Below are 72,089 nucleotides of genomic sequence, written 5' to 3'. Positions count from 1 at the left end.
GGCTCTCCCCCTTCACTTCCTGTTTCATAACCAGTTATCCTTGATTTCTGGAAAGAAGAAGATACCCTCATTCCTAATGTAACTATGGTGAGTTGCTCTACAGAGGGGAACCTCTAGTGTATGTAACAAAAGGACAGTTCAAAATAGGAATGTCCGGGAAGCCTCCTTCAATCAAACCTTGATAATCCAGCCCCACCCATGTCAACAAGAGACACATTTCCAATAAAATTTACCTTTTGCATTTAACATATAGTAGCAATATTTTAATGTTTATGTTGTTTTTTATCAATTACATATTAATTTTTGAATTGAGAATCTCATCCAGAGGAAACTACAGAACACTTAGAGCTTGATGTCCACAAAAATAATTTTACTTTCCAATTTTTTACATATATTTGCCACAGCAAAGGACGATGGTGGATCAATAAAAGTCTTTCAAAATAAATATATATTGGGACAATATATAGGTAAATTGTAATGGAAAAATAATTTCAAAGAGATTAAAAAATGATGCCTACTGACCACCTATGAGAGTTTGTGCATATCTTTAAAGTGGATATTTATTATTGAAAATATGCACTTTTCTACAAATTTAAAATGTGAATAAAAAAGGAAAATGGAGTATTATTAAAATGCACATTATCGGGCATCCCTGGTGGTGCAGTGGTTAAGAATCTGCCTGCCAATGCAGGGGACACAGGCTCGAGCTCTGGTCCGGGAAGATCCCACATACCGTGGAGCAAATAAGCCCGTGCGCCACAACTACTGAGCCTGTGCTCTAGAGCCCGCGAGCCACAACTACTGAAGCCCGTGTGCCTACAGCCTGTGCTCCACAACAAGAGAAGCTACCGCAGTGAGAAGCCCGTGCACCACAATGAAGAGCAGCCCCTGCTTGTCGCAACTAGAGAAAGCCTGCGTGCAGCAATGAAGACCCAACACAGCCAAAGACAAAAAAATGAAAAAAAAATTTTTTAAATGCACATTACCTTAACATTTATTGAGTATTTACTATGTGCTTGGATCTTTGCTAAGTAGTTTCATAGATACCCTATTTCATTGTCACAAAATGATTGCAGGACAGATATGATGCCCAAAAATTAGATGTGGAATTTGAGATACACAGAGGTTAAGTATCATGCCAAGGACCACCCACCTAGTAAACTGCCAAACTGAGAATCTAACTGAGGTCTCTGGACACCATCTCAAATGACACAGCTACCTATGTTTTTCTATTTTTGCTTCAATAATAACAATTTAAATAATGCATCAGACATACTTAATAAGCATCAGTTTTTGGCATCAATTCATGCATAAGAAATGGAAGTTGTGGTTTCTTGTAGTCTAGTTGTAAAATAGGTTATGCCATAATGCTTTCATTCAAATCCTTCCTTTCCCCCTGTTTCCTTCCTTCTTTCCTCCCTTCCTTCTTTCCCTCCTTCCTTCCTTTTTTTCTTCTTTCCTTAAATAAATGACTACTGATTTTGCTGCTTATCTGACACTTTACTTAGCACTGAGAGGTCTATGCCTTATCTTAAGTATATAAACTTACAGCAAAACTTACAACAAGAAAATCTTCTGTTGTAGGAGTTCAGAAGGGAAGGAATCCTGTATGCTAGTACTTAGGTATTTCTTGAGTTGTACAACTAGTTAAAGTCACTTCTCAGTATAACTAGTGTTTACAATTTAATGAACAATTATCTCAAATTCATTAACTAATTGCCTTTAACCACTCTTTCCTCACAAGAAAGAGAGGGAAAAAATTCACCCTATGTGACTGAGAGTCTCAGCGAAATAAAATATTAAAGGGATATGAACTTCTTAAGAGCATATAAATAAGACCAGCAGGGGCCCTGTTGGGTCAAAACTCAACTGCCACCCCGACATCGGGCTCTCACTGTCCCCTGTACATTCCTCCCCATAAGCTTTAGTGTAATTATTTTTGGCACCTCTGTCTCTGTCTACTAAATGATAAGGTCTTTGAGGGATCCTGAAGCATCTCTAGTGCTTAGCAGAGGCTGGATAGTAGGAGGTTCTAAATAATGTGTTTCATCAATTAATAAAAGCACCACTAGAGTAGTATGGCATGAAGGAGGGGAGAAACCACTCACAGGTAAAGTGACATTGCCTTGACATAGAATTCTACCAGTCTTTGAAATCATTTCAAGCATGGGAGGAATGGTGATCTCTCCTCCTCTCAGATTCCCTGAAAATGATTGATATAATAAGGAAATAAGAAAAAACTTACCCCCTACTGGAAACCTGGGCCAGATGACATGCACAGAGATTTCTATTAGATGTGATAAAGACAAATATAAAGTACTTCAACAATGGAGAGGTTTATTTCTCACTCACGGGATAGTCCAAGCGTAGGAATCCCAGGTGTAATATACTATTGCATGTGGATAAACTCTGGTTTATTCTATCTCATTCTGCTGTCTTAGTATGTAGTTCCCATCTATGTCTAAGGGGACTGTTCTAGCTCCTTCCACCACACACACATTCCACTGAGCAGGAAGGGAAAAGAAAAGGAAAGTGTACATTCTTTCCTTTTAAAGGCATAATGTTGCACATACCACACCTACTTTTCTATCATTTGCCCCAATCCAATCATCTGGTCAAAACCAACTGGAAGGGAGGCTGTTTATATTGTCTTTGGCAGGTCAGCCATGTGACTTACTAAAATATTTAACTATGTAGAAGAAAAAGAGACATTTACTAGAGGAAGAGCTAACAGTCTGTGCTGAAGTATAGTTTGGACATAATTTCATAGATTAATATGAAAGTCGATAGAAATTCCTTTCATAAGAAGAGGAAGCGTTGTTTTCTGTGGAAAAAAAAAAATGGAAGAGAACTTGATAAAACCATGCCTACCAAAAGTCTAGTAGAGCAGGTGGGATAGATTGTGTAATTCTCAAAGACCCCTGGTAAAGATGGGATAGTTCTGATGCCAGAGGTCACAGAGAGCAGAAAGTCCATAGCAGCATTTGTGGGTGTCAGGAAAACAGAATTATCCAGAAGGCCCCTGGGAGTCTCAACAAAATGACAAAGCAATTACTCAGCCTAGAAAAAGTTTTGACATTAGCTCTCTTTTTAATCCCCACCATCTCCCTATTCCTCATGGCTGGGTCTCAGAAGTGGCTAAGTGGATGTAGAATAAATCAAAACTTTTCCTTTATTCCTTTATTTGGGCCTGTAAGAATCAGACAGGAAACCTTACTGACAGGACTCATTTCACCTACACAGTCTACACAAAACCAGCAGAGCTCTTTCTTCTTAAAGATGAACAAAAAGAGAGAAATATTCAGACATAAGAAAGATACCATGGTTCAAAAGAAAGAGAACAGTCTGAGGAGGGTGCAAGTGCATGTCAGTGGAAGAGATTTGCTGCAAGAAATGGTATTTTTGAAAAAATCTCAATTTTTTCTTAACAAATTAGACAAGACATCCATCGCAAAACAAACAGATTAGGCAGTCCTAAAAAAAGCACCATCTAAGATCAGGAAAGAATTATCAGGGATCAAACATATAATTGCTGAATTAAAAAGTGCAATGTAGATAGTAACTGAATACAATGGAAGAACAAATTAGCCTAATCAATTACCCTGGGTGTCAAAATGCAAAGCTAAAGAGACAAAAACAATGAGAGAAAAGATTCAAATAAAATTTGAAGACTCAAGCGTGATTAGTGTGTTAACATAACACTTCACACTTTGAAAGGTCCTCCAAGTACCAGGAAAAATTAGTATTGTCTCTGATATATACTCAATAACATTTTTCAATTTCAAAAATAAAGGAGAAAAACTACTGTTTGCATCTACTCAAAATAAGAAGGAAGAGAAAGAAGTGACAGAGGGAGAAAGGACATAAATGATGTATTTTAACCTCCAATAAACATAAGTTTAAAATTGTCAAAGACTGTAATCTTGCTCACTTGTCCACAGCACGTAGGAGATACAGGCAGAAAGTAGGTGCTCAACAGATAGGTTGAAGAAATGAAATTTCAGTGTTGTAAGTAGACAAACTTTTGACCAAAAATTCTACAACAATCCATATTGTTGCCCTGGTTTGAGAAAAACAGAAAGACAACCTCATATGTGAATTTAGAGAGTATGCTTTTCTCCCATACCTTTCGAGAAAAACATATTTAAATATGCATGACAGTTGGCTGAAAAATGAATGAAAGTATAGACATGAAGATATGGGGGCATCATGGTATTACAAACAACTGGTGAGAAGAAATAAAATCAAATGTAGAGTAAGTCTAAACAGTTATTGTTAAAGATTATACACTTAAAGCAAATGAGAAAACGCTTTTGAAAAGTATTATAAATAGAGTATAAATAAAAATAATATATAAGCATTTTATACCTATAATATTAAGAATGTTATAATCACATAAGATAAAGTACACATTTACTATGTATCTGGGTTTTAAGTCCCAGATTATGAAAAAGAAAATTGGGATTTGGATTGAAAGTCATAGAATAAAACCACATTAAAGTTTCCACTTTATTCAGGAAGAATATACATATGCATACAATTTTTTACTTGATGTTGAAATTTTTTAAAAATATCACACAAGATTTAATTTTTTAAAACAAGTGAATTTACAAAGGAAAGGGTGTGCTGAATTGATGAAATTGCAGTTTGTTTAAGTTTGAATTCAGATGCCCAGAATCCATGCTGGGTACTGGTCTACAGTTGTCCTTTCTTGGTCCAGATGCCAGCTTTTTTGCTGCCAACTTATCAAAATGAGCTTAAGGAAATCTTCATGGTGCACCAGGTAACTGAGAATTGCCCTACCTATCCTTAATTTGTGTCCCTCCACCAGTAGCCATGCATGTAAAGGGGTCTCTGATCTGCCTGGTCTCTCTCTGTCTGCCTCAAAGTGCCACCTCACAGGAGACCCACATCCATCCCACCCACCAACACCTGGGGCTCACACCCCCTACATGCCACAAGCTCGGACCATCAACAGCTGCTTTGTGTTGCGCTTCCCAAGTTCAGCTTGCTGTTAAAGGACCTGATGGCACTACTTCTCTATTATGACACTGACTCATTTGGACCTGAGATTACCCACATGGAGACTTCTGGCCCAGCCCCCTGGGTTTCCAGTCAGCCTTTACAAACAGAGTTGGGGAAGGATCCTCTTCCCAGAGGTGTGCATGGATTACTCCATCAAGAGTAATTATAGGACTAAGGAACTGGTTCTAGTTAGTGGCCCTGAATCTGAGAGCCTTCTCTCTGTGTTTACATTTGCATACTGGTGTGTGTGGGGTTCCAGGAATTCATAACACTTCACGTCTCATAACAAAGCCACCCTGTGAAGGACTAACTCAGCAGGACCCAGAAATGTATCCATGGTCCCCATCCTGCTTCCTGCTAGAATTCTCACTCCTTGAATCACCTCTCAGAATACAGCCAGCACTGAGGAACTGCTGAAAAGCCACTGTATTTGCTCTCCTCTGTTTGCTTTTGACACCTTTCCTGCTTCAGGGGGACGTGATCCGGCTTTTAGGTTTAAAAGAGCCCGCTTCTGAGCACTAGGCTCCATTGAGGAGTGAAAGTAAACAGGAAGGGAGAAGGTTAACCCTTCTTTATAACCTGTATGTTAAATAATGTCAACAGGATGCTGAGAACAAGATCTGTCGAGGAAATTCCACAACTAAATGATGAAACTTGATGGTACTGGAATGGAGAAGCCTGGATGGTGTTTGCTTTGATCTAAGGACCTAGTCACAAGAGGGTCTGGGAGGAGAGAGTTTAGAAACAAAGGGAAAAAAAATTAACATTAAATAATCCAAAGAGTATGACTGTTGTTTGGTGACAGCTAGGACTGGGTTTCCACCTTAGAGGAGAAATCAAATCAGGAGCTCAGAGAAAAGAACTTTCTTTTGATTCAGATTTAGAGATTTTAGAAGGGCTGTATGTTAGTTTGTCCCCAGTGTTTAGAATTTTTTTTAATTTTCTATAAAGAGACTAACTTCAGTCTCAGAAGAACATATTTAAGTTAATGAAGAGATATGAGGGGCAAAATATTACCTCCTTTCTTTCCAGTCACCTACCCCAGGGGACACATTCCCATGTGGGAATGCTTAAACTTTCCCCACAGTTTTTCTCAGAGACATCAAAAGATGCTGAATTACGTTTAATAGTTTACAATTGGAATTTGTCTTTATGAAAACGTCGGGCTGTGTAATTTATGGAAATTAGGCATGCATGCATCTCCATTGTGCTATGAGGCATTACGATACAGTAAGATTAGGCAGAAAGACAGAGATCTCATGATATATGAAAATACTTTGTGTCTAAACACTGCCCAGAGGTTGGAGAGGGATTTTAAAACGCTATTGTCCATCACAAAGGGGGTAGTTTCAAGAATAACCTAGTTTTCTTGTCGCTGTTGTTTTTGTTTTTAATGGAGGGAGGTAGTTCTTTTGTGTATTTGTTTCATATTTTACCCCGAAAACCACATGATATTATCACCGTGTTTTACTTTAGAAGGGATCCTTTTTAGTGTGTTGTGTTGTTTTGCAAATAGAAAGACAGGGTTATATATGCTTCAGATAACTCTGCCTTGGGATGATTTTCAATTGTTTAAACTAGAAAGTCTAGCAATTTCTGATAAATATTGGGATGAGCAAATCTGTAATTTTCAGAGATGTCTGGATTATTCCCTTTTCTCTTTAATAAAGCATTACTCAGTATGAACTTTGTAAGTGGAAAAAAAATCCTTTGGGTTAAAACACATTGGGTCTGCTATGTTAAATTTGGAAGAAAGGCATTTCTTTTTCTTGACTCTTAAGTTTCTTGGAAAACACTCCTCTGAAGGTTTTAGAAACAAAAAAGTCAGCAACAATAATAATCATGATAACTGGTAATAATAAAAATAGCTTCCTTTTCATGCATGCCATTTATTTTTCAAAGATTAGCCACATACATGTATTTAGTTGATCAAAGCACTTTCACTTCTCTGAAAATTCAGTTCGATTTACCTTTACAATATTTGCTCTCAGCCAGTCAGGAATCGAATGAAATTTAGCAGGTGTTGCTTTGACTTTCTGAAACTGAAAAGAAATTCCAGAGATGTCCACACTTACACTTGCTGAGGGCTCTGTGGAACTGTGCTCAAAAACTACACACTATTTAATGAATGGTTCCATTTTTTTTTTCAGCTAATGACACTGTGGACATGCAATGTCTGATTAAAAAGAAGAAATCAGGATTAACTTTGATTATTTGGAAAGAATGTAGCTGCATATCAAATAACTTCCTCAATCTGGCTTAAAAAAAAAAAGAAAAACACTGACTACAAGTCACTGAAAAACATGGAACCCAGTGGAAAACTGGATCAGATGAGCCATATTTATAGCTGTACAAATAAACACATTTCAAATTTTGTTTGTTGGAGGCTCTCATTTTGAACAAGGAAAAAAACTGCTTCCTTTGAAATGGGAACCCTGCCATCTAGTGGGATGTTTTGGTATCACGTCTTAGACCATTTTTTGACATACTATAGAAATAGGTGAAGTTAAATCTTGATTCATTTTAGAGTTGTAGCATTTCAGAACTATTTTATAGGTTGAGAAATTGAAGCAGGTGAATTGAAAGATGTTCCCCAAAGGCTCACCATTAGTTAATGATAGTGTTTTAAATAGTTCAAAATAATTGGCGTCTCACATACAATACTTTATTACTTAGACACACGATTAATTCTATTTCATTTTTATCTAACATTTTTGAAATTGGCATTGCTATTTATCAATGAATACCTTTTTAATAAGTCACAATTAATCTATAAAACAAATTCTGTATTATTTTCTAGTTAATTATTCCTTTGCCTAGAGGTAAAATTTTAATAGCTCATGAAAATGTTTTTTTTGGTTTGTCTTATTTTTGGTTTTGGTTCTCTCTCATGGAAAAAGTAATCCAGAGTTAGGTAATAATATTCTGACTCATTTTTATACTTCCCTGAGTCTTTAACTTTTCTTTTGAGCCTCCTAAATAATAAATGACTTAGTTTTTTAAAAATCATAGTATTATGTATGTTAAAATTCATTTGCTTTTTAAAAGAAAACTGTAACAAATTGATGAAGGAATATCTCTTCCCTAGGGAGAATCACACAACTGGGAAAAATTAATTATTCTATCATATTAAAATACTATCTTCAAGTAATAAGGACTCATTCATTTATTCAATAAATGTATTTTAGATCCCTACTAGGTGTCAAGCATGGGGACAGTACAATAAATGGCATAGTTCATTCTTAAAAAAAGAAGAAGAAGAAGAATTTTAAACACAAAGAGAAAAATAATTTTAAAAAGAACTCTTGTGTATCAGAATAAGCAAACATACTGAAAAATAATCACATATGTCATGGGCACACTGATAGAAGCATCTGTGTAATGCACAATAGAAACCCGTTAGCTCTGTAGTGATGTAGGTCTGGGAAGATTTCACATAGAGAAACACTTGATCTGCAGAGAAAGGATCAACAGAAGTTTCCCAAGTTGGTGATTAAGTGAAGGACATTTGGTGACAAGGAGTAGCACTGGCAAAGTATCCCGACATGATCAGGAAAAGGAAAAGTTCAGTGTGATCAGAGTATGTGTTTAGAGGTGGTATTAAGCTAATTAAAAGAAGAAGCCATTAAACTGAGGGGGGTCTCATGTCATGGCAGTCCAAGTGAGTAAGCCAGCCAAAATCTAAGCCTGTAAATACCTCAAGGTTGTGAAATCAAAACGCTAAGGACAACCAATCAGGAACAGCCATCTAGGCTGTAACCTACAGCCAATCAATTTTCTTACTCTGCTTCTGCCTTTTCTCTATAAAAGTCTCTCCTGAGCTCCTGTCAGTGGTGGAATACTCCTAACTATCCAGCTGGACGCTGCTTGATTCCAGTTGATTTTTGCTCCGATAAGCTCCTAAAAATTGTAATATACCTCAGTCTAACTTTTAACAGTGGACACAACCAGACACCAGGAGGAAGTGGGCAGGACTAGATCTTTAGGAAGCCTTGATCCTACTGGGATAGCATATGGGTAAAGAAGAACTTAAATCCCCTTCTCATCACCAACCATCTGAAAGGTGTCCTCCTGGTCCAGAAGAAGTGGGAGACGGTGTGAAGTGGAGAGCGCTGGGCTATCAGTCAGTAGGAAAAGGGTTTGGTTTGGAAAATCTACAGTGTGGCTTCTTGGAAGAAGATTAAGTCAGGTTAGAATTACCTGGCCTGTCCCCTTTTCTGTAAAGGACAAAGCCCTGGCAAAATATTTATTTTATAAGCAGTTTGTAAAAAAAAAAAAAAAAAAAGTTCTCTAGTTAGATGCACTTTTTAATATAGTAGAATTTATTTTTAGAAAAGTGTTCCTAAGGGAACATAAATTTTCATGAATTTTCACAAACAAAAGTGTAAGGAGCTCCCAGATCAAGAAACAAAATGGTAGCTTTGCTCCAGACACCCTGAGGAGGCAGTCCAGGAGCTTCCCCATAAGGGCAGCACCCTCCTTCTAATATCATGGATTTGTTTTGCCTATTTCTGAGTCTTATCAAAATGGAAGCTTTACGGTATCCCACTATTGTGTCGCTGTCCTCTAAAATACTGAATTGAAGAGTTACATACGTTTCTTTCCTGTAAGACTTTTCATCAGGGAGGATCGGTGTGCAGTGTGCCCCACATGGAGACATCTGGCTTGAAAACCAAAATAACCTTCCTAGAGTTGCACAGTAGGCAGCACTTACTCTTGGTAAAATGTTGAATTCTGGTGCATGTGCATCTTCTTCTAGGTCTGGGGCTGGCAAGAGCCAGATAATAAATAGGTTATACTTTGTAGGCCGCATGCAGCCTCTATTTCTTGTTGTTCTCCCTCTCCCTCTCCCTCTCCTCTTCCTTTCCTTTCTTCTTTCATCTATTTAACTATGTAAAAACCATCCTTGGTTCACTAGTCATACAAAAACAGGCCATCGGCAGTGTCTGGTCTATAGTTTGCCAACCCACATCTGATCCTGTCATGATTTCCATAGCAATCAAGCTCTTGAAAATAGTCACTCTTTCCTCCCTAGCACAGGAAGGAAATGGATTTTTCCAGTCTGCAGAGAAACCACTCATTGGTGCATGTTTGATCCATTTTTACAAGCACATAGAACATGTCGGTGGGTTTCTGCATGCCTGTATTAGACCTATGGCTCTGTCCCACGGAGACCTCATTATAGAAGCTAAAATGATTGATGAGGCCTGGCTGGGCCCCTGCCAGCGTCAGTCTCTCTATGCCTATCTCTTCAACTGGGCAGGAGAGCCAGGTCTATATTTCACTTATCCTTCCAAGAACGCTTATCTGTCCCAGGCGGGAGAATGTACTCTCAGTCCTGGATGGAGCTGTGATTCTCTGCCAGGGCTCTATTTTCCCTCTCAGTGAGGTGGCTGAGAGTTCAGGGAACTGGCTGTCTAAAGCTCATTTCTACAAAGCACCATGTGCAGCCCTGAGGGGGAATCTTCCTCACACGGTTCTAAGCCCCATCTGAGGCTCTGGACACGTCCTGATGGCTTGGTAACAGCTGAAGTGCAGTAGGAGTCCTGGCTAACACTTGGTAGGAAAAATTTCATCCTGGCTTTGGAGAGTGACCTGAGGTAGCCTGGAAGCTTAGAGGGTGTGATGGTTAATTTTATGTGTCAATTTGTCTAGGTTATGGTGCCTAGATATTTGGTCAAACACCAATCTAGATGTGTTGTGAAGGTATTCTTTAGATGTGATTAACATTTAAATTTAAATCAGTAGACTGAGTAAAGCAAATTACCTGCCATAGTGGAGGTGGTCCTCATTCAATCAGATGAAGGCCTTAAGAGAAAAGTCTGAGGTCTCCCAAGAAAGAAGCAATTCAGACTCAGGACCACAGCACCAACTCTTCTCTGGGTCTTCAGTTTTCTGGCCTACTCTGCAGATTTCTACTTGCGAACAGCCAAAATTGGGTGAGCCAATTCCTTAAAATAAAATTTCTCGAGATAGAATCAGAGGCATATCCTGTTTCTTTAAATTGAGCTAACCTACTCATACAGCAGGGATCAATAAGGCAAATAACCATCATCACTGCAGTACTTTCAGAGGTCCTGCCCCTGCACTCTCTTTGGGTCATCTGTTTCTATTTCACTCCGAATTCCTTCCTGCTCTGCGTACTTAATTTCTTACATGCATCACTTCATTACTGCCCTTTTAATTTAGTGATGGTACCAGAATTGCTCTAATTTGACTTCTGAATATCCTCCAAACTTTCTCATTTCTTTCCCCCTCCCTCTCTCTCTCTTTCTCTCCTATTTTTCCTGTGACAAGTAGTATTCTCTTGACCTATTTGTAATCCCACAAGACACATCCCTAGAACCAGAGTACTTCATCTCTAGAAGGAGGATAAAAAGTTTGTATCTTCCATACAAACTTGCAGTGAGGATTAAAAGATATATTATGTGTAAATTAAATGGAAGGAAAACAGGTCATGGGGCCTGCACTATTTTACTGTAATTATGAGGCTTTAACAGCCAAGATAGGTAGCAGGGCAAAAATGGCTCAGATTTAGGAGCCTAAAATTTCCAGTCTCTATTCTTCTCTGCTTGATGAGGATTCTGGTGACTGCTTTCAGAGCTCCTACCACCTTTGTAGATCCTACCTCTAATTGGTAACAGAAACCCTTCATAAGTTCTGATGCCCGATGTGGTGACTGCTTATCCAAAAACAATATAGCACTTGAGATTTCTCCAAACGCAGACAAGGATATACATATCATCTGAACATAAATAACTGCAGTCTTGCAGTAAATGCCAGCAAATTACTTATTAAAATTCAACTTTCATCATTCCTTCCCCAAATATGAGCCAGACATGGCTTTTGGAAGTCTATGAGAAAAATGTTGAAATCTTTAGCTGGATATTCAAGGCCATGTTCACCATGGTCCCAATTTGTCTTTTCAACCCATTTCCCTTGACTCATCTACACACACTCTACTCTTTATCCAACTTGATCCATTCCATTATTTTTAATATACTTTCCTTGCAAGATACCTTTAATTAAGCAATGGAATAGTTTCCCCATTGCATGCCTCTTGACCATATTCTGTTTACTCTTCAAAGGACAACGTAAGTTCCTTTTATTCTATGAAGCCATGACAGAATCCTCAAACACAGTGATGTCTGGAATCCTACAGTAGTTATCAGTCTTCTGCCTTAGAACATCTTAAATGACATTCAGAAATTGAATTTATTCTGAGTATTTATTATGTGGTAGAACCATGCAAAGTTCTGGGACACGGACATTGATAGGTTACCAAACGCTTCTGCTCATAAGTGAGGGAGCAGACACGTATTTAACTATGGTAATGCTTTTGGACATAAAAATTAAGACAACTTTCGTGGAAAATGAATGTTCATGCAGCCAAAAATGGGAAATAATCCAGCTGTCCTTCAGTGGGGTAAATAAATAAATAGCGGTACATTCATACCATGGAACACTACCCAGTAATAAAAAGGTACACAGTATTGATCCACGCAACTTAGATAGATCTCAAGGGAATTATGATGACTGAAAAAAATCTAAAAGGTTATTTACTGTATGATTCCATTTGTATATCATTCTTGAAATGATAACATTATGAAGAAAGAAATTAGATCAGTGTTTACCAGGAATTGGCATCCCCTTGGAACAATTTGCCATGTTTATATAGATGGTCAGAGGACTTAAGGAGGTATACTACATAAAAAATAGAAGTTATATACTTCCTTATATATTTGCTTATTATATTTGCCTATATGCTTATTTTAGAGTTTTCTTAGAGAATATGGGGATGAGTTGGTCATAGGTACATAGAAAATTCATCGATTTAAAAAAAGGCCATTATGAACTTCAGGAAAAATCAAGTTTTACTAGAAATGAGTTCTAACATATACACTCTGACCCACCTGTGAATAATATATACACAATAATAAACACAATATTGATGCAACCAATTAGCTATAATTAAACTGGGTGAATGAGAGAAGTGTTTGATAAAATGCTGAATAGAAAGAGACAAGATTTGAGAGAATTAAATGTTTGTCTTCACATCAGGAGGATAATAACTGATATCTAATTTTGAAAAATTATGATATAGCAATATAAGCATGTTATTAAGTGATAGGATGTTAAATACTATAAGAAACAATGAAAAAATTTTGAAAGTTATTTCTTCTAAGAAGGAAAAAGTCAGGTTCGTTTTTGGTTTAAAAAACATCCAGTGCTATTTTAATCATAAAGCCATCAGAATTATTGAACTTTTAAAAATTATGAACAGGATTACTATATAAATATAAAAGTAAAAATTTAAGTTTATAACTTGGAAAGTAGTAATAGATAATCAGAGGTACAGATAAACACAAATGTATTAAGGTGCTCCTCAAAGAGTTAATAATAATAAAGAAAGACTGGAAATAATCTAACTGTTTCTAAACAAGGAAAGGATTAAATAAATGTTGGCACATCCACAACTTTGAAAAGCATGAAGCCAGTAAAATGTTTTCAAAGAACATTAATAGCTTAGAAAGTTCACACATTTTGTTAATGCTGTGGGGTAAAAAGCAAGGTACAAATGATAGAGATCTAGTGTAAACACAAGTATGATATAATTATACATAGAAGTATAAACAGAGGGAAAAAGACTAAAGGAAATAACTAAATGTCTAACAGTTGCCAAGTCTATATGTTCATTTTTTCTGTATTCTTTTTTGAATTTTACAAATTTTTCAAATTCTAAGTGTTTTACTTTTATAATCTGAGAAACAAAAATTTAGTCTTCAAAAATCAATTAAATTTTCCTTGAGAAGTTTGGAATGTAGGATTTGAACTCAGATCAGTTTGATTTGGTGCTGCTTTCACTAGCATATGGATGAAAATTATTTCTGATTCTTATACCTGCAGTGACAGCTCATCAGATGATCAGTGAATATTTGTTAAGCTCAACTCAGAAGACCTTCAATGTAGTTTCCTTAAAGCCCATGTGGTTAAGGGTCACGGCTCCCAGAATTATAATCCTTCATGTAAACACACCTATGCCACATCCAACATGTCCTCTATATAAAGGAAACATTATATTCTACACTGTAGAGTTGAAAGCTTTGCTTCATCAATTTTTTAAAAAATGGTTTTCACATTAGACTTACTCATTTGTGCTGAAGTTTAGAGCAGCTTCTGATCAGACTGGCTAATAACTACAGGAAATTGTTTGGGCAGTGTGTTAATTTGCTGTTCATGTATAACATCAATTGTGTGTGATAGAGCAAGACAAGTTTGGATACTAAAAAGCTCCAGGAAAAGTATAATCAAAAATAAGTGACAGCACACTTGACCTACTCTAGAACAAGGCAATTAACATCAAGTTTGCTGAGAGGTACACATGGGATCCAACAGAGGAAAAGTGATATGGTCTATTATCAAAACTTAAATCAGGTACCATGACACTTAACTGAACTTTTGAGTCAGAATTGTGCTTTGATTGGCTTAAATTGTATATACTCGATAATTATGGTGATTGGCAGAAAAAGGCAGATATGATCACCGTTCAAGAACAAAGCCACTGATGCCAAATCTACTGATTTAACATTAGTCTTCAAATGTGATTGGGAGATAAGTGAAAATGGTTGAACTTTCTGCCCGTCACCAACACCACACACATATCTGTATACATTTTGCATGTCTGTTTGCTATCATCTTTAAAAGTCTCTTCTTTTTTGTCAATATAGGTGAATCTGAATTTGTATAAGAGGTACATTCTTAGTGTGAATCTGAATTTGTATAAGAGATACATTCTTATGTCCATTTGATTTTCTGTAAATTGAGGCAAGTTTTCTCCAACTGAAAATATCATGCCAGAGATGCATTTCATAAGATAAAATGTTCATCCCCAAATACTTATAAAAACAAAATATTGAGCAGATATTTAATCCACCTATATGTGCCAAACATTGAGAGGTATTTTCATTTTAATAAAATAATTAATGTTAGTATGCCTTACAGGTTCAAACCTCAGGTCTGCCACCTATTAAGTTGTGCAAGATCAGGCAATTCATATAACCTCTAAGCAGTACAACAATATAACTTGTCATCCAACGGCCAACTTTTTGGTAGTGAAAGAGACAGTGTTGTCTGCCAAGACAACAAGTTAAGTCAGGGCTTCCCTGACAAACCATATGGTGTCCCTACCTCCCTCTAAGACTGTTTCTCTTTCCATAGACTAGCCCAATATCCCTAAAAGTGATGGGAGGACTCTAAGAGTTAACAATGGGTGTACAAAGCACCCAACATAGCATCTGGCATGCAGAAGGCTTTCAATGACTAGTAGCCCCCTACCCCTTTATTCTCTAATTCTTTTGCCCAAGTCAAAGAGTCTATAGATTAGCAGGAAAAAACACTTAAGATCCATTTCATTGGATTTTATAGGTCTTACGAGTCTTTTTGGTCCCAACTTGCTTTTCCAGATTCATTTTTCATTATATCCTCCCATTTCCCAAACATGAATAACCATGCTTACACATGTGCATGCATGTGCAAACACACACACACACATTCTATAGTCTACATCATGTAATTAGTATTATCCTGATTTACTGGATTTCTCATTTTCTAAGAATAAAAGAATAATTTTCATGAATCTAATCCTGTTTGTCAATAATTGCCCTGCCTCAAATTCCCTATTCCTTCTTCTTCATCTGGCAGTCTCTTATTTCATTTTAAGGACTAGCTAAAATCTAACTTCCTCACTGAAATATGTATATCAATAGTCATTTTCTGTTTAACAAATGGCCATGAAACTTAGAGGCTCATTGGGTTCATGATTCTGTGGGTCAGCAGTTTGGGCAGGGCTCAGCTGGATGCTTCTGGGCTTCCTCATGTCTGCAGTTGGCTGCCAGGTCAGATGGGGGCTGCCTGGTCGGATGGCTCAGTTATACTCCAAGTGTTTCCTTATCATCCAGCAGGTCAAGCTGGCCTGTTCGAAGGGAGACTGAGCAAGACTTTGTGAAATTTTAGGGGAGGAAAAGGTTTTCCTTAACCCTCTAAGAGTCCCTCTCTGAGTCTGAAAATTAAACCAACAAAGACAGATTAACAGGAGAAAAGCATACAAAATTAATTGATAGAAGTTTTATGTGACAAGGGAGCCTCCATAAGGAAATGGAGACCCAAAGAAACAGTGCTGTATTTGTATACTAGGTTTGATGAAGAGTGGATCGTTGTGGAAGAATACGACAGGTGAAGGAGTATGAGGCAATTATACTGAAGCAAGTTAGCAAGACCTGTTTGTTAGGATTCCTCTTGGCACACCTTTCTCTTCAGAGATAAAGATGCTCCTTTCCTCTGTGTATAGTAAGGGCACCTTTCACGCGATGTTTTTATAACCTGTTTCAGGGACAAAGGGCGATGGGGGAAGAGGTCAAAGTGACCTTCCTGTTTCTACTGTTTCCTCAGACTCCTTCAGCTTAAAATATTCAGCATGTCAAGGTATCATAATTTAGGGTAACTTGGGAAAGGCCCCTCAGAGCCTATGTCCAAACCTGACACAACACCACTTCTGCTGTCTGCTATTGACCAAAGCAAGTGTCAAGTCCAGCCCAAAATCAAGGGGTGGGGCAAATAGATTCCACCTCTTGGTGCCTGGAGCTGCAAAGTTACTTTGCAAATGATGTGGACACAGGGATGAGTGAAAAATTGGAGATATTTATGTAATCAACGTGTTAAATCTGCATTTACTCTTCTAGAGTGAGTTAGTGGACTTGTTCTATATGCTTCCCTAGAATTTACTTCTTTCCCACCCCTCACCCATGTTTTTTAACCCGCTTGTGCTTCTAAGAATACATGACCTTCCTTTGTTTAGCTTGGCACTAATGCATGAAAGTGTGTTGTAGATACTATATAGTAACTGTTGAATTAATAAACTGACTACATGCCAATATATAAAGTACCTGTATATTATTAAATGTGAAATGATTAAACAGTGATTACTTTAAGCTGTTGCAAATAGTGCTGAAAGAGATATGTATTTAGTTGTAATACACAATAGCAATCATGACATCAATATTTCTGCCCAATGGTAGGAATTCATTTTCAGCTTAAACTCTAATCAAAAAGTATAATTACTACATATAATGATGGTAACAAAAGCCTTAGGCTGATTCATGTGAAATTTTTAATATTCAACCATTTGATCTACAAAAGCAATGGCAAATTTGATGGTTCAACCTAATAACGATGAGGCAGGATAGTTATTTTCCAGTTGTCAGTGAACCTGAGAAAGCAAAACAGTGTTGATGATAGGCAGCTTAGCTGAAAGGCTGAGCAAAATAAGGAGCAGACATTTTATGGAGCTTCCTTGTAGGGAGCAAACCCTCTCAGGATTAAATTGATAAAGGTGTATTATGGACAACAATCTTGGATATATGTGGAGAATATTTAAAATTCATAGGTTGTATCCTAATACCCCTTATAGATCAGCAGTAGCAGAGAACGTGAAGAAGTTTATGGCAAACGATTATTGTGACGTAGTAGGAAGACACGGTGTTTAACACCTCCTATAGAATTGTGACTCAATATAGTGTTTTCTCTCAGAACTGTGTGCTACACAATACTAGAGTACAAAATGTACTAAGGGAGTGGTAAAGCCAGGGACTAATTCTGTAGAGGGAAGTCCATGGTCATGATACTTAAAAATAGCAGAAAATTAAGTTATAAATACAGGTACAGATTGCATATTAGAAAAATTCTATGATTGTGGGGAAGTCTTCCCAAAGAAATAGATATCTACTCACCATCCTTAAAGATGAGTAGGATTTAGGAGGTTGGACCAGGGAGAGCTGGACCATGGTTTATCCCACTGTGGCTTGAGTAGGGGCTGCATGCTTGGGCTGACTAGTCATATTCCTTCAATCTTCTGAATGATGATAACTAACATGTATTTATTGCTTACTATGTGCCAATGTGCTGTATTCTCTGTGTGCATTAACTTGTTTAATTCTTTTCCAAAACTCTGTGTGGGAAATACTGTTATCTCCATTTGATAGATATAGAGCAAATCAATGCTTAGAATCCTTAAATTACTTGCTAGTCACATAGTGAGAAATTGGCAAAGATCAAGATTTAACTCAGCACATAGCTTCTTAACTATTTTCTTGTCAACTGTTTTTAAGCCAACTTCTGGACAATTACTCTGTAGTAATAAAAAAATAAATAAATTTGTATTTTGTTTTAAGCTTGTGTTTTTTTCCTCCGTGCAAGACACTGATTTATTTTTGTACCTTGAACAATTCAAAGGCAGTTTTTTAAACATTGTAGATGTTTAATAAATATTGTTGGCTAAATCAGTCTTCTAAAGCACGGGCTGAAAACTATGGTCCACAAGCCAAATTCAACATGCAGCCTGTTTTTGTGAGTGGTATTATTGGAGCACAGCTATTGCCCACTCATCAACCTATTGTCTATGACTGTTTTCAAACAGCTGTGGAATTAAATAGCTGAGAAAGAGACCAAATGACCAGCAAAATATATAATATTTATTATTTGGCCCTTTACAGACAAAGTTTGTATCATCCTATTCTAAAGGAAAGGAAAGAAAAAATAATATATATAAACTCTGGCAAACTGATATATTGAGTACTTCTCATTCTTATATTGTCAGAAAATTTTCAAAAGTGAGACATTCAAGTGTCTAACACCACTAACTGTGATTATTTTGTTAATCTAGCCTTTTAATATCATAATTTTAACTGCCAGGCACTTTATGTGTTCTATTTTCTTTTTATTTTCTTTATATTTTTCTTTTACATTTTTTCATTGGAGGTACTTCATGTGCTTATTTCATCAAATCCTCATAAGACCAGTTGGTAGAGATTATCATCACCATTTTATTAGTAAAGGAAGTAGAAATTAAAGATACTTGCCACTGCTCCACTGGGGGAACTGGAATCTGGACATAGCCATCTTGGACTCCAAACCCTAGATTCTATTTTCCCACTGTAGTTTCAATACATTCTCATGTGACAAAAAACATCCTGATTAATTGCTTATGAACATATAGTGCCCTTTATTTTAAAATACTAGCAATCATTTCTCAATGTTAGCACATAAATGAGAACATCCCATTAACACTTGAAAAATGTCAAACCCTGAGAGGTCAGGTGAATGGTACTCCCAGCCATGCAGTGATTTACAGGAGGAGACCTGCAATTGAAGGCATTATTTCTCAGTGTTCCCGCATAGTTTGTAACCTTAGTGTCACAGAGTCTCAGGGTTGGACAGTTACTTAAAGATCATTTTGTCTAACCCCCTACCCGAGGCTTGAATTTGTCATTAGTATCTCAGGGGACTTGGCAATTGGTCTCACACTGATGATGCATTTAGTCAGGTCCAGAGACTGTGATGGATGTTTAATGTGCTTCACCCCATTTAATCTCTACAGCACCTCTGGGAAATGGGTATTAATTTCATAAGATAAGGAAACTCAGGCTCAGTAAGATCAAGTCATTTGCCCAAGGTCACACAACTGGTAAGTAGTAAAATTAAGATTGAGAGCCAGCACCGTCCAACATAAAACCCGTCCTCTATCCTTGTCATCGCTCCCCATCAGCAGCCTGACAGCAGAGAGGTATTGATGGTCCACTCAGCAAGACTAGTTATAACCTCTGAAAGACAGGGAAATTATAGGGGTGAATGCTGTTAACACTTTTGTGGTGGGTGACAGTGAATACATTTTCTATTAAAGCGAATATGCACTTGGGAAGAACTAGTCATATAAAAGTCACTTAAAAAAAAAACCTTAAATTCTCTCAGCTACCAGTTTATTACAAATAAGTGGTCAGCCATGCCTCTCTGGCCAAATATTTAACAGAAAACCCGCTCCATCCATGACTTCGGGCAAAACCAGCCAGCCACACTTCAACCACGGCTCAACTCCCTCATAGTTTGGGCAGGCACAGGAATACTTTCAGGTCTCTGCTGGTTGTCATGCTGGCACCCTGTAACTACCTTGTATACCCGCATATGGGTAGTGAGATATCATTAGGTAGACACTGCATTTTTGGAAGCATTTAACTACTGCACTAGTTAAACAAAACTTCTAGAAGGGTCACCCTACCTAGCTCATGCACACACACACACACACACACACACACACAGGAACACTCCTCACTCCATCTCTCTGACACAATCCTTTCTACATGATGGGTGCTGTGCAAAATTGAATAAAACATCATCTCAAACCCCGAAATACGGTAGGTTTAAGGAAGTGAGTGAGTATGCAAGATAAAAGAAATAAAGAGGCTAGGTAAATCAATACATAAATAATGATTGACCTTACTGTGTCTTTATTCTGAACAGGCACTGTGCTAAGTGTTGCACTTCATTTATTCCATTCAGCTACTTGCGAAATAGCACATTTATCATCCCCAGTTTCAAATGAGAAAAGCGTGCCTTAGGATTAACATGTTCAAGCCACAGTTACCGCAAGCCACGATTTGGATCCTGAAAGCATTTTTAATAAAGAAATCACAAAAGTAAAGGAGATTAAATTAAAACATACGCATACATGCACACACACCCATACAGCAAAAAACATATACAAACCCAGAGAGAAGGCTCCCAGTTCCAGACAGAGCCAGTATCTCCTGCTGTGACCTTTCAAGGAAATTACGAATTAGGACCTTCTGGTTCATTTCTGACATCTCCCTACACCTCAAACCCCCTGCTGATTCTTCTCCGTTTGTAACTTTTCTGATCCAGCTATATCTTTTGATTTGCTTTTGTCCAAACCGCAAGCACTCACTTCTGGCCAGCTTCCAGCCCCACTCCCGCCCTTCCACACACACCTTACAGTGGCAAATCAGCACACTCAGGATTTTCTCAAGCTGTCTTAGGGGAAGCCAACAGATGTCAAAGTCTTTGAGTGTCCCTCTCCTCATTTTTAGTCTGGGGATAATAATACCTGCATAGAGACTTCTTGTGTGCATAAGAGATGGTGATGTATGTTGTAGGCAGCAAATAACAAGTATCTATTATGGAAATCACAGGCAGGTGACTTCTCTCACGTAAGGTTATATTTTACTTTAACTGTTGAGAAAACCCTAGGATGGTGTTTTCAATTGGATGTGGTCATCCAAGGAGCTGGTTTTATAGCCTTAGCTATTCATTGAGTCAAAAATTATTATAGCTGCATTTTTTGTAAAGGCTGAATAATTTTATTGCCCTCAATGAGATTGGTAGCTGAGGCAATGATGAAAATAATTATATCGTGCTTCAGGGCACAAAGCAATCAAATACAGATGAATAGAAAGAAATTTTGCATTCCTCCCGGATTCTTTTGACCTCCTTTGACCACCCCCTGCACCCACCAGAACTTGATACTACCCACCGGATGAGAAAACGGAGCAACCGTGCCTTTCACCCACGGCTTAGTGAGCTGTGGGGGCCGTAGCCAAACAGGATCTGATCCAGACAGCCAGATGCTGAGGTTCTGCCGGAGACCAGCTTTATTTCTTTGGCTCCCCTCCTCCTTTAGCTGATGTGAGGACTCCTAGTAGCATTATTTATTATAATTAATTGTTTCACTTCACTGATCAAAAGCTGCTTCCAAATCTGATCCAAGGACAAGTACAATCCCCGAAATTCATGAATCTTGACATTAAGCCCCATAAACCTTCAATGAGGAAAGGCTGGACCTGTGTGCAGAAGTGCCCTTGCTGTACTTTCCAGGCATCGTGGATTCGCTGTGCAGAGCAGTGGAAGTGTCCAGCTATGTCTAGATTTGGGGCCTTTTGATGTCTTTTCTTGCCTTGGAGCCCCCATATGAAACAGTGCTCTTCTGCCTTAAGCTGTGGCTATCCTTGCAAAAGAGTCTTTAAGAGAAAGGCATCCTTGTAAGTGCAACACATGCCACAATGCTCATTTCTAGATGGTTAAAAAGAGCAAACTTCATCCCTGTGACATCAAATGAGCTGTGGTAAAATCTATACCATTATGATTATGCTACATAAAGGCTTTAAGAAATTCTATTTCTATATTTCATGTCTTTATCATAATTGAGACATTGTGTAATGTTTAGACTCTTCCCTTCCAATCCTTAAAGAAATAAAAAAAAATAAAAATGATCATTATTACTGGGGTAAGCAAATAAGCTCTGTGGGAGAGAAGTTTACTACACGGTTTCATAAGAATGATTCCAAATATACATTTACTGGCTATGCTTTCACTTGTTTGGACTTGGCATGCAAACTCTAAGTGCCTTGAAAATAGTTTTGCTGTCTTATATATGTTTTCTTCATCTTCACAAATGTATAGCTCTCCCCAGAGCTAATATTCAAGAAATATTAGTTGGTTGACTTGAGCTCTCTTTTAGCCTCAAGCTTCCTGAGAGTTTGTTTTCTTGTTAACTTGCTGCTGAGCAGTACTCAGCACCTGCTCTTCTCAACTTGATTGTGTCTCCTCCACCAGCCTAAACAGAAGGGTATAGAAAGGAGACAAAGAGATTCAACCAAAGTGGGGGTGTGTCTTGAGGAGATGGGAGACTCAGCATAGGACACTGGAGATCAGTAAGACATTCACTGCTCACATTGACTTTCCTTGACTTTCCTATTCAACATTTACTGTAGCATTCCCTGTGGGTTACTTGGGTATTCCTTGACATTGGTACTTTTTCTTCATTCATTGAGAGGTGATTTCTTGAGAGGGAGGGCTGTGTGGCTATGAGGAATTGCATCTCTAATCCATGGATCACTAAATATAGAGGTAGAGTATGGATTGTGAAGTAGAATAGGGTTACTTTTTAATTTAAGTGATCAGAAAGAAACCTTTTGAAATTTGTATTTCAGAAAAACAATTGAAACAGTACTTACTTAGAGATATGAAAGATTTTTTATACTTTTCTATGATATGTAATTCAGAGATAAGAACTTCATCTTCTCCTAGCTTATATTGTAGATGTCCTTTTCTCAGTGTACTGCCAAAAATTATCTCCTCTTTTCAAAGTGGAATTCTTCTCTACAGGAGAAGAAAAATCTAATTCTCAACTGATTATATGATTATTTATTGAGTTTATGATATTGACGGACAGACTGCTTAGAGTGTGGGAAGATGTAAAGTTATAAGGAAGGTCTAAGAAGTGCTTCCTATCTGAAAGGAGTGCTTAATTTTGTAAGAACATAATAATACATAAATGCATAAGATTACTGATTCATTCTAACCCCTGTGTTTCTACTATTCCCAGTCTGGAGGAATTGCAACAACATTCACACAGCCTCCCAATCCAGGATACCAGGAGTCACCCTGGACTCCTTTGTCTCTTTCATTCCCCAGAGCTAACTGGTCCAAAAGATCTATAGATTCTACCTCCTTAACGTCTCTACATTAGCCTCATCCACAACATCCTCCTGCCTTAGTTCCAGCATCCATCAGTTCTTGCCTCAATCCTTAGAATAGTCTACTAATTACTGTTTTTGTGTCAAATCTTGAATAACTTCAGCTCCCCAATCCATCTTCTACTCTACAACCAGGTTGATCTTTCTTAGATAAAGTTTAATTGACCCTGTAATTTCCTTACTTAAGCAGGACAAAATGTAGATACTTTCACTTAATATATAAGGTCCTTAATAATTTGTTCCCTGCCTGATTTTCTAAGTCATCTTTTGCCATTCCCTAATAATCTATAAATGCCAAGAGGATGGGATCAAAAACTTTTTTGTGCAGCTCTGTATCCGTTAATACTTACCAAGGATGCTGAACACAATAGGTGCTGATAACTTAGAATAAATAAACCCTTTGCTCCAATAAAGCTAACCTATTTATTATTTCATGAATGGCCCATATTGGTGCTGTTTCTGAGTCCTCTGACTTAACTTTTGCCTCTCCCTATAATGTTCTTAAGGACAAATTCAATCCAAGGAGACCATCCTCCAGAAGGTTTTCCCTGTTCCCCTTGACTGATTAAGATGTCTCTCTGTTGTGCTCCCATACCCCTCCAGGTTAGCTCTGTTACAGAAATTGCTGTGCTTTCTATCATAACAGATTCATTTCTCTCTGGCTTCCTCTAGACTGAATGCTCCTTGACAGCAGGGCCCATGTTTTATTTGGTTTTCTATACCGTGTGCCATCATTGTACCTGGCTTAAAGTAGGCACTTGATAAATGCTTAATAAACCTATGAATGAGTTGTATGAATGTACAAAAGCATAAGAGAGAGCAAATAAATTAATAGATAGATATATTGACCTGAACAGCACACAAGGCTATATGTGCTATTAAATGTAGGCATTTGAAGAGGAGTACAATCTCCTAGGAGGAAGACTTCTCTCTTAGTCAGTTCTTTGGAAATGACTTTCATGCTCGTGTTGAGGGGACTTTCTGGTGTAAAGAACAATAATTACTATTTTTCTTCAGTTCAATTTATTATTACATAGTATTTCTCTAAATATTCACAGATTTCTTACATAACTGATAAAACTATGTGGATTTAACAAATTAAATATTCCCCAACATTCAAATTGATTACATACTTCTCAAGTCAAAATGTGAAAGTTGCATAAACACTTTAAAAAGCAAACATGAAATAGAGTGAACACAGAATAATCAGTACTCAGCCTGGCTAATCCTTGTCATTATTCATCTCTCAGCTAAGCATCATTTTTCAGATAAATTTCTTTGATCAGCAATCTCCATAATTCTCTCTCATAGTTCCCTGAAATTCCTCTCAAGCATTAATTGAATTTGTACTTATATTTTTGTTTGTTTAACTGTTTAGCATCTCTCTCCACCACCGGTCCATGTAAACCCCACAAGGTAGAGATAACATCTACTTAATTTAGCTCTAAATTTGCAGTACCTAATGTAGTGCTTGCATATAGTCAGCAGTCAATAAATGTTCATTAAATGATTACATGTGTTTGTTTAATGCCTGTAAACTCTGTGCAGGCAGACATGATCTTGATTTTCTTTGCCATTGCCCCTTACGCACGCACTCACACACACAAACACTCACACCTGATATATAGATGGTACTAATAAATATTTGGTGAATTAATACTAAATAGCCTTCTAAAAAAATCTCCCCATATATGACCTTGAAGTCTTCCAAACCATTTTCCACAATACGGTCAACATGATCTTGGAAAAATGTGAATCTCGTGATACCGAGTCCCTACTTTAAGCTTGTTAGTATCATCTCCTTGTTCTTAGAATAAATTCTGAAATTCTTATCAAAGCCCACAAAGCCTCACCTTTCTTATCTCTGGACACTCACCCTCTCCTTTTCTGAGTCCTCATCATACAGGTGTCTCATCACTCTCTGAAATGGGCCTTGGTGCTCCCTCTCTAGGACCTCCTTCCTGTGTCCTTATTCATGTATGCTCTTCCCTTCACCTGGCCAATTCTCTGCTCTCCTAAAGTTCACATCTTAGAATAATATCATGTCCTCTGTGAAGACTTTCATGAATGCCCCACCCCACTATCAGGAAAGTTCAGATCCCCTCTGTCATATGCTCTCTTAGCACTCTATACTTCTCTATAGCACTCACCACAATATAATTAAATACCAAATTCGTGGTTGGTTGATTACAGTCTGTCCTTCTAGAAACTGAAATCCACAGGTTCAGATAGTACATCATTCTCATTCAACCCCAAATTTTTAGCAGCTATCAGTGTCTTATCCAGTGCATGGTCTCAGTAATTGTTTACTAAAAGACTAACTGAATGAATGGATATGATTTGGAATATTAACTGCTATTTGGTCTCAAGTTAAAGATCATCATTCACATTTGAACACCCCATTCATCATCACTTATACCTTAGCAGCTATGGCAGAAAAGATCATCACCTAAATAGCTGAATTAACCACCACCCCACCCTGAGTTCCAAGCTATTGTTTTCAAATTTTGTCTTAAAACTAAAGAAGTTTTACATCAATACAAGTTTTCCAATGCAACTACTTTTTCATTCTTCTTTGTTCTTGATAAAGAATTCAATGTTTCTTCAACCTTTCACTAATATATTGAAGCAGAGAAATTCCCTTCAATATGTCAGTCACTCTCCTGAGGTCACATGGCATTGAATACTGAACACAGAACTATGGGTATGATCTGATTCTCCTACACAGAAGAGGGCTAATTCCACCTTCATATGAGACACTATAGCTCCATGATTTTAATCTGAGGACTGATTCTAATGACCAAAGGTGATAAAATACCCAATGCACTGAGTGAGTTCCTATATTTTTAGTTATTACAATTTTAATGCTTTACCCTTTGGCCTTAATTTAGGGAATAATAAAGTTTAAGAAATCAACAGCAAAATGGGAAATTTTCAAAAAGAAAGTCTCTCAATCTCTATTATTTTGGGGTCAAGATATTCCTAATTTCTATCATTCTTTTTTTATATTTGCAACACATTTAAGCACATAATGTAGCTATTTTCCTTTATTCTCAAAAGAAACATGAGTAAGCATGACACATCTTTTTAAAATCCTGGCTGCATCATGCCTTATTCTCATTTTGTACATTATTCAAAGTAAGAGACATTAGGTGTTTTACTGAATCAAAGCCCAAGTTAAACTCTAATCCTCAGAAGTTTTCAAATGAATATTTTTAATAATTAAAATGCCTCAATGGAAGAGAAAAGGAAGAGGGAGAGGGAAGGGAAAGAGAAAGAGGGAAAAAGAGGTGGAGCAGTGGTGAGAGAGAGAGATTGTCTTGGAACTATGAGTACATGAAAAAAGAGTTGGAACTGTCATAATTCCACCACATGACCACATCTCCTAGGGATTATTTAACCTCATTAATACCTGTCTTTCATAACATTAGATGTTTTGGCCTCAACAGTTAAAGAAAACACTTTGAGAGATTTTCCAGTATGTAAAGAAGATGTATATTTTTGGTAATGTAGATGCATATTATATGCGTATGTTAATTCAGCTGCCTTGTTTTACTTGTAATATATTATTCTGTTTTTTTCTCCCTAAATCTCGATACCTATAAAAAAGTTTTGTAAATATTTTTCTCTAATGCAAAAATTATAATATTTTATAATATAAAAAGCAAAGTCATTTTTCAACAGTGACACATTCAATGCTCTAAGCAACTCCTTGCCAGGGCTTATTAAAGTTATCATAGATTATCTTTTTTAAAATCCTTTTTTATTTTTACAATGTTTATCTTTTATTTTCTCTTCTAATTTCCTATCCACCTATACTTTGCTTTTCTCTATGTACATGATAAAACTCATGAACTACTAAAGTGAACCGAAACTTATAAGGTCTATACCTCTCAGCTCAGCAAGACAACTTGGCAGTGGTATTAATAGATGTTTAAAAGCATAAATCATATATCTGTGAGAAATAAGAAGACATTGTTTATGGAAGAAGAGTTTTTATAAGGCATGGTCCCACTAAGTATGCCTCTAACCCCCTAGTTATATCACTACGGAGATAGTATTTGTCATCTATGGAGACCAAAAACAGTTCCAGGACTGTATAGATGCCTCATCTCTCTCTGTGCCTCTATGTTATTTATCAAAAGCATGGGGACAAGAGACTTCAAAGGGAATTCCTTCCTCAGATCAGCTCAGTGGGAGGCCGAGGGAGACAAGAAACAAGCTCTTGATTGGTATTTATTGAGTGCCAAATGTTTCCTCAACACTGTACAATACACAGGGAAAGACATGGTCCATGCCCCATGGGGTTACCATCTAAATAGGACCGATGAGGTGAGACATAATTGGCTGAATTCTTACTCTGTGTTGATGACTTCTCTATGGGAACCCAAATCGTCCTCTGTGAAGATTGGTGCTATTCACCAAACCTTAACAAGCGCGTTATGTCCTCTGAGAGCCTGGCACCATCAGCCCCATCAGGAGGGAGAGCTCTGTGTTTGTCATAACTGTTTCTCGTATTCAGTCTCCCGCCAGATGCAGTCTTCAATGGCCTCGGCAGCAGTGGGAGGTCAATAGAAGGCTTTGTGGATGATCCAGGAGAAGCAGGAAGACCCTTGTCCTGGAGACAAAAGCTTAGCCTAATACTTCTAGAATTGCTCTCCTGGCTGCCATTTTTAACATATCGCTTCAATGGTTACAGCTCCCCAGTGGCTCCCCTGTTTCTTCCTCCATTCAATGGAGACCTCTGAACACTGCCGCAGATTTGATCCTATCCTCTTGATGGCCAGATTATGCCCTGTGGCCAGCTTGCAGTCTCTCCTTCTGCATATCCTAGCCAAGGGGCCTCGCAAGCCAAGAAAAAACTATTTCTTCTTCTCCCCAAAACAACATTGATCTCCTACTATACACATGTCCTGAGAAACTAAAAATTAATCCAGTCTATGTAATTTCATCTACCGTCTCACAACCTACTTTTATAGTTTGATTCTTCATTTCTAAATCTTGAGCTATTTTTATCTATTTTGACTTCTCAATTTGCCTCATAAATATTATATCTATATCCACAGCTGATGAATGTGTAAATATAATAAAACCTGATATAATCCTCCCATGGTAGAATCCAGAAACTATTTTATTTTCTGAACACTGATGTTCTGGACTATACTCCTATATAATCCAGAACAATGTAATTTTTTTTCATCTCTAACTACTTTAATTCTAAAATTTATGCATTATCCTCTGTGGCTTTTATTAATCTTTAAATTCAACTGAGGTAGGGGTAAGAACTGTGCGTTAGTGCAGGCCAGGGAGGGGAGAAAATCTCAGACTTTTCTAACCCCATTAATCCTAGAGCCTCCAAAGTTGCCTGAACTTGGGTCACTCAGTTGCCACAGCTACCAGAAATGTGGTCAATGAAGCTGTCTTGTGTCTAACAATAGGCTGTATCTTTGACTAACCAATATGTTAAGCAATGAACTGGGTAAAGTCATAAGCAAAAGGCTTATCTAATCAGTAAAAAACATAAGATTGGAAGGACTCATTCAATCACTCAAAAAATACATATTGAGACTCAAACATTTTCTAAGCATAATGCCGGGTGCTAGGAATTCAGTGATAAGCAAAACTCAGATAAAGTTGCTGCTGTCCTACACTACATACTCCAGAAGGAAAATTTAAATTAACCATATAATAAATCTAAAATTCCAAGTCTGTTAGATTCTGTGAATGAGAGGCATATAGTATCAGGGAAGGGCTTTGACGTCAACTTCCAAGGATGTCATGGAAGACTTCCCTTTGGACGTGAGGACTGAGCTGAGATCTGAGGGCAACATGGTCTTACCTAGGGAAGGAGTGGGGGGAGGAACCAGCCATGCAAGGAGAGCAGATGTCATGGGCAGAGACCACTATTCTAAGGAAGAAGGAAGTAGACGCTTTTTTATTCTCCATGTGCCAACCCTCAAACAGCATGTCCTGGACCATTCATTCCCCTGCTTCCCCTTCATCTGGACTCCTTTTATGGCACTAGAATTTCTACCTTGTATTACAGTGCAATACAATTCTTCTGCTGCATTCCCAAAGGGAAAGATCACTGTGTTGTTCCTTAAAGACTCCATGGTACCTAAAAGAGTGCTTGAATACTGCAATTAGGTGGAATAAAGGGAAGAAACCAAGACGATGGCATTTGAAAGTATACGTAGTCAACTATACTTTAATAAGGATTAATGTTAAAAAGTATATGTATATACAAATATTTATTTCTTAAATAAGTGCTTCTTAAAAAATAAGACTAGGCAGACTTATCTTGAAAACACCTCGTATGATAAAGTCACATTGAGTTCAAGTTGAGGAAATAACCAGGGACCAAAACAAACAAGGAAGTAAAATGAGAATGGTCCAGGAAGGATGTAACCACATATGCTCAAGAGGATTTGGCTGATATCAGAAATCTAAAGCCTCATGGTTTAGTGTCCTATGAGAGGACTTTGGCCTGGGTAAAGTAGAATTAGAATGGAGATTCCCTTATAAAGTCTGGAACTTGTGCGTCCTACTGACAAGGGAAGATGACAAAAACACCTGTTTATATTGGTTTAGACACTGGAAGGAAAAAATATTGACACTGGAATAAGAAGTATTAACCATAGATCTGCCTTCAAATACAATTATACTACTGTTTGGTCTAGAAAACCCACATCAGAAAATTTCTTAATGTAGTCCAAGAGTAGTGGCACTTCAACTTTCTAGGTAGAACCAAATACATTGTCTATGAAAGAGTGTTTCCTTAACCCAGACCCATACATAAATTTGAGTTCACAACATAAAATTTAACAATTCATGAGAAAACGAGTTACCATGAGTAAAAAAAAAAAAAAAAATCATGGCAATAGACCCCTGGGATTCCAAATAGTATAATTATCAAATCCAGAATATAAAGTATCCATGCTTGAAATGTTTAAAGAAATAGCAGATGGAATTCAAAATATGAATAAGAAACATGAGACTGTAAAAATATAACTAAGCATATTTTTTAAAATAACTTTTCTAAAATTTAAAAATGTCAGCACTATAGCTAAAATCTCAATATACAGATTAAATAAAAGCTTTAATACAGTTGAAGAAATACTGACACAAAAGATACAACTAAAGAAACTATAGAACTACAGAACACAACAGTGAAAGGCAGATAGGAAATAATGTGAAGAGACAAAGAAATATGGAGGAAAGAATGTTTAAAAAACTAACATGCATCCAATTGGAATTCCAGAAGAAGGAAATAGAAAAGATAAAAGAGAATTAATATTGAAAGGGAGCATAACTGAGAAATTTTAAGAATTGATAATAATATAAAAAATCAGAAAGGGATGCACAAACAATACCCAATAGGTGAAATAAATAGAAATCTCCTAGACATTTATTAATAAATTTGCACAATACCACAAAGAAGTGATTTTTAAAGCAAACAGAAAGAAAAAATGTTGTCTATAAAGAAAAAGAAATTAAACAGAAGAATTCTCAATGACAATAATGGAAATGCTGGGAGAAAATATCTGTAAATCTAAAATTGTGTACCACCTAAATTATTTATTTCACAGCCAGAAAACAAAAACCCTGTAAATGCCAACTAGGTACAGTTTGATTGGGAGTGCTGTTCCAAAATTCTCTATAATACCTTTTTGTTTTTTCAAGTCATTCCATCAGTTTAAGAGAAATTGTTGTCAAAATTTCCAACTATGATTATAGATTTTATCTCTTCTCCCTTTATTGTTTTTTTACTGGAGTACAGTTGATTTACAATGTTGTGTTAGTTTCATGTGTACAGCAAAGTGAATCAGTTATACATATACATATATCCACTCTTTTTTAAGATTCTTTTCCCATATAGGCCATTGCAGAGTATTGAGTAGACTTCCCTGTGCTATACAGCAGGTTCTTGTTAGTTATCTATTTTATATATAGTAGTGTATATATGTCAATCACAATCTTCCAACTTATCCCTCCCCCTAACTTATCCCCTGGTAACCATAATTTTGTTTTCTACATCCGTGACTCCATTTCTGTTCTGTAAATAAGTTCATTTGTATCCTTTTTTTTTGATTCCACATATAAGTGATATCATATGATATTTGTCCTTCTGTGTCTGACTTACCTCACTCAGTATTATAATCTCTAGATCCATCCATGTTGCTGCAAATGGCATTATTTTGTTCTTTTTTGGCTGAGTAATATTCCATTGTATATATGTACCACATCTTCTCTGTGTTTTTTTTTCTAACATCTTTATTAGAGTATAATTGCTTTACAATGGTGTGTCAGTTTCTGCTTTATAACAAAGTAAATCAGTTATACATATACATATGTCCCCATATCTCTTCCTTCTTGCATCTCCCTCCCTCCCCACCCTCCCTATCCCATCCCTCTAGGTGGTCACAAAGCACCGAGCTGATCTCCCTGTGCTATGTGGCTGCTTCCCACTTGCTATCTATTTTACGTTTGGTAGTGTATATATGTCCATGCCACTCTCTCACTTTGTCCCAGCTTATCCTTACCCCTCCCCGTATCCTCAAGTCCATTCTCTAGTAGGTCTGCATCTTTATTCCCATCTTGTCCTTAGGCTCTTCTGACTATTTCTTTCTTTCTTTCTTTTTCTTTTTAGATTCCATATATATGTGTTAGCATACAGTATTTGTTTTTCTCTTTCTGACTTACTTCACTCTGTATGACAGTCTCTAGGTCCATCCACCTCAATACAAATAACTAAGTTTCGTTCCATTTTATGGCTGAGTAATATTCCATTGTATATATGTACCACATCTTCTTTATCCATTCCTCTGTCGATGGGCATTTAGGTTGATTCCATGACCTGGCTATTGTAAATAGTGCTGCAATGAACATTGTGGTGCGTGTGTCTTTCTGAATTATGGTTTTCTCTGGGTATATGCCCAGGAGTGGGATTGCTGGGTCATGTATGTATGTATTTTATACATATTAGTGTATATATGTCAATCCCAATCTCCCAGTTCATCCCACCACCCCTCCCCCGCTTTCTCACCTTGGTGTCCATATGTTTGTTCTCTACATCTGTGTCTCTATTTCTGCCTTGCAAACTGGTTCATCTGTGCCATTTTTCTAGATTCCACATATACGTGTTCATATACGATATTTGTTTTTCTTTTTCTGACTTACTTCACTCTGTATGACAGTCTCTAGGTCCATCCACATCTCTACAAATGACCCAATTTCGTTCCTTTTTATGACTAAGTAATATTCCATTGTATATATGTATTACGTCTTCTTTATCCATTCATCTGTACATGGGCATTTAGGTTGCTTCCATGCTCTGGCTATTGTAAACAGTGCTGCAATGAACATTAGGGTGCATGTGTCTTTTTGAATTATGGTTTTCTCTGGGTATGTGCCCAGTGATGGTATTGCTGGGTCATATGGTAATTCTATTTTTAGTTTTTTAAAGAACCTCCATACTGTTCTCCATAGTGACTGTATCAATCTACATTCCCACCAACAGTGCAAGAGGGTTCCCTTTTCCCCAAACCCTCTCCAGCATTTGTTGTTTGTAGATTTTCTGATGATGCCCATTCTAACTGGTGGGAGGTGATACCTCATTGTAGTTTTGATTTGAATTTCTCTAATAATTAGTGATGTTGAGCAGCTTTTCATGTGCTTCTTGGCCATCTGTATGTCTTCTTTGGAGAAATGTCCACTTAGGTCTTCTGCCCATATGTTGATTGGGTTGTTTGTTTTTTTAATATTGAGCTGCATGAGCTATTTATATATTTTGGAGATTAATCCCTTGTCCATTGATTCATTTGCAAATATTTTCTCCCATTCTGAGGGTTGTCTTTTTGTCTTGTTTATAGTTTCCTTTGGTGTGAAAAAGGTTTTAAGTGTCCTTAGTTCCCATTTGTTTATTTTTATTTTATTTCCACCTATTTTTTGATCGGGTTATTTGTTTTTTCTGATATTGAGCTTCATGATCTGTTTGCGTATTTTGGAGATTAATCTCTTGTCAGTTGCTTCATTTGTAAATATGTTCTCCCATTCTGAGACTTATCTTTTTGTTTTGTTTATGGTTTCCTTTGCTGTGCAAAAGCTTTTAAGTTTATTTAGGTCCCATTTATTTATTTTTATTTTTATTTTCATTACTCTAGGAAGTAAATTAAAAAAGATTATCTTTTCTCCCTTTAGTTCTATCACTTTTGGCTTCATATACTTTGAAGCTCTGATATTAGGTGCTCACACCTATAAGTACATACACATTCAGGATTAGAACTTTCATAAAATTTATTTTTTTTTAAATTTTGCCTTTAATTTTTAGCTATACTTTGCATTAGTTTTAGTGGTGGCTCTAGGGACTATACATGCAACTATAAATTATCACAATCTACTTAGAACTAATATTATGCTACTTTGTGTTAAATACTATAATATTACAACACTATAATTCCATTAGCCACTCTTTCATTTGTACTTCTGTTGTTATATTTTCTACTTTTACACCTGTTATAAACCCAGTACAATGTTATAATTTTTCTTTAAACAGTCAATTTCCTTTTAAAGATGTTGAGAGACAAAAATATGTATGCTTTTTCATTTTTATCTAAATATTTAGAAGTCCAGGTGCTCTTCATTCCTACCTGTAGATTCAACTTTTTATCTGATACCATTTCCCTTCAGACCAAATAATTTCCACACAGAATAGGTTTGCTGGTGATTAATTCTTATCACATTTCATTTATATGAAAAGGCCTTTATATTGTGTTAATTTTTTAAGTAATTTGATTAGAAAGTGAAATTTGGATTGACTTTTTTTTCTATTATTCAAGGCTTTAAAACATGAATCCATTAAAAAAACAAAAAACAAACAAACAACAAAAAAATCATGATTCCATTGACTCCTGGCTTCCATTATTTCTGATGAGAAACCAGCTGTTATTGTGAATGTTCCTGTCTATATCAACCACTAATTAATAATCCAACTAAAACTAGAATTCAATTAAAGTAAGAGTATGTGAGGTTGGTGACTGGAAATATGTGTTATTGTTGTATTTGAAGAGAGTAAAAGCTAAATCTTTATCTTTAGTTGACTCATAATCTATTAACAAATTTTAAAATGCTTAAAATATAAGCATCAAGAAATAAAGAAGCATATTGTTCAGAGTAATGGAAATAAATAATTAACAAAAAATGGAATAATTGCCTGTGGCTAGTGGAAAATGGAACAGTGATAGAAAATAACTTTATTTAATAAGAAACCTTATAAAACCACTTAACTCTTTAAAATAAATGTATGTAAATCTTTGACAAATACCATAACTATATTTTTAATGATTCATGACATTTTACTCAATTCCTGTCCCCCAAAATACTATTCCTATTAACCATGGATATATTCTCTGTTCCTATAATTTTGCCTTTTCTAGAATGTTATATAAATGGAATCATATGATATGTAGCCTTTGGATCCTGGCTTCTTTCACTTACATAATGCTTTTGAGATTCATTCTTGTTATTGCATATGTCAGTACTTTTTTCCCCTTCTTATTACCAAGACATATTCCACTGTATAAATGTACCACAAATTTTTTCTGCATTCACCAGTTGATAAACATTTGGGTTCCAGTTTGGGATGATTATGAATAAAACTGCTATAAATATTTGCATATAGATTTTCGTGTAGGTGTTAGTATAATTTCTCTTGGGTAGATGTCTAGGAATGAAGTTGCTGGGGAATGTAGTAAATATATATTTTACTTGATAAGAAACTGAAAAATTATTTCCCAAAGTGGCTGTACCATTCTATATTCTCACCAGCAGAGTGTGAGAGTTCCAGTTGCTCTTAATCCTTGACTTTATTTGGTATTGTCAGATTTTGTTTCTGTTTTTAGCTATTCTAAGAGGTGTGTCTTCTTTTATTTCTCTCAACAAAGTTTGGGAGTTTTCAGCACACCAATCTTTCACATATTTGTAGGTTTATCCCTTAGTGTTACATGTTTTCAGGTATTCTTACATATGCTGTTGTTTTTACTTCAATCTCGTCGTTCAAAGCTAGTATATAGAAACACAACTTAGTTTTGTACACTGACCTTGTATTCCATGGCATGACCACTCATTGATTTGTTCTTCAACCATGTTTTATGGATTCTCTGAGATATTCTTTGTAGACAATCATGTTGTCTGTATACAAAATGTTTTTTCTTTATTTCCAATCTGTATGTCTTTTATTTCCTTGTCTTACCTTATACTGTACAGAATTTAGAAGTAGAGTTATTAATTTAACCTAAATGTGCAGATCCAAGCCACCTCACCTGAGACCTTCTAGGCACTGCTCATGCTTATCATTTCTCCCACTGACACTGTGTTTTACATATAAATACATCTGTGTGATCAAACTCCTAGCCTTCATCTTTCCTTCCAGTAGATATGACTGCAAGGTTAGATCTTTGGGCACAACGTGTTTGCCAGAGCTGTGTTGAGGATACAGAGATTGCTCAGCCTGGATTCACTGTTCCCTTCTATGGATTAGTGGGATCGAGATTACCATAGTAATGATTCAAGGGTGCTTTTAACACTTCATCATGAACTGTCTAGAACTGGGCTCTTTATTGCACACACACATACTCCTCTAGTCATGTTTCTCATCTCAGAAAATAGCATCACCCAGTTGCCTAAGCCAAAAACCTGAAAGATAACCATACTTTTTCTTTTCCTCTCATTTATGTATTCACACTCCAAGTAAATCCTGCTTATGCCACCACTCCATCACTAGGGATACCATCTGTTGTATGAATGAGCCAGAGATGTCCCCTGTGTATTAGCCTAAAATGTCCTATGTTGTTTCCTGCTTCACAACAAGCTGGTATCATTATCTCAAAGCCTGCCAGTGCCAAACTCAAATTCTCACACATCCAAATTGTTTTAAATATAGCTCCCAAACCCCCATATTTTTAGCCATTAAGATCCTACATACTTTTAGGTTGCTTCCATGTCCTGGCTATTGTAAACAGTGCTGCAATGAACATTGAGGTGCATGTATATTTTTGAACTATGGTTTTCTCTGGGTATGTGCCCAGGAGTGGGATTGCTGGGCCATACGTTAGTTCTATTTTTAGTTTTTTGGAAGCAACTTAAATGTCCATCAACAGAGGAATGGATAAAGAAGATGTGGTACATATATACAATGGAATATTACTCAGCCATAAAAAGGAAAGAAATAATGCAATTTGCAGAGTTGTGGTTAGACCTAGAGACTGTCATACAGAGTGAAGTAAGTCAGAAAAACAAATATCATATAATATTGCTTATATATGGAATCTAGAAAAATGATACAGATGAACTTATTTGCAGAGCAGAAATAGACACACTGACGTAGAGAACAAATGTATGGATACCAAGGAGGGGGAAGAAGGGGGGGATTAATTAGGAGATTGGGATTGACATATATACACTACTATGTATAAAATAAATAACTAATGAGAACTTATTATATAGCACAGGAAGCTCTACTCGGTGTTCTGTGGTGACCTAAATGGGAAGGAAATCTAAAAGAAAGGGGATATATGTATAGGTATAACTCATTCACTTTGCTGTATAGTAGAAACTAACACAACATTGTAAAGTAACTATACTCTAATAAAAATTAATTGAAAAATAAAATAAATAAAAACAACTATACCCCCAATAAAATATATAAATAAATAACAGATCCTACATACTTTAAACCCCATTAAGCTGCCCCCAACATCTGCTAACCATAAATAAAACAAGCCCTGTAGCTATAAAATACCCCAAATGGCTGCTGCCCTTTGGAGCTCTCTGTCCCAGGAACTCCCCACCTTGCCACTGAGTAAGATCACTTATACGTGTAAGCCCCAAGCTCCCCTCTGCTATTTGCCCACTGGGTGGTGGCCCCATACTGCTGCCTCTAGAAGGTTTCTTTCTGAGAGGGACCCTGTCCAAGTACTGCCCAAATAAAGCTTGTGTATTTCTGCCTCTTGTGGTCTTGTTTCTTCTTTGATCAACCCCTAAGTCCCTGAACTTACCATATCTCCTATTCAAGTCATCAAGACCCATCTTCTGAACTATAAAGGTCTCCCTCCAACCCCTCTTGCCCCATCCCAGCCAATCCATTCTCTACACAAAAACCAGATTGAGCTTTCTTAAATGTAAGTTAAAGGATGTCACTTCCTTACTTAAAAAATACCAATAGCTTCCCACCTCATCTAGAATAAAAGAAAAATATCTTAACATGGTTTTAACTACCCTATGGGATCCACCACTCTAAATCTACCTTGTGCCATTCTTCATCTTGTTTACCATCCTTAATGCTGTATTTTCCTTCTTCCTCTATACCAACACACCAAGTTTACACTTGATTTTAGGACCTCTACAGCTACCTCGCCTGGAAAGCTCTTGCCCAGATACAGCATTTGCATGTATGCTTCCTTCTTATTAGTCAGGTTTTAGATTAATGTCACTTCTTCAGACCCATTTTATTATACTTAAAAAATTCTTATTACTTATTTTATAAGTATAATAAGTAAAAATAGTATTTTATAACTTTAATTTTTATTTTATTATTCTAATTTTTGTATTTTTTTCTAGTTATTTACTTATTTTGTCTCTCCACAGTAGATTGCATTTCCATCAGAGCAGAGCTCTTATCTATTTCACTCAGGATTATCATCCCAGTGCCTAACATAAAGTGGTAGTTTAGTAAATAATTACTAGACAAATGAATGAGTGAAAAGGTCACCCTAAACACAGATGAATAGTACCCTGAACATATAATCATGACACTCAGATTATGAAAAGTGATTAAATCCAATATCCTACTCAACTCCTTTGATCTCATCTTGTTAAATGACTTATAGTTTCTAGGACTCTGAGCTTATGTACTTGTTCTTCCTTTTGTTGGTACATTCTTCCATCTCTTCCCAATTAGCTGGTTAATTCTTCCTCACTTGAGATCTCCACCCCCAAATTAGATTGGGGATCCTCCTCAAAATGCTCATATTCACTTGTATCATAGCAGTTATGACATACTATTGTCATTTCCTATTTTTTAACTTTATCTCCTCCATTAGACTCTACACTTCTTTTTTTTTTTTTTTTTTTGCGGTACGCGGGCCTCTCACTGTTGGGGCCTCTCACTGTTTTGGCCTGTCCTGTTGCGGAGCACAGGCTCCGGACGCGCAGGCTCAGCGGCCATGGCTCACGGGCCCAGCCGCTCCACAGCATGTGGGATCTTCGCGGACCAGGGCACGAACCCGTGTCCCCTGCATTGGCAGGCGGACTCTCAATCACTGTGTCACCAGGGAAGCCCTAGACTCTACACTTCTTGAAGGCAAAGAACAAGTATGTTTGTTTGTTTGTCTTTTCTCGAGTATCGGTTATGTGCCTGCCTCTTGTTATGATTGCAATAATCTTTGTAGTTGTTAAAGAGATAAATTTTACTCTTGATCTTCTTAAAGCAGTTTTAATCATTCCTAGAATCATGTATTAAATTTCATGAATCCTATTTTAAAAGAAACATTAATAAAATAGGGGTTGAGGGCTCTGGAAGCATGTCATATCAGAAAGTCTTGAAAGAATTACGGATATTCAATTGGAAGAGAAACAACCCAGAGGAACATCATGTTTCTTTTCTAACCTCTTAACTTTCCGTCTGAAAGAGACTAACAGTTGTGATATGGAGAAAAAACAGGTTATCACAGGCTTTAGTTAAGTCCACATGAAGCTAATCACTGACAGCTTCATTGACCGCTAGATTTTAACAATTATAATTGTCCGAGCCTGTCTTACAAACTAGTTTCACTTTTTTTCTTAATGAAGCTTTGTTGAAAGAATGAATAAAGAAACGCAATAATCCTGCAAGTAGTATAATTTAAGTAGAAAGATAATTAGCTGATTATGAATAAATATGACTAAAGATCACTAATGAGAATTTTTCTGAAAAGAAACTATTTCCTGTTAATTGAAAGTTAAATTATTGACTAAACCAGAAATAGAAATAAGTTAAACACCAGTGTGAAGCTGTGAGCCAAATGCAGATTGTAGGGTACTTTACAGGAAAAAAGACTCAGTTTCCTCAACAAACCATGATGTGAAAAGGCAAATTGAATGGGGTGTAGGGGAGCATCTTCTATTATGGAATGAAAGAAACTTAAGACACAAAACAACCAAAGGCAATAAGTAAATCTTGTTTGGATCCTGATTTTTTTTAAGAGCTTCTTTGAGACAATTGAGAAAATTTGAATATGAATTATTTGTTCTTAACTATGAAGGAATTAAGGTTAATTTCATTAGGTGTGATCATTGCTTTCTGGTTATGTAAAAATGATGCCCTTATTAGTTAGAGGTGCATACTGGAGTAATAAATGGAATATTGCCTGCCTTATCAGTAAACACAGGTCGTGACAGTCAATCAGTGCTTGCAGCCACCACCAGGGAGCTGGTGAGCCCTGAGGGAACTCAGGATGTGAAAACACAGGATACTAGCCACAGATAGTTGAAGTGCATATCAAAGGAATGATTTCAGACTCTTGTATCCTCCCATACATAGAAAAGTGCTAAATTCCTTAACTTGAGATATCTGGCTTTCCTTAATTAACAATAATCTTTTGACGTTGCAATGACCTGCCCTTTGTTGTAAAACTTCTATGTAACCTGGCTTCCCACTTGCCACCTCAGAGCAGTTCTCTCAGGATTACTTGAGATGCTGCCTCCCAGGCTGGAAGTCCTAAAAATTCCCACCGAATAGAACACAACTCTCAACTTTTATGTCGTGAATAATTTTTTAATCGGCAGGAGTATTTATGAGTGAAATGACAGTGTCCTCTATTTGCCTTTAAAAAAAAAAAGTTTTGCACCAAAAACAGGGAGAGGTGTGTGGATAGATGATATTAGCTTGGTAACATCTTGACGGATGTTGAATCTGAGTAACGGACACAAGGGTATTTGTTATATCATTCTTTCTAATTTTGTGTTTGTTTGAATTTCCATAATAAACATTTTAAATCTCATATAATATTAAAGAAAATAAAAGTAACTTATATCACACTTATAAAATATGTTCCTAGACCTAGCTCTGAACGTGGTATGTGAGATGTTTGTATGTAAGTGTGTATGTGTATGCATATGTGAGCACAATGTGTGTATGTGTGTGTGCATGCATATATGTATGTGTGTGCATGTGTATAAGTATTCAGCATGACATTATTATTATAACTATTTCATATCATACTCAATTTTCATTTTTCACTTGAAACCATTTTTCTCAGAAAATATTAAACATATCTGCCTTTAACCAAAGAGAACATAAATTTGTTCCATTTCTGTCATCTAATTATTTTTAATTCTCAGAAATTAAATACAACCTTAGGAGAAAAAGTAAATTTCCAGTGTAATCTAAAAGACTGAAGAGATTTTGATTCTCTGGATAATGAGGGTTCTGGTTAATGTAGAGTTATATATACCAAAGAGGTTTTGTAGCTATCTGTAGGAGTAACTTTGAAGAATTCCATGTAGGATGGCTTCCAAGTGGACTTAAAAGGCTGATTTTCATTCTGAAAATCTGGGGTAGGGCCAGAGACGCTGCATTCCCTATAAATTCCCAAGTGAGCTTATACCAATCTGTGACAATCTACTGCCTATCCATGACATTGACTGGCAAGGCCTTGCTGATTCACAGTAAATTTCTACAGGATAAAGTATTCTCAATTGAGATTCATTGGAAATAATGTTTTTTGGTTTTTTTGTTTTGTTTTGTTTTGTTTTGTTTGCGGTACGCGGGCCTCTCACTGTTGTGGCCTCTCCCGTTGCGGAGCACAGGCTCCAGACGCGCAGGCCCAGCGGCCATGGCTCACAGGCCCAGCCGCTCCGCAGCATGTGGGATCCTCCCGGACCAGGGCACGAACCCGTGTCCCCTGCATCAGCAGGCGGACTCCCAACCACTGCGCCACCAGGGAAGCCCCGGAAATAATGTTTTCATCAACCCAAAGGTTTTATCTCTCTGCTGAGCCCCTGCTTGAACTTGAATAGATGAGGACTGCTTGATTCAGAAGGGTTCTTGCCCCTTAAATTAGGTGCTCACAATCCTCCAGTTTACATCTACCTCCAGCAATCTCATGATAGGACTAGCCACCTTCACGGTGATTTCAGTTTTGTAATTTCAGTTGTACAAAGCCCTGAGATTGCTGTATTTTGAAATAATTCCTACGTTAGTATACCAACTGAGTAAACATAAATAAATAAGCCCCAACATACAAGTGAACTATCAAATTTAAAATAGATGACAGGTTTAACTCAAAGACTTTAATTCATACATGCTAATAGTTCTTTTATGATCCATTTCCAGAACATCAAGTGTCTTAGGATCATGCAGCAATAAGTTATCAGAGATGATTAGTACGACTTTTAAATGAAATTTTTCCTTAATTAATGAAAGAACAAGTGAAGGCTGTGTCAAACTTTGTACAAAGCACAGATTCTACTATATAGCCCACCAGATGCCTTTTGGTTTCTGTGTGTGTGTGTGTGTGTGTGTGTGTGTACATATATAGTATGTTTTATGTGTGCATAATATATGTTTCATATGTGTGTATATATATTTCATAAAAAATAATTCAGATCCTTTCCCCCAAATCCAGTTTCCTGCACTTTCATCTTTTGTTCTCTGAATACGTGTGAATGGGATGAGTTACCGTAAACAATCACAGCTATTTTTGGTGCATGACACAGGAGAGCCAAGTGTGTTACTGCATTTAGTTGATTTTAGTAGCCACTCTGCCTTCACCCCCGAGCTGTCCCCAAAAGTCACCCTGCGGGGATTGCAGAGCCATCTGTTTCATATTCGCTCTGCTCGTGGTGTTGTGTTCTATTTCAGCTTTCTGTGCTCTGGATCCAATTGATGACATTCGAGGTAGCTGCGACCCATAGTGATGAGGATCACAGAAGATGATGGGCTCGTTAAGCATATCTCATTTTAGACAAACTGCAAGTGGCATTTTGTTTATATGGTTCATTTCGCCAACAAATTAGATTTCAAATTGATTGCTTTCCAAAATGGCTTTGTTCATCAGTTCTGAGATCAGGCAATTACAATCAGAATCCTAGTAATTAATGGTGTCCTATATTAAAAATGTTTTTTAAACAGAAAGACATTCATGAATTTCAATAGAATGTAAAATCTGTCCATGACTTTTAATCCTGCTCAAGCACTATACAGTGTAGAAATGAAATACTTGTCTTTACACAGGTTTACTATGAAAAAAAACATGACAGCCCAGAAAAGGGGCATGTAAACCACTAGACCTCTTTATCATGAAGCAGCTGAAAGTCCAGCAGAATATAAATAAAAAGTTTTACATCCTGCACCAATGGAGACCAATGGTATTGGATTGTGATTGAATATTATTTGAGCCACTTTACTCAAAAAGCAATTTCTAGTATGTGGCTTTTAAAAAAAAATTCATGCACAAGGTGTGTAAGTTGATGGAGTTATTGCTCATCTTCAATTTCATTTTTAAAAGTAAGATTATTTTTTATGTGGCGTCTCTAAAATCAAATTAGAAATTGAAGAAGGGTGGTAGGAAGCCTCTATGGTTTTTCTTAAACTTTCACTGGCCAAAGTTTATAGGAATTAGCTACAGCTTTTTACTGCCAGCAGTAGCACTATACCTCTGAATCTTGGTAGAATCATTAGTGGTTTCCAATTCTACCTACACCACTAACATCTTGATGAATTAGGGATAATTTTCATAATCTTTCATTTGCTAAATAAAACATAAATTGAGATAACCACATCCATCAAATGTATAGCTAAATTAATTATGATCACCAGCCAGGAAACCACCCAGGTCAAGAAATAGCATCTTACTCCCTATTTGAAAAATCCCTTCCATGGACTCCATCTCTATCATATCCTCTGCCTCTTCTTATTCTCCCCTAAATATTATCCTGACTTTTATAGACATCACTTCCCTATACAAAAAAAAAAAAAAGTTAAATTGCCCAAACGGGTATCACTAGACTGGGATTCAGCCATGTCTCCAGGAATTGGAAAAGGTATTTCATATCTCCAAATTCTAATCTAGAAATCTGTAAAACAACTCATGTCATTTAGCTCCCTCATGTGTTCATGTGTATGTGGACTTAGCTTAGCACAGAGACAGTCACGATGCTCTTGTTTATCCCATCCCCCCACCTAGAAAGGCAAGATAGCTTGCAGAGAAGATAGTGAGAAGGGCAAAGTTCAGACCCCAAAGAAAAGTAAAATCTCATGAGTCTTGAATAAAAGAGGAACACAATGAATTCAATCTTAATTGATACATTTTGAAGGAAAAATCATGAAGAACCTCATCACTCTAGCTAGTTGTGAAAATGTCATCTCAGAAATGAAAGACTTTCCTGCTTGAGCATATTCTCTAGACCCTCCAGGCTCCTGACATGTATGCTTTTTATCTCAGCTTTGGCTCTAATGGACACAGTGACATTTGGCACACTACTTTAAAAAATTGGGATTTCTATTCTGGAAAGAATAGAACATCTTTGAACTTAAACCTCTCTATATACTGTAAAGACAAAGAAATAAATTTTAAACAAAGAGTACTTTTCTCAAGGTCAAATAATAGAAACTCAGTTCTCCTGATTCCAGTCTCAATTTTTTTGACCAACCCAAGTCATTTCTCTCTAGTAACATTGCACTTACTCCGTTATTGCCCTGACCCAAAGTCTTTCCATAGTGGTCTCTCATGCCCACTGAATAACATCCAATCATCTTAGGCATTCTTATCCAATGTTAGTCCTCTGCCATTTCTTGGCAAGTGAGGTCATGCTTTCCTCCATAGGCTTGTTTTTCAGAAGTGAAATATGTTTTAGCAGCCTCCTCTCTATTTTAATGAAAGGAGTTCTTGAGGCAGATTATTTCATTACCAAGCAGAATGGTAAGTATGAGACTACAAATAGGCAGCTCACAGGTGCTCTGGGTTGAGGTGCGATGCTAGAATCCATCAGGAGGAACCAGCATTGCAAGAGAAGCTGTGGAGTGTTAGCCTTGTGAAAGAGTGGAGAGATAAGATGGTTAGCATCAGAAAAGAGATTTGGGGAAGATTACAGAGTGACCCAAAGAGATATTCATGCTATTTGGTCATATGAAATGTCATGAACCCTTCTTTTCCTCTCTCCATAGTACCTTCAGAAAATATCTACTTCTTGCTTATATATTATGGGGGAATCAAGTGTTTCTGATATCAAAGAATAGAGTGTTGCTGCAAGATTGGCATAAACAGAGAAGCTACTCACAGAGATCCCTACAATTTTTAACTATGCTTGGACCTTTTCACTTCCTTTATTCATGTTCTTCACTACTTAAAAATATTCTTTCTGTCTCTGTATATGTAAATGTTATATATCATTAATAAATGTCTCCTGTGCAACCCACCTTGTCCAGACTTTACATATATTATGTCATTTAATTTTACAATGCCTTAAGGTACTTTTATTAACCCCATTTTACAAGTGAGTCCCAGTGAGACCACATGGCTTGCCCAAGATGCGTACTTAGTAAGAAATGGGGCAGGGACATGAACTCAGGCAGCCTGGCTCCAGAGCCCATGCTCTTAACGACCACACTCTCCTAGCTCTTTAATATCACTCCTCTGGTACATATCAATCAGCTCCCCTTCAATATGAATATATTTTATCTTCTCAACTTAATGGCAAGCTCCCTGCGAATAAGTAGTTTGTCTTTTTCTTTGCTTATCCTCTACAGATTTTTTTGAATTGACTATTTTGGTGAGGTGAGTCATTTGATTGGATTAGTAACTCCCAAATATTTAAAATTAGAATAACCCTTTTAACAAATGACGTCTGACCCCAGATGCTAACGTGTGGAGCACATAAAAGCAGAGCTTCAGGCTTCCCTGGTGGCACAGTGGTTGAGAGTCCTCCTGCCGATGCAGGGGACACGGGTTCTTGCCCCAGTCCAGGAAGATCCCACATGCCGTGGAGCGGCTGAGCCCGTGAGCCATGGCCGCTGGGCTTGCGCATCCGGAGCTGTGCTCCACAATGGGAGAGGTCACAACAGTGAGAGGCCCACGTACCGCAAAAAAAAAAAAAAAAAAAAAAAAAAAAAGCAGAGCTTCTCTGATCGAAGTTAAATAATTTGTCCCAGGTCAAAGAACTAGTATACGCAATAAGACATTTTGACCTAAGACCCTCTACTCTATACCCTAATTCTTACCTACTATGTAGCCTTGTATTATAAACCTTTCTCAAGCCAATAGCCTTAAAACAACAGAGCACAATATTGCATTACCCGATTAGGTAGGACGACATGTAAGAAGATGAATTTTTATGATTTTAATATTATTCATTCAAAAGTATGTAGTGGTTGTTCTTAGGAAGTACTAGGAATGAAATACATCTGGTGTCAAGAGAGAACTTCCTACACATATAAGTTTTAGGGAAGTAGAATTTGAAACTGTGTGAAGAAGACTGTGGCAAACAATGTCTGAAAATGTTAACAGGTGGCAAAATGTGAATATGCTATGTGAAGTTGTGAATTCTTTATCACTAGAGGTTTGAAGCAGAGGCATCCAGATAATAACCCTCTGGAAATGATGGAAAGTGTGGACTACATGCTTTGGTCAGAGAACTGGACTACAGGTTCTTTCTATTCCAGCATTAAAATTTATAATTCTATTATTTTAACACAATCTAATGTACATAAAGGACATCTAACAAATGCCATCAGATCATGACAATTATAGACAAACACACACACACACACACACACACAACCATAGCAGCATATACATAGAATAATGCTAAGAACATTACGCATGTCTTAGTAATGTCATTCATTTAAATTTCCGTCTTCCTGAATGGATATAGCAATCCTTCCTATAATTTAAATTCAAATTGACAATATTTGAATTTCTTGTTAGAAACCATAATTTTCTGAAAAATGATTCTTCATTTGCCTGAATAGCATAAACTCAAATATTTCTTTCATCAAGAGCAAAAATTTATACTTTCTTTCCCAAGTAATGTCTCCATTTGTATTCTAAAGACAACTATATTACATGAGAAGACGAAGTGCTCACCATTTTGAATTGGTTTAATGTCCATCATAGATCCCTTTATTGGTCTTTTAAGATTTTAGAAAGGGAATGCAAATTAAATTGTGTGAGGAAGAGATAAATGCCTCTTTCATTCATAATAAATTGATCTAAAAAGCTTACTGATCATCCAAGTGCTACATCTGGACTTGTTGTTATCACGTGGAAATTCATTATAGAAAATATACTATGCAGATTGAGTTGGCTAATGCAGCGTGTAAACTCTAATTTCTGCTATGATTTAAAATTATACTTTCTCATCTAGTGAAGGTTGCTTTGACAGGCATTCATCAGCTGCCTCCTCTTCTTGAATTTGACCTAAAGTATTTGGGATAAATATTTGTATGAAATACCTATCATGTAAAAGCCATGTTCATGAGGTTATATTATTTGTATAATTCCTGAAAAACAACACTGCCTTGATCTACCTGTCACTATATTATCCAGCTACCAAGTGAAACATTAGTCAGAAACTTGGGGTTTTGATGAATATCAAATGGCGACCTAACTCATAATCCTCTAAGGCAGTGTCATGCCTTGAAAATAAATGTGAGCCACAAATACAGGGCACACATGAAATTTTAAATTCTGTAGAGATGTTAAAAACAGTTTTGATACCAAGCAGGATCCTGTGGGGCTCCTGGGCACAAAATCCTTTCTCTGTCCCCCATTTCTAGATTACAGGAAATAGGCTTCATTCAGCTTCTGTGACTTTCTCTGAGTTCCAAGAGCAGATTCAAACAGTTGTTAATTAGGGAAGGGAGTAGATGTGGAGACATGGGAGGAACAGTCAAAAGAAACAATAGTGCAGCTTTGGGGAAGGGTCCTGCTTCCCACCCCCCACCCCCCAAGAGATATACATAACAATATTTTTGAGCTGTTTTGCAGATACTGAAAACCCCACCAAGTGGGAGAAGTTAAAACAGAATGCTGTCCACAAGTGGTAGATCCCCAGAAGGGTTGATGATACTGACTCCCACTTACCTCACCACCAACCAATTAGAAGGTTGTCCATGAGATGATCATGCCCTTTCTGAACCATTACTATAAAACTCCTCACTACCCTCTCCAAGTTGGCACACAGTTTTGAGGCCATTATCCTGCTGTGGCCCCCCTTTGCCTGGCAAAGCAATAAAGCTATTCTTTTCTACGGCACCCAAAACTCTCACTGAGAATTAATTTGGTGTTGGGATAGAGGCCAGATTTGGCTTCAGTTTTCACTGTTAAACAGTTGAAAATAATTTTAATAAAACATTTTATTTAACTGTATATATGCAAAATATCTTTATTTCAATGTATAATTGCCATAAAAATATTAATGATACATTTTATAAGTCTTTGAAACCTGCTGTACATTTATACTAAGTACATCTCAATTTCAACCAGCCACATTTCAAGTGCTCAATAGCTACATGTGGCTTGTGGCTACTTCAGATCCTGGCTTCACCATGAATATAAGCAAAGGGAGATAGTGGTACTGTTCCCAACAACACAACTCTAAAAGCTAAGTTTTCCACATTTTATCTTAATAACCAGTCCCTACTTTTCAGCCCTTTTTTCTATTGTAAATAATGATAATAGTTACCTATGTTTCAGCATCATTTAACCCTAGTGACAAACAATTCCAGCAGGATATTAAAATTTCCAAACATAATAATGAATGGATATAAAAGCACTTTGGACTATTACTATCTAAATTCTCATACATCAGGGGAACACAGCAAGAAAGTTTTCTCAGCCTCCCTTACCTTCATGGATGTAGACAGCCTATCCATTAGACTAGTTCTTGTTGATCTTATCTTTGGTACCAAGGATATTTTTTGTTTGTTTTCTTTATTCATTTTTGTTTGGGATTGCTTGGTTTTTTGTTTGTTTGTTTGTTTTCTTTACCCTGCTAACTGTGCTAGAGAATACTAGTGGAGCCCAGCTCTTTACCACAGAATGCCAGCTGCAGATAAGAAAGATTAGAATCCTTACCTAGTTCTGCTCTCTACCTTCATTCCCTGAATCCTGGTGCCCTTACACTAAATTGGAAAGAAAAATCTATTCAATCAGAGGACCCGCCATGGTTCATAGTGATGTATATAGCCCACTGATGTTCTCCACGCAACCTGCACAGTGTTATTTAATTTGAAATAGTTGACAACACTGGAAAATCAGATTTCAAAAGAATCTGATTCACAATTTTTGTGTGTGAAAAATTCTATCTGATGATCCCAAATCCCACTTCTTGCATGAGATCCTGACATTCTAAACCTCCATCCCATTTGACCAATTGAGTACTCTTGTATTGTGTATGCTCCTTGCTGGGTGTGTCTGTGTTATTGGATTTGGACAGCTGAGCACAGCCAGGGACAGGGTCAAGCCTTTCCATCTTACTTATCCAGCTCATGACCCAATGTCAACTTGCCCCTGTCTCTGTTGGATCCCTGACAGCAATGACACTGATGACTTGTCCTGTGGTAATTATTTTTCCTTGGTCGCCGAAGTGCATGTGAAACAAAGCTATGATTAATCTCTGTTATAGAACTTATTTGAGAATCAATGGCCATGATGTTATTGAATTACGTGTGAAATGAAGCCCTAACTCAACAAAGAAACATATCTCTTGATCAGTATTATGAACAAAATCTTATTGGGTTGGACAGTGAATATTCAGCTTGTACCTGGACATTCAATAACGTTGATCTTTGTAAATTTCCTTGAAAAACTGTGCTTCCTAAACCTCATATTTGGTTTCTAAAACCCCTACTTGTCCTTCCACTTAACTTGTAGAAAAATCTTGATTATTATATTAATGTTCCTGTTTTTGTCAAGCTGTCTACATTAGTTTCCTAGCCCTAATGTTCCTGTTTTTGTCAAGCTGTCTACTTTAGTTTCCTAGCCCTGCCATAACAAATTACCACAAAGTGGGTAGCTTAAAACTATGATAATTTACAGTTCTGGAGGCCAGAAATCTGAAATCAAGGTGTCAGTAAGGGCACACTCTCTCCAAAAGATCTAGGAGAAATTTCATTCATACCTCTCCCAGCTCAGGTATTAAGAGTTTTACATTTAGGCATTGGAGTGAAAAGACTTGGGTCCAAATCCTGACTTCATCATGTACTAGCTGTGCAGACTTAGGAAGGGAGCCTCAGTTTTTAATTGTGAAGTAAGCTGAATAATGGTATTCACCTCATAAGGTTGTCATTGGTTTAAATGAGATGATGCTTATAAGCCACTTGGAACAGAGACCATATGTAGTAAAAGTTCAAAAACTATTTCATAATCTTCATCACTGAAGACATAACTTTTAGAGTTACCTTTATAAGCCTGAATTGTGAGTTCTTTGGAAATATGCCTGTAATCTGATCTCTACTACCATGCCATGATGCACAGACAAATGCTAAATTCAGTTAATTTACATTTAATTTGCATGTAAATTAAATGATTTAATTTACATCAAAATATTTACTGACTGAAACCCATATAAGTAGAATTAAATCACAGCTATTCTTTACTCTTTATGCAACTATTAATACCAAACAATTCTCTGTAGTATAACTGTTCTCTGTAGTGTTACCATACGGATATCTAAAAACACTAAGGTCAGAAAGACTACTACACTATCAAACTTGTACATTAGTCTCCCTGGCATATACTGTACTTTCCTTGGTGAAACAATTTTAATTCCCTCTCCTTGGTGAATGTATGTCAGTTTGTATGATTCTACCTACCTATAAATTCCTGTTACACTTAATGTCTTGCCAGGTATTCAAAATTGACCGTATTAAGCTATTTTTAATCTATGGTTTGTGACTTATTAGGGCATGATAAAATCAATTCAGTTTGAGACAAAGAGAAGCTTTTTTAAAATGAAATACAGTAGAATAGAATAGAATGAAATAGAAGACAAGACAATATATGAGTGGATCAATCAGAATAAGTGAAAATAAATGCTGTTTTCTGAAGTTTATGTTTCCATTTTATATGTACATATGCATGAATATACCTATGTGTTCTGGTAGGTAATGTAAAATACATTTCTCACCAGGAGTTTTAGGCATTTGCTAATTAACATACATCCATTGCTGACATTGCAGATGGATATTCTATGTAATCTACTGTAGTAGATCACATTTTTGGCCTCAATTCTTTTTTTTTTTCTTTCCTTTTTTCAACTTGTGTTATTTTGAAGACTTACAAACATACAGAAAAAAATAATATGATGAACACCATATATTCTTTATGTGGATTCATAAATTTTTAAGATTTTAATGCTTTGGGATTTTCTCTCTCTCTAATTACACACTCCTTATTATTACAATCCTTATTCCTATCTTATAATTCTTATGGGCCATTGAGAATAAGTTATAGGTATCACGACTTTTCACCACTAAATATTCAGTATATATCCTCTAAAACAAAGATATTCTCTTACCTAACCACAGTACAATTACCAAATTCAAAAAATTTAATATATAAAGAATACTATTATCTGACATAGAGCCCATAATCAAGTTTTGCCAACCACCCCAATAATGTCCTTTATAGTGACATTTTTGGTTCAGGATCCAATCCAGGATTATGCATTATAGTTAGCTGTCTTGCCTTTTTGTTTTCCTTTCATACTAGAGCAGTCCCTCAGGGCTCAGTGTATCACATCACTTTCTACTGCCAAACAAATTTTCATCTAATAGTTTTGATGATTCTGGCTTGAATCAATTACTGCTATTATGGAACATAAGTTTTATATACATTTAAAGAGTAGCATGTATGTACACATGCACACGTACACACCATATGATTTATATGTTTTACATCTAATCGTCATGATAATTGTGAAAAGCAATTTTCATTATATAATAAGAAAGCTGGATCTCTCTGAATTTAAGACACTAGTCCAGGGTTATTTAGCTTGGTATGTTGTAGAACTGAAATCTGAACCCAGAACAATTTATATCATTCTGTCTCTGTTAGGCATTGACTTAAATTCTTTTTTGTCTAATATTAGTATGGTCACCCCTGCTCTTTTGACTTAAACTCTATTTGGTCTAATATTAGTATGGTCACCCCTGCTCTTTTAGTTACTATTTGCATGAAATATCATTTTCCATCCTTTCACTTTCAATCTATTTGTTTTTTTGGATCTAAAGTGAGTCTCTTGTACACAGTGTGGAGTTAGATCATGGTTTTTTTAAACTCATTCTTCCAACCTCTGACTTAATTGGAGAGTTTAATTCATTTACATTTAAAGTAATGACTGATAAGGAGGAACCTACTTCTGTCATGTTGCTTCTTGTTTCCTATATGACACATAAGTTTTTTAGTCCCTCATTTCCTGCATTACTGTCTTCTTTTGTGTTTAGTTGACTTTTTGTAAACTTCAATAACTTACAAAAACTGCTTCTTTAACAGCTTTATCCCCTCCATTTTTCTGTTGTTAGTGTCACAAAGTTACATCTTTATACTTCATTACTGAGGTAACTGGACTCCCTCAGCTTTTGTTTATCCAGGAAATGCTTAATTTCTCCCTCACTTTTTTTTTTTTTTTTTTTTGCGGTATGCGGGCCTCTCACTGTTGTGGCCTCTCCCGTTGCAGAGCACAGGCTCCAGATGCGCAGGCTCAGCGGCCATGGCTCACAGGCCCAGCCGTTCCGCGGCATGTGGGATCTTCCCGGACTGGGGCACAAACCCGCATCCCCTGAATCGGCAGGTGGACTCTCAACCACTGCGCCACCAGAGAAGCGCTCTCCCTCACTTTTGAAGGACAGTTTTGGTGGATATAGGCCTCTTGGTTGACAGTTTATTTTCTTTTAGCATTTTAAATATATCAGCCTTTTGATTTTGTGTTGACAACTGGACATTTGAATCTAATAATGTAGTGATTCTGGAAATCAGATTCTCCCCCTTCCCCAGGGTTTGCTATTTTGATTTTGCTCAGTTTTGATTGTTGTAGGTTGTCCCTGTGCTGAGGATCCTCCTGAGTTGTAAACTTTAGGTCTCCTCAGGTCTTTTCTGAGCCTGTGCCTTCCCTTGAGCATGTGTGGTCACTTTCTAATTCCCCTCTATACACAATTGCTTTTGAATGTCCTACTCTCAATGTCTGGCTCTCAAGAGGGAAAAAAGAGAAAAATAAAGATGGGGGTGGAGAAGTGCCATCCCTTTGAAGTCAGTTCAGTCAGAGACAGAGGGGCTTGTAACATGGGGAGAGATGCAACAGCAATGGCCACTGCCTCTTTGTTTGCACTTCTGTGATCAGGAACAGCAATCTGAAATAAGAGCACATGTCCTGTATATTTGAAGGACAGGGTTCTTTCTACCCACCCTGTGTGCAAGCTGCTCCAGGAACACATGCACAGATGCCTGCCACATAGCTGGGGTTGGGGGATGGGTAGCTACTACAGTACTAAGAGCTGAATTAACTGAAATTAATTATAATTTATTGTTCAAACCTTCCTGGAACTTGCAAGCCTCAATAGGCACCAGAATTCCAAAATAGTTACATTCGACAGATTCTGTCAGTGAAACTATTGTGTAGGTGGAGAGACAGATTCCTGGTGCTTCCTATTCTGCAGGCCTACCAGAATCCTCCCCTACCTCAATTCTTCACTCTTCCTGTATTCATGTCCTTTGCAATGTGACTTTATAATACCTTCCACTAAAGAGATGAAGTATATTTCCCCACCACGATTTTGGCTTTAGTCATTTGACTTTATTTGATAATTCTAATAAGTCAGATGTTGTATTGTGCCAGTTCTGAGCCTTGGCCTTAACAAAAGTTGTGAGTTTCTAACCCATTCTCTTGAGCCTCTGCTATCACCATAAGAAGAACATTCCCAAGCTGGTTCTAAAAAAGAAAGATGAGAAAGATGTGTTACAAAGCTCAGCTCTATAGCTGCACCCTGCATGATCAGCTAACCTCCTGATGTGTTAATGAATACAGCCAAGATCGGCAGAGCCTCTTGGCCAAGCCTAGCCTAAAACAGTCAATCTCCACTCAACCCACAGACTTGTGAGCCAAATAAAAGTTTATTATTTTATACCACTAAGGTTTTGCAGTTAGTTATAATATGGTATTATTATAGCATAAAAATAAACATACAAACAGCCTCCAAGGAATATTAGAAAGTCCTTGCTTTCTAACTTTATATATACATATATAAACATATATAACATATTTATTTACAACAACTTATAATATATTTCTTTTTTGTTTGTTTGTTTCCCTACTGCTATTATTTTCCTCATGAATTCTTCTGGCAGATATAAACATTTGTTCCACTGTGTTTCCATTACACTGATCACATAACTATACTTTCAAGAACAATGCTTTGCAATTTTATGTTTGCTTGTCCATCTCTCTCTCTACTGTTATTGCTTCTCTAGATTCCCACACTAGATTATGAGTCGCTCCAGGTGGAGAAATAATGTGATATTGTTTTTAATGGTACAGGTTTTGCACTCAGACAGACCTTGGTTATATGTCTTCTTTAGCTATGGGAAACAGGGTATTTGCTTTAACCTTTTTGAGCCTTTTATCTACAAAGCACATAATATAATCACCTTTTAACTTACATGTTTTTTGTGAATGCTAAATGAGTTAAGATGGGTAAAGTGTCCAGAACATGACTGGCATTTAATAAATGCCAGCTATTATTAATTCCTCTTACTGGTCTTTACAACCATAGAATTTTAGCATATTGACTGTATAAGGTTAAAAAATGTTCAATATATTGAACCACAAAACTGAGAAAGTTGGAAAACAGGGAGAAGAAACCACCATGTCATCAGGATTCAGATAAATTTTTTTTAAGAAAAGATAAATTTATGAGAAAATAATCCCAAGGAATTTTAAGGTAAAATGGTATCAGAATGGAGTTTTAAGTCTCAATTTTAAATATAATATTAAGTTTTTATTTTTTCTTTGAAAAATAGTGTGATTCTTCCTTTTGTTATGTTTCTTTTTCCTTTTTTTCTAACATGTAAGAAAGATAAAGATACAAGGAGAAGCAAAAATCAGTTGACATAGATTTAATTTTCTACTTTGAATATTATCTAAGCTTTTTAAAAGGAGTAAAATTAAATGAGGAGGAAAAACTCTGTCAATAAAACATTAATTTTCCCTCTTTCTACATAGTGATTTATGCCTAAACTTTAGTAGAAACATGATAACACTAAGAGACACTCCAATAGCAAAAGCTTAAGCTCTGAAGTCAAACAAACTGGACAGTGAATCTCAGCTTTGCCAGTTAGTTATTTTGTAAAACAGAAGAAGCTACTCTAACTCTCGAACCTTGGTTTCTTCACCTCTAAATTATGTACACTGATACTTCACAGCTGCTGTGAGCATTAAATGAGGTAAAGAATTTAAGGTGTCCCTATAGCGGACTGAATGGTTCACTCCAATGTCCACTCCTTCCCCTATCTACACCTTTGCCACATCCTCACCATGGATACTTTGATTGGATATAATTAACTTTGGTCAACTGATATGTGGGTAGATATGATGAATATGCTAGTTCTGAGCCTAGATTCTCAGAGGCCTTGTGTAGTTGTTTGTTCTCTTGTGTTACTGTCATTATCATGAGGACATGCCTCAGCTAGCTTGCAGGCAAAGGAGGATGAGAGATATATGAAGCAGAGTTACTCCTGCCACTTCGCTAATTTGCAGCTTGAAGCAGGGCTGCCCAGTAGAGCCCAGCCTAGATCAGCGGAACCACCATAAGTGACCAGCAGATCCAGGAGAATAAATGACTGTTTTAAGTCACTTGTTACTGGGATAATTTCTTATACAGCTCTATTGTTACAAGAGCTAATCAATGCAGTGCTGAACACTGTGGATGACACATAATAGTTTTTGATAAATATTAGTTCTTTAGTAACATAACAATATGTCATTTGGCATTTCAATTTATTTATGTTAAACTGAAGAGAAAGCCTCTTTTTATTGTACATGATTTGTTTTGAAGGCCAATTACTAATACAAACTTGTGAAATAAAATACTAAATAAAAAATTAAAGATGAATAGCTTGAAATTCTTAGCTTTATCTGTTTAGTGTCAGTATCCTTCTAATAACCCCTAATCATTGTGCTGCTCACTAACCCCTTAGGCTAAAACAATAGTATAAAAATGGTATGAACCTCGTATGGGATAAAAATTAATTCATACCAATACTCACTAAGCTGGTGACCACAATACCCATTAAACTGGTGGTGTATAGTTTCAGGGATTTGGATGCAAGCCCCCAAGATGTTTTATATACACCTTTTAAAATATATCAGTCAATGAAATATATTCTACCTATTTCCCACCCAACTAGAATTTGAACCACAAATGGCAGGTGCTAGGTTCATATTTCACTAATATAATCCTCCACACAGCTCGGTATTTTAAAGAAGAATCCTTATAACTTAAGTGCCTAATACCTGAAGGCTCAAAGTGAATTTGTGTTTGCATCTGGGCTTTCTCCATTCTACCAAGACACACAATGAAAAAGCATGCCAAGTCTCAGTTTCCATCTGAGACCCAGCAGAACATCAATTTCTCATGAACCCTCACTGGAGGCACTCTTCAGTTTGATGTCTAAAAAGGCCTCAGACAAATATTCCCACTTCAAATCTAGACTAAAAGTCACTACTTTTGCCTTTGATGATTTCCTTTAGCCATGCAAGTATGTACACTTTTCCAAATAAGATCTTGTGGGGAAAAAAAGCTGTGCTCAAAAATAAGAAAGTGCTCAGGAGTGTTCCATTTATGTATTTGTCTGATTTTCGACCAGAAAACTTAAACAAAAGGGCAGACCTGTGATTTTTCAATATTCCATGACAACTTTTGCAATAAGACAGTTCTCTACCTAATTCTATCCAACTCTTCCTCTGAAAATTTAGTTCTACGTATATGCATTACTATGTATTGCATCCATTAAGTTGTAAGGTTCAACTTCTGGATTGATATGTAATATTTAAGGAGTGTTCACTTCCTTCCTAAAATTTAGAAGTATAGCTGAGGTAAAGATTTGTGAGTCATCCATTCAAAACTTTCTCTTTTTACTTACACACTATGACATAATAGTAAGTGCATTTATTCATTTGACAAATATTGTGCAAACAGCTATCATGTGCCATGCATCATGTTAGATGCTAAGGAGTTGACAGTTTCACAGAGGAGTTGGGTATTAATCAAAAAATCAGAGAAAAATATAAAATTAAACATATGACGAGTACTATGTAATAAAAGTTCATGGTATTTCAGGAGTATATAACAGGAGACCTGACCTAATTTGGGAGTATGGGGAAGGCTTCCATGTGGAAGTGATGTTGGAACTAATACATGAAAAATAAGTAGAAGTTATCTAAGTAAAGAGATTGGGCAAAGGGGCCTTTCCAGGTAGAGTGATCAGCATATGGAAAGCAGGGAGATTATTCAAGTAGCTGAATGAAGAAGACCAGTGTAGGGGGAACAGAGAGTGTTAGAAAGAAGAATAGCACGAAATTAGGCAGGAGGTGGGACAGAGAACGGACTGGCAGTTGGGCTGGGAATCTTCATGCTCAATGTGTCCCTCCAGACCTACTCTATACCTTTCTCCACCATACCCTATACCCTAGAAGACAGAACTTTGAAAACTCCATCATTGGGCTCCTTTATCCTCCAGCTCCCAGGTGCATCCAGCCAATGGGGGACACCATCAAGAAATTGGATGGTGAGATGAAAGTGAAAAAAAGTGTATTCCTCTACTATAGGCATACCCACCAACCAGCAGTCAAAATGTATGTTTCTATTCAGATTCACATATTAAAATGATCACTTTGGCTATAAAATCCCCAAATTGGATTGGAAGGGGCAAGAATGGATAGAGACCTAACATTAGCTTGGACAGGAAAATAATGTTGGAAATACAGAGAACTTAATGGATTCAAGATGGGGAAAAAGACCTCCAAAGTGGACTCTTAACATTTTGTCTATGCAACTTGCTGGAAGGCAGTACCATTTATTCAGGAGAGCACCTTAAAAAAAGGAAACAGGTTTGCAGATGACAATCAAGCATTTGTCTTTGGACGTGTTGAATGTGAGGTTACTTTGAGACATCTAACTGGAGATGTGAAAAAGACAGCTGGATACACAGATCCAAAACTCTAACAAAAGGTCAGAAGTTGGGGATTTATGTTTGGGAGTTTTTGACATGTGGTGATGATTAAAACTGTAGTTGTATGTGAGGCTTCCCACAGGGTGAGAATAAGATACTGGCCCAGCTCTAAGAAACTTTACCATATACTGGCCAGTTAAAGGAAAACAAACTCAGAAGGATAAAAAAAGAAGAAGCAGCAGAGGTTCGGTGGGTATGTATGACACCCAGGAAATGTACATCATAGAAGACAAGGAAACAGAGTATATAAAACAGTAAGAATCATATGGTTGACTGAAAATATGTGAAAAAATATTCTTTTTCTGTGTCATTATAGTCCATTTCTTTTATAGGGAATAAACATTATATCTTAAAGGTAGGTGTTTTCTATGCCAGAGAACAATTTTATTGCACTTAGGTTCCCTTTGATTTTGACCCCTTCTTGTGTCTGCCCTGTTCTGCAATAGGAGATAGTTTTCATAGTTCTCACCTGTAATAAAGTTCAGTGTTATACCCTGCTGCTTCTAGTTATTACTGCTTACCCCAATCAGAACTGATACATTGGATCCAATGCTAGGAACTTGGATTCCAGTTAACCAAGGTTTTATTCTAGCAAACATCTCCCTGCACAGAAAGAAAAAGAAACACACAGACACATACTTGGAAAATATCAGAGTCAGATTCAAACTAATACTTTCACTAACTAATACTTTTCAAACTAATACTAATACAAACTCCCCGTTGTATGACACATGAAGGCATCACCATAACTACTCAATGTACTCTTTCCCTAACCTCGATATTGCAAGCAAGATGTAATAAAAACAAAAACTCATTAATCAGGAGAGAGAACACACAAATTGTAAAGCTCAAAAACTGGAAATTCTAACATCATGAATTCAATAGTGCCAGCAACTTTAGCCTCATCCTTTGAAAAATATGCCTTTGTCTCAGCCAGCTAGGACTGCTATGTAACAAAAATACCATAGACTGGGTGCCTTAAACCACAGATATTTATTTCTCACAGTTTGGGAAGCTGGGATGTCCAAGATAGCAGATCCAGTGCCTGGTGAGATCCTGTTTCCTGACTTGTAGATGGCTGTCTTCTCCTTGTATCCACACACAGTAGAGAGTAGAGAGCTACAGCAAGCTCATCCATCTCTTCTTATAAGGGCACAATTCCATTCATGAGGGAGGCCCTGTCCTCATGACCTAAACCTCTTAAAGGCCACACCTCCTAATCCCATCACCTTGAGGGTTAGGATTGCAACATACGAACTTTGGGAGACACATTCAGTCCATGATAGCCTTTTAAAAAAATTTTTTCCAAGAAGAATTTATTTTTCTTTGATTTAAAGAAAAATTACAATCTCAGTGAAACTATATTCACTAGTTTGTTGTATTTTTTATATTCCACATATAAGTGATATCATACAGTATTTTTCTTCCTCTAACTTATTTCACTTAGCATAACACCCTCCAAGTCCATTCATGTTGCTGAAAATGGCAGAATTTCATTCTTTTTATGGTTAATATTCCATCGTGTGTGTGTGTGTGTGTGTGTGTGTCTATATACACACACACCACATCTTCTTTATCCATTCATCTGTTGATGGATACTTAGGTTGCTTCCATATCTTGGCAATGCTGCTATGGACATTGAGGTGCACGTATCTCTTTGTTTGTTTGGGTTTTTCACTTTTTAATTTACTTCAGCATTTTAGGGGAAAGGAAAAACACAATCCCAAAGGGGGTGTTCAAAGCCCGCCTTGCTTACTGAGGCAAAGAAGTATTTTATATATATACCTTTAACATCCTTGGAGATAGTTCTCAAATTTTTTCCAAACTCATGAAAATCACCTCTCATTATCAACAGTGCAGACTATTTCAGAGAGCTGTAACATGACTGCATGGTCAGCTTGCCTGCAGTTTTAGGTACCAAAAGAAATCTCATTCTGCTCTTAATTCCCTTGTTTTGTGGATAAACTGTTCACCTGCCAAAACCAAGCAAGAAACAAACCTGTGGCCTTGGTACCCAACATATTTGAATAAGCTTGTTTTAGTGTCTGTGTTTCACTTGCTTCTTTACAGTTCATGTGAGTTTTTTTTTTTTTTTTTTTTATAGCAGCTGGTTTTGCTCTAAGGACAAGTGGGTGCTACATCAGAATATTCCTCTGACAGTGTAGAAAGTCTGGGCCACTTCAACATTAGGCCAGTGGATTTGGTGTCACAATTTAATTGAGCCAAGCAATGTTATCATGAGTGTCATGTGAGGGCTATGTTCTCTACAGCTTTGGAGAACTTAATTATTAAATCCACCCCACTGGCTGAAAGACAACATTGTACTTAAGAAGGAATGCATGGTGTTCGTTTCACTACAAACAAACATTATCAGATTGGTGGTAAATGGAGGTCTATCTCAGTTTTTAGACTGTCATTATCTAAGTTAAACTGAAATGGAAAATTTTTATCTAGAGAAATATAGCAAGTTAACCATAGAGGTGCTGTCTAGTTGGAAATTAGATGAAGCCAGCAACAAGACAAAATTTAACACAAATTAGAAGTCAAATTAATACATGTGATTGGTGGAGCTGCTGGGGTATTAGTGCTAAAGATGGGTATCCTTGAACCTTATGACAATCTATTGGCTGTCATTATTTTACTAGTCCAATGCTATTGCCAAGTCAAGCTAACACAGAGAATTGTCTCTAGTTTTGCTTTGGAAAATGGTTAAATACAAGGATTTCTCCATGCCTTCTAGAATTTAGTGCCCATCTGCTCTCAATCAGTAGGAAGACTGAGAAACAGAAAGTGCCATAAACCCTAAGACAAACCCACCTGAGAGGCTGAGACCTTGGCCACTTGTCATGAGATTGCTTTTCCTTCACCTATGGACATATGGTCTTGATAAACTGTCATGAGGACAGCATGATAGAGAAGACCTACAATATCAATAATCCCAGGAGCTAATTCATATATATTATAATTAATAAAAGATATGCTACAGCCATTATGCCTTATATGATATCATGAGAATTTCTGAGTGCTTTCTTTCTTGGAACATTTCTGTATGAGAACAGAAGCCATCTTTCAGTGCCCCAAATGTGAAAAGAGAAATTTTAATTAGATGTCTACCCTGTCAAACATCCTATAAAAAAAAGAAGGGGCAGTTCATGTCAGGTGAAACAAACAGGGACCAGTCATATCCATGTAGCTCAAGATCACCTTCCCAAGTTTGGGATTGTGGAGGGAAGGAATTTGCAGTCCTGCTCAGGCCATTTATCTTAATTCCCTAGAGCTACCATAACAAAGTACCATAACCTAGGTGCCTTAAACAACATAAATTTATTGTCTGACAAATATAAGGATATAAGGATCAGACAATAAGGATATTGTCTGACAAATATAAGGAGGATATAAGCTCAAAATCAAGGTTCCAGGAAGGTTAATTCCTTCTGAGGGCTCTGAGTGACAGTGTTTCATACCTCTTTCCTGGCTTCTGGTGAGAGCTAGCAATCCTTGGACCTTCCTTGGCTTATAGACACATCATTTCAATCTCTGCCTCTGTCTTTACATGGATTTCTCCCTGTGTTTCTCTCCTCCTCCTATAAGTACAATAGTCCTTTTGGATTAGGGCCCACCCTACTCTAGTATGTCCTCATTTTTATTAATTAAAACCGCTATAGCCCTATTTCCAAATAAAGTCACATTCTGAGGTTCTGGGGGTTAAGACTTTAACATATCTTTTGGGGGGTTACAACTCAACCCACAATGTCATTTAAGCAATTCTCAAAGAGGATCTCAGCAGAAAATGACTGAGACACTAGTGGGGATAAAAATCTCATCTTTACTTTCTATTTGCTTAAACAGAAGACAAATGAAATTTGTTTAAAAAAAAATTTTATCTAACATCTAACTTAAAGAATTGAAACTTTTATTCACTGCATTTTATAAGGAAGTACTAAGTAATTTATAGCCTGACAAGGAAGGAGTCTCCCCTGATCTTTGGTGAAAATATTCCCTGAAAAAAATAATTCATCCCATGAAAATGTCTCATGTCACTCATCTTCCCTGGTGGATCAGGGTGCTACTATACAGAAGTATATCAATAAATGTGTATTAAATATCCTAACCCAATAAGGCTTCCCTTTATTAAGTGCTATGGAATTGCCAAAGGTGATTTCTGCAGCTAATGGGGCATTCTTGGGAACTCAGAGAGAGCCAATTTAAAGTAATATATAGTGCTTGACCTTGTATTTAATCATCCAGATTATTGTGTCTGACTGAGTCTCACTGAGAGATTAACAAACACGAGTTTTAGTCAAGCCACAGAAATATTAGAAAGTGTATCCCTCTCGTAAAACAAGCTTGTCTCAGTAAAACAAGCCTAGAAGTGGATTACCATATCTGTACCTAATACTGAATTACCAGGACACCCTGATGGGATATTTCACCTTATAGTATCTGGTGCCTAAAGAATCTTGGCAAGCAACGGAGGGCTAACACCTTCTGGAGAGCTATTCCTTATTGGCAGAGGGATTTCTGCTTTGCCAAACTCAGTACCAAATGCCCAGGCCTCCCTAATTGCAGTCTTGATTCTCTGTAAGTCAAAGTTTATGACTCCCCTGACAGTCTTCAAGGCCCTGTCTCCCCTCCACAAAAACCAAAGGTCAAAGTGAGGTCCATTAGCAGCTCTGGTTGCATTCAGGCACCAAGAACAGCAGGGTTTTCCTGATTAGAAACATGGGGCAGCCTGAATAACATGCTCAGAGATGCAGCCAAATGTGCTGGATAGAGAAGAGGTACAACAAACAAGGCCCCCTGCTAATATCTGCAGCCTGATCTCTCATCACTTTGTGCTTCTCCATCTATGCTCCAGTAAGATTGAATTTCATCCAGGTCACCAGAGATGACGTGTTCACTCCTTCTGTTTCTCGTTTGCATTCCTTCTCACCTCTGGGTTCTGGCACACACTCTCTGCTGCTCTTAATGCCTTTATGAATCTTACTGTACTTAGAAAATATCAATATGTCCTTCAGAACTTAGGTAACTGTAGTTTCCCTCAAAAGTGGTCACTGGTCCCCACATCTGTGCCAGGTGCTGCTTCTCTATGCTCCCAGTGGCTTCCCATACATGGATCACTCAGAGCACTCACCACACCGTATGTTGCAATTGCTTGTATATTTTACTGTATCCCCTGATGAGATCCTTGAAAACAGGGACCATGTCTTATTTAGCTTTTTAGCCTCAGGATAGTGACTGTCATATAATAAATAGTTAATGAACGCTGATTGAATGAATTACAAAATTAATACAAATTTGGTAACCAGAAACCCACTGATGTAGTTCCAGCTTTGCTACTAACAAGCTCTGATTTTTCAGGATATTGTGATAATCGTTGTAACATTCATGACCTTGACACCCTCAGTCATGATGGAAAAATCTTTGCTTTTCATATTTCTACTTTTATGAACTTCTACTTCTTTTTTTCTTCATAATTGTAAGGTAGGGATGACTCCACCTACATGGTGGCTGGTATGAAAGGTTATCATAATGTATATTAAGGAGCTTTACAAAGTGCAAAATTCTATAGAAATTCAAATTATTATTGATCCTTGGTAGAAAATGAAGAGTGGCTGAGAGTCTGCAAATGTAACTTTATTGTGGAAAGTGTATTGTATCAGTGTAACATGGCACATTCACTACATGTCCTCCCCTTCCTTTGCTTTCTACCAAGTAAGTGGAGCATCATGTAGGGTGACACACTCAGGGACTGACTGTTTTGGTCTGGGCACTAACAAGTCTCTTGGTCACTTGCAGTGTTTTTGATAGAGTCAATATTCTGTCAGTTTCTATAACTGGGATTTTCCTGACTGAAATTTGCATAAGGTTTATTTACTTATAGCTCAAGTTCAAGGGGGAGGAAAAAAAACTATTACATGACTGTACTAAACACTTAAATTGAACATTACAACACAAACATGTAGGTTTCACTTTTCACCACTGCCTTACTATGGTAGTCTAATGCTTGGACTACTCAGTTTTTTGAGATGGAATGTGAACTTAGATAAATTTGGTTGAAATTTGAGTAGTTTGTTTAGTCCTGTTGTCTTATGCCAGAATCCCAGCCTGTATCATGTAACTATTTGAATTTGTGACTCCTGATTTAAATTATCTGAGTCTAAATTTCTTCATTGTAAAATGCTGTGGGTGAGGGCTTAGATAATTCCTAAGTGACCTTTTAGTCCTAGAATTATTTAGAGACATACAAAGCATGACCATTTTGACATGTTCTGGGAAAAGAAAAATGATACAATTGTAATACAATATCCCAGTCTCTAGGACAACCAGAAAATATAAAGAGAATAAAAGTAAACTTTTACATCCTATTTCCAGTTCATCAATTTTGTGATATGTCCATTTTGTAAAGTGGGAAGGAAGTCACTGAAAGAAAAAAATTTGAAAGGAAAATGACAAGGTAATAAAGAGCCCCACTGCAACTGCATAACCAAAACCTGAAATACAAGTTGTGCCATTACTACAAATCAATAAATAGTGATGTCAAATGGAACACTGGCATCAACTCCAAAATGGAGGAATATATAAAAATCCAAACGCAGATCTACGTGGAGATGGACGTGAGCACTGTGTTGGGAGCCAATATTAGGGAAACCATTTCCTTCTCTGCATCTTGTCTCTCTTTGTAACGTGAGGAATTTGGTTACATGATCTTAAATTCTGGCTCTAACAATCTGTAAGAGACTACAGCCGGCATTAGTTTCCTTCACCCTGTGTCTTATTAATCATGCTTCATGGAATTCGTCTAAATGCAATCCATGCTTGATTTTCATTCATAAGGAGCTCCATGGTCTATGTAGACTCTAATTGGAAAATTAGTATTGTTTCAAAAACACCAGCTAAGTCTCAAAATCAGATGCCCTCAGTATGACATGCATATCTAATTTCTTCCACGGCTGCATAAAGTAAGCAAGAAAGGCATTCTCAACCACCCCTGACAGCTTTTATCACAGGCTATTCAACAAATGTTTTCTGTCTACTTGTCTGAGAAAGCTGATTAGACAAAACAGCTGGTGGAGACACAAAGAAGAACATTCATTACTCACCAAGGGAATATAAAAGATATTTAAAATGAATGAATAGCAGATACAAAAATGACCCTTGGAAGAATTGTATACACATTTTTGAATTATGAAATTGTCAGGAGTGTGGTATACTACAACATTAGAGGCTGAGTTTCCATTACTTTGCAAGGATAGGTGTGATTTTTTTGTTTTAAATTAAATGGACACAATACAGGCTCCTACTGAATACAAAATTCTTTTCAGTGTAATCCTTAGGTCACTGCTCTAGAGATGATTTCTCAGAAAATCTAGGTGACTTGGAATGTCTAGAGGATTTACTAACCTCAATTCAGAAAATGTATCTTGAAGCCCTGGATCCTTTACTACTTCTTATGATCAAATTGTTCCTTTCAAATGCAGTGAGGGGATATTGGTGCATGATACAGAGAAAGGAGATTCAGCTGTCTGCCTCCTTCCCTCCAACAAACAAGGGAAGGAAGATTTGTGCTCATCACAAAATCTCAAATCCCCACGCTTTCATCTCCTAGAGTATTCCTTCACTATAGTCAAACATACACACGCCATATGTTCTCCATTAGAAAATAATAAAAGTAAAACTTAACTTTGCTTCGTTTTTTAAGGGTAGACTTTGATTATTTTCTCTAAATAATTTACCATAACAATTTCTTCTAAAAGAAGAAAGTGTAGGAGAAAGTGCATTGGCCTGGGCTAAGAGGAGACAGTTATGTTGTTCTCTGACTAGCAGACCATGTTCACTTGGAACCATCTTCCCTCAGGGCCTCAGTTTCTTCATCTGTAAATGATGCAATTTCATCTTTGGAATGGATTAAGGTATAAATGAATACAGTACACTAATCAAAAGGTTGAGGTCAATCCAGATAATCTCTGCCCTCTCCTCTTACCCCACTTTCCTTCTCTTGACACTCTAATCCTATCCAGGAAAACAAAACAAAACAAAAAACAACAACAACAAAAGGATTACATATCCCTGTATAAAAGCATTCCATATACATCATCTCATTCGCTCCTCATGCTGAATAGAAGGGAATTAAATTAAACTAATAACTATGGCTGACCCACTATGTACTGGCTCCTCTACTGTTTTTATATTAATTATCATCTTTTACCTTCAAAACAAATTGTACAGAATGGAAGAGTATCTTCCCCTTTCTCAGTGGAGGTTGCTGATGACGCTTATGATTTGCTATAGCTCACACAGACTGTTAGAGTCACTGGCTGTGTAATGTTGGACAGGACTGGGCCTCATGCTCTCCCCCAGATCCAGAGGGTAAAGTCATTCCCACCTGAATCACTTCCAAGAAAAATAGTAGAGAGATGGTTCTTCAGATAGAAGAAATGGGCCATTTTACCTAGAGATACGTAGACATACTAGATACATAGACAAAATTGCATACTCACTCTAGTTATTATGAATACATAGCCTCCTTCTCCTCCTCATCCTCTATTCTACTGCCAAGTAAATTTTCTAAAGAATCATTCACTAAAATGAATTTTCAGTGAATTAGAGTACAGAATCGAATGGCCCTTTCTGATCTGGCCCTATCGATCTTTCCTGGCTCATACTCTCTCCCTCCCTCTAGGGCCCCCTGAGCCAGTATCACCAAAGGCGTGTGCCACTTCATGCCTCCACACCTCTTTCTTCCATAATTCTTTCCCTCTTTCTCTGTGTGGTAAAGACATACTCTTCCTTTACGCCTCTGTCCATGTGTCATTTTCTTGGCATCTTCTTCCCTGGAGTGTTTAGCTCACTCCCTCTTTGCTCCCACATCATCTTTCTAAACTCAGTGAGTCTGACCAGTGTTTGCAGGGTCCTAACCCTTTCCCTCATACCCGGGTATACTGTGACTGTCTTAAAAGAATGTTTTTTCTCATTCATTTTGGAAGACTGAGAGCTAACACAGAGTCTATAGTAAAGTGAGTGCCCAATAAATAGTTTCAGAGTTTATGATGAACTGAGTGAGTGAATGAATGAATGAATAAATGTGTGTATTTGATCTGAATTGATTCCTAACTTGGGCTAATCCTCCCCCTCGGATTTCTTGGCTGAAAGGAAATACTTTGAGACCAATTCAAAAAGGATATTAATATCAAATATTTTAGAAACAGTCAAAGGCCTTATGAACTTGGGGGCATTTTCCAACCATGTGCTTTTCATCTCCTGGTTCTGCTGATAGAATATGGAAATAATTGAATGGCCACTCTTTTCTAGGATGTCAACATACATTTATCAAGGTTTCTGGGCAGTTAGTCTCTCCTTTGAAATTTTAAAAGATGTGACTCTTGGCAATACTGTATAAACATTAGGTTTATTTTCCTGATTTTTGCTTAAGAACTATCATTTGATTCATCTGCCAAGATAACTTCATTATATCCTTGAGGCAATTCAATACACCAGCTATTTGTGTCTCCATTTTTCAAATTCACTAAGAAAAAACTCCAAGTCTTAAAAGAAGCCAGTACAAACCTTTAGGAGGTGGGGTTAGGGCAGAGGGAGAGCATTAACTATTGTGGGTTCTCAGAAGCTTGTTAAAAACAAGATGCGGGCTTCCCTGGTGGCGCAGTGGTTGAGAGTCCGCCTGCCGATGCAGGGGACACGGGTTTGTGCCCCGGTCCGGGAGGATCCCACGTGCCGCGGAGCGGCTGGGCCCGTGGGCCATGGCTGCTGAGCTTGCGCGTCCAGAGCCTGTGCTCCGCAATGGGAGAGGCCACAACAGTGAGAGGCCCGCGTACCGAAAAAAAAAAAAAAAAAAAAAAACAAGATGCGATATGTGCATTGATTGTATTACTTTCTCTCAGCTTTTATTCATCTTCCCATCAGTGAGATTTGGATTAATCTATATTTTGCACCAACTGAATTTTTAAGACATTAATTATAGTTCTTTAATCACATTGTTCCTTGTATGATAGTTAGTGGTATACACAGGTCACCTTTGACCATAACAAATGTTCTGTTCCAGCCAAGTTCCACTTCAGTTGCAAGGCATAGAATCTTAAGGCTGGGTTGGCAAGAGAAAGAGTCCTGGAAGCTGGCGTATAGGGACTAAGAGAAAGGAAAGCAGCAGCCCATATCACAAAGTCTCCAGGAAGAATGAACACTTAGCCAAATCAGGACTGTATTTCTTAGGAAGCTGAGTTGTGGAGACATGTGACCACAGCCCTGTCAGAACAGAATGAGCTTCATCAGTGGGTGTATCTTTGTAATTCCTGAGAGATTCATCTCAGTTCAAGCAGACTTGCACTCATTAGCCAGGAGTTGAAGAAAGTGGCTCCAGTCATGGGAGTGTGAGGAGGGAACTGGCTAGAGATATCAGGCCAATAAAAGGTGCCCAATAAAAGAACTTTAACACTGGGGAGAAGTTTGTGTAATAAAGACAGTAACTGAAACCTATTAAGGAAACCCAAACTAGCTCAGCAAAAGTACAAATACGTTCTCAGAAGATTCATGTAGACTTTCCCCAGGCTGTCACAGGGAGGCAATGCTAAAAAGTGTTTAGAACTGGTCAAGTGGATCTGACTTTGAAGCTGGTTCTTTTACTCACCATGAGTATGACTTTGGAGAAATCACTTAACCTCTTTTATGCCTCAGGTTTGTGTCAGTAAGGATGCTTCCAGCAGCAACTAACAAATCAAACAAAAACTATTACCCAAATTGACATTTAAAGAGAGTAAATGCATTGGCTCATCAAACCTGAAGTCCTCCCTAGTTGTGTCATGGTGGCAAAATGTTTCTAGCAGTTTCTGACTTCATATGTGTTCACTATTAATTTGAGAAGAAACGAGAGATATGCTTCCAGGATCTCTCTCTTCAGAGTGAAGGATTTATTTTCTTAGGAGCCTCTAGCAAGCTTTCAGCCTGAATTGGGTCACTTGCCTATTCCTAAAACAGTTCCTCTGTCCAGCCTGTGCCATGGGCTCAACAGCTTAGGCCTGAGTTCCTGAACAAATCATTGGCAAGGGATGGAGTTATCATTATATCAATGGGGACCTCTCCTAGACCTGGGGATGGCATCACTTTTCCAGGAGGTATTTCCTCTGTGTTGGGAAAGGGTGGATATCTGAACCAAATCAAAGTACTGATAGACAGGAAAAAATAGGAAATAGAATTCAGGTAAACCACTACAATAGCATCTACAAGGTCCCTCATCTGTGAAAGGGGGACAGTGATATTGATGCCCACCTTGGAAATTGTTGGGAGGATCAAATGCGTTAATTCATAGGATGTACATAGCTCAAAACTGTGGTGGTGTTTTTCCTACTATTATTGTTTCCCTCACTCTCTATCTTCCCTGCTAAAGCCACTTGCTCCATTTTGTTGCTCCTCCCCCTGCTTTCTTCCTGGCACGTGAGTGTCAGTCCACACCCTTTTAATCGGCTCATCTGTTTGGTTCTTGCCACTGGGTTTGCACACTTGCAGTTACTCAAGAAAGAAGTACACCAGCATCATCCTTTAAAGATGAAAGTTCTAGTCTCATCAGTCAATGAACACATTGATGTGTCATGATGGTAAGAAAAATGGGAGATAAACAATTGAACAAGACTAAACTACTGACTCTGCAAAGTTCACAATATCAACATTCAGTAGTGTGGCTAGCACATGGTTGGTGTCCAGTACACTTTGTGGAATTAAATTGATATCTAATGGGAATACCATGTAGGTACAAATAATCAATGTAAATCAAGTTGTGGTAAGTACAACAGTAGATATATGAATAAGGCATTGTAGAAGTTGGTAACAGTTGAGGCACAAATATTAATTCAAGTTGGGATGTGATTTGGAAAGATTTCTTGGTCAAATTGAAATCTAAGCCACAGAGTAAAGAATTGTAGCACAAGTTTAGGCCAGTGAATGGAGGTGCTCAATTTCCAACCAGCAGATGTATTCTTGTATCCCATCTGTTGATTCTACACATGAAATAAATTTAGACAGTTAAACTTTATCAATTGCTTATCTTGGAAGGTTTTCTGAGTTTAGTTGGATAAAAACTGATGTTCAGGGAAATTTTCACTAGATACCACATATTCTGCCTATTAAGTAATACGTTCTAAAACAGAATACCAGATGAAAGGCATTTGAAAACTAGGATTCAAAATTGCTCTCCACTGCATGTATGTGTAATTTCTTGATGAGGCAAGGCAATGTTTGACATAGTTTCCTGCGGTCCTCAGAATTTGCTTTTTCAGCCCACACAATCCTGCTATTTATTATTTCACATTTAGTTTGCCTTCGGTAATGAAAAAGATTTAAAGATAACAAGATGGATACTTGGGGGTTACAGAAACCTGGCTTCATTTTCAAAACAGAAATAACTTGTAACACAAGTTAGACACTCAAAATAACAGAATTAATAAGGAGAAAATAAGCACAGACTTGTGGTTTTAACTAAGTGACCGTTGCTGTGAAAACAACATTGCCACCAACTGGTATAATTTTTTATCATTCATTATCATGCCTAGAGGAAGGCATATTGTGTGAATACAGACAATGTAGGAAGAAGTCCAACTGGCAATTTTTGTATCTCAACATGTTATGCATGGCAATGAAAAAGCAAAATGGATTTCAACTCTCCAGACACTCCATCTTAGTAATATATTTTAACAACAAAAGACAAAGCCTCCAGTTCCAAGCATACCAAGTGTGTTTTCACAATTTTTGTCTCACTGTGCAGTTCTCATTTTTTAAAATAAAGCAGGTGGTAAAAAAAAAACCTCTAACATAGACTGATCCCCATAATGTTTTGACAACATTCGTCATAAGTCTTATTCCTATCACATGAGATACTTAAAATATTATTCTCATTCTGTCATAGAAGTGAAAGCCTTTTTAAAAACAGGAAATAAGAAATATGGTTAAATTCAGGAAAAATTTCCAATGTGACATAATAATTTTACTGAGATATCAAATTTGATATTTTCCCTTGGAAATCCAAAACCAAAGTTGAGTTTGTGAGTAATAAAGACAACATTGTCAACATTGACTATTAACAACGACATTAACAACACAGGTCTCTATATTTTCACTGTATAAAATAAGCTAAACACGAATGTGTAATTAGAAAGAAAAGACTAGGAGGTTAAGTATCTGTGAGGTCCCCTTTGTTAGAGGCTCTAATGTGGAGAATATAAAGTCACAATGCTTTTGAGTTTTTTAATAGTTTCCATGGTAATCACTCCTCAAAATATGTAAAGGGACATTGAGATTTACTGGAAAGGAAGACATAAAAGGTTGCCGTGAATAGCATTCTGAGCCTTCTGTTCCCTGACATGTCTGCAGAGGTGTGTGTACACTCTCCTCCTCCTCTTCCACTTCCAGCTGTGACACACACATCCACATACAGTATATGTGTGCACAGACATACCACTTCTGGACTTGAATTCACAATACCTGAAGATCACAGGAGAAGAAGCATTGGAATCCATTAACAAAGAAAGCTGCTTGTGAGACCTTGAGTTTAGAATACTAAATATATTATTGCATAGATTCCATCCAGATAGTCTTTACTACAAAAACAAACTGAAATTAAATAGACTAAGACCAAGATCTCTCAAGCAGTTAGATTTTGTTTCAGAGTCCAAACTGCCCTATCCCCCTCCATGAACAATCAGGGACCAGAGAGATCTTGAGCCAGAGTATAGCATCTCAGAATCTTGGTTGGGACATAGGACATAATGCCAACAGTTTATAGATTGGAGAGTTAAATGCATTTACTCAATAAATAGTTACTGAGCACATACATATGCTAAGTATTGTTCTAGGTACCATCAGTTAAGAAAATAGAATATAAAAGATTTCTTATCCTCACAAAGCTTATAGTCTAAAGAAGAGATAGGTAATAAACAATAAACATAATGGGTATGTGGTATGATATGTTAGAAGGTGATACAATCCTACTGAAAAAAACTAGAATAAGGGGAATTAGGAGTACAGATGTATTAACGATGTTACTAGCTTCTGTAAATTTGATGCTGTAACATCTGCCCTACATGCATGTTCTGAACAACCCAATAACATGCCTGAGTCACCGTGCTTGGTCTCCTACCTCCCTCATTGCCTTCTACACCTCCTTGGGCAGAATACTCCTCCCAAGGGCATGCTTTTAAAATACAAACCAACCAATCCATAGCCTACACCCTCAGCCAGTTCCCTTACTGGGTTCTCAGACTCCAGGCCACTATCCACCTGCCCTAATCGCTCCAGGGCCAGGTGCCAGACAACTAGGGACAGCCCCTATGTCCCAGAGCCTGTTGAAATTATTCAAACTGCCTAATCCTAAACATGCTTGCTTTGCCTCATCCATTTCTTCACTTGGAAACCACAGTAA

The sequence above is a fragment of the Mesoplodon mirus genome, assembly GCF_964341445.2.
Source record: "Mesoplodon mirus genome assembly, chromosome: 2".
Classification (NCBI taxonomy): Eukaryota; Metazoa; Chordata; class Mammalia; order Artiodactyla; family Ziphiidae; genus Mesoplodon; species Mesoplodon mirus.
Note: the sequence above shows the minus strand (reverse complement) of the source record.